Below are 72,089 nucleotides of genomic sequence, written 5' to 3'. Positions count from 1 at the left end.
TTAGATATATTTTTAGAAAGAAGCAAAAACACTCCATATACTGTTGAAGCCCCTACTTCTCTATGAGTCTACTTGCCTCCGTGTCTCCTTCCCTTCTGCAGAGGGTGCTTCTACACAGAGGTTGGTGTATATCATTCTCATGAATGACTCATCAGTATACACTTAATCTTTTTACTATACAGGTTATATATATTTTACCATTTTATTTTAACATATATAGATGACAAATATTTTACTAAGTATATATTTATTTATAAAATCACTGGTGATATACTATACACTTTTCAAATTTTCTTTTTTTCATCCAGTGTTATATTTTTCAAAATTTTTTCATGCTTCTTCACCTATTAAATAGTTAAAGATCCTGCTTCTCCAACTCTGGAAAAGAAGCTTGTTCTTTTTTTAAATATTCAGTCTGTCATGAACCATATATCTAATTCAATATAATAAAAAAGGATTATTAGAAAAATGTGATAAAACAAAGATATGTTAAAACACAATTTCCACATTTAATGGTTAAAAATTACTCAGTTGCTATGAAAGTTTCTTTAGAGAACAAATAGTGAATAGTTGCAAATAATTTGCCAACTGACACTTGTGGAATATATTTCCTCCTGCCTGCTGTGGGGATTGCATGGTGACTTTTTTCCAAAGAGTACAGTATGGATGGGAGTGGGAGGGCATGAAGGAGGAAATTTACACTAGCGAAATCTGACAAGTGCTAGCACAGCTAGGTGACCAAGGACAACATCCTCTGTGATATCATGTTGATAGCATGTGTCCTTGATATGATGTGATAAGGACACTTTACCTTTGTGATCTTTCTTCTCAAAACACATGACCACACTACATCCATGGGGGGGAGAATTGGAAATACCCAATAGAGGGTCATTCTAAAAATCTGACCAGTAATCCTCAAAACTGTCAAGGTCATAAAAACAAGGAAAGCTTGACAAACTGTCACAGTCTAGAGGAGCTTAATGAGACGTGACGACTAAATGTAATGTGGTATCCTGGATGGGATCCTGGGACAGAAAAGGGGTATTAGATACAAACTGAGGGAATTCGAATAAAGGGTAAGTGAAAGTGAAGTCGCTCAGTTGCGTCCGACTTTTTGTGACTCCATGGACTGTAGCCCGCCAGGTTCCTCCATCCATGGGATTTTCCAGGCAGGAGTACTGGAGTGGGTTGCCATTTCCTTCTCCAGTGGATCTTCCTGACCCGGGGATCGAACCTGGGTCTCCTGCATTGCGGGTGGACTCTTTACTGTCTGAACCACAGGGAATATAATCACAGTAATATAAGATAGTAACCATAGGGGAAACTGAGTCACCACAAACAGAAACTCTCTGTAAATCTAAAACTATTCTAAAATATTAATTTTTTTAAAAGGCTTTTGAAAAAATTTAATATTACCAGGGAAATAAGCATTTATGTAAATATATCTAGAAAATGAAACAAAACAATTGACCCTATACCTAAGCCTTTGTTTTGGGATTTTCTATTCTGATTCATGATTTATGTGTCTCCTAAGGAAATGGCACCCCACTCCAGTGTTCTTGCCTGGAGAATCCCAGGGACGGGGGAGCCTGGTGGGCTTCCGTCTATGGGGTCACACAGAGTCGGACACGACTGAAGTGACTTAGCAGCAGCAGCAGCAGCAGCAGTGCAATACCACACTATCTTAATTATGTATTTTTATAGAAAGTTGTGTAGTCAGGTAGTGGAAGTCCTCTGACTCTGTTCCTTTTTGAAGCTTTTTTTTGGTATTCCAGGTCTTTTGCTTTGCCACTTATTTTTGGATCACTGTCAATTATTTTCAGAAAAGACTATAATAATTTTTAATAGAGATTACATTAAGTAGATGTCAATTTGGGGAGACCTGACATCTTAAAAATATTGAGTCTTATAATCCATGAGTATAGAATGGGTTTCCATTTTGTTACAGATCTTCTTTAATTGCTTTCAGTAATCTTTTTATATTTCCATGTATAGGTCTTTCACTTCTTTTATTAAATTTATTCTTTAATATTTCTTTCGGATGTTATTGGGAATAAAATTGTTTTATTAGTCTCAGTTTTTGATTGTTTTTTGCTAGCATTATGAAACAATTGCATTTTTAGTTTTGATTTTTGCATCCTATGGCCTTTCAAACTTGTTTACTGATTCTGGGTTTTGTTTTACACTTTTGAGTTTCCTTAAGATTTTCTACACAGAGGATCATGTTATTTGCAAATGAAGACAGTTTTATTACTTTTATTCCCTGATATGTGTTTTTAATTTATTTTTCTGGCCTGATTGAACTGTCTAGAACCTCTCACACAGTATTGAATAGACGTGACAAGAGCAAGCATCTTCTTTTTGTTCCTGATCTAAGAGTGAAGTCATTCAAACATTCATTACTAAGAATGGTCAGCTTTTCCTTGTGCCCTTTATGAGACTGAGAACATTCCCTCCTATTACTAATTTGTTGAGAGTATTTTTTAAATTGTAAGTGGGTATTGGGTTTTTGTTTTCAAAAGCTTTTCTGATTCTGCTGAGATGGCCAAGTGACTGTGCTTTATTCCACTGATATTGTGTATTACACTATTTAATCTATTTAATGTTTAGGATGTTAAAGCAATTTTGTGTTCTTTGGGAAAATCTCATTTGGACATGGCATATAATCCTTTGGCTGTGTTGTCTAGATTTGCTAATATTTTATAAAGGATATTTGTATCTATATTCATTAAAGATATTTGTTTACAGTTTTCTGACCTCAAGATGAATTGGAAGTTTCTTCCTTCTTTGAAAGAATGTGATGGATTGGTAACATTTTTTCTTTAAATGTTAGGTAGAATGCATAGTGAAGTCACCTGGATCTGTTCTTTTCTTTGTGGGAAACTTTTTAATTACTAATTTCATTCCTTTACTTGTTATAGCTTTATACAGATTTTTTACTTCTTGTTATGTCTCTCTTGGTAATAAATATATTTGTGTAAATGTGTCCATTTCATCTAAGTTGTTTAATTTGCTAACATAAAGTAGATTGCAATATTTTCTTATAACTATTTAAATTTCTCTTGGACGTTTACCTTCCTCTGCAATTTTCTGGAAGAGTTTGAGTAGGATAGGTGCTAGCTCTTCTCTAAATTTTTGGTAGAATTCAGCTGTAAAGCCGTCTGGACCTGGGCTTTTGTTTGCTGGAAGATTTCTGATTACAGTTTCCATTTCCATGCTTGTGATGGATCTATTAAGATTTTCTATTTCTTCCTGGTTCAGTTTTGGAAAGTTGTACTTTTCTAAGAATTTTTCCATTTCTTCCAAGTGGTCCATTTTATTGGCATGTAATTGCTGATAGTAGTCTCTTACGATCCTTTGTATTTCTGTGTTGTTTGTTGTGATCTCTCCATTTTCATTTCTAATTTTATTGATTTGGTTTTTCTCCCTTTGTTTCTTGATGAGTCTGGCTAGTGGTTTTTCAATTTTATTTACCCTCTCAAAGAACCAGCTTTTGGCTTTGTTGATTTTTGCTATGGTCTCTTTTGTTTCTTTTGCATTTATTTCTTCCCTAATTTTTAAGATTTCTTTCCTTCTACTAACCCTGGGGTTCTCCCAAACTCATTCTATGAGGCCACCATCACCCTAATACCAAAACCTGACAAAGATGCCACAAAAAAAGAGAACTACAGGCCAATATCACTGATGAACATAGATGCAAAAATTCTTAACAAAATTCCAGCAATCAGAATCCAACAACACGTTAACAAGATCATACATCATGACCAAGTGGGCTTTATCCCAGGGATGCAAGGATTCTTCAATATCCACAAATTAATCAATGTAATACACCACATTAACAAATTGAAAAATAAAGACCATATGATTATCTCAATAGATACAGAGAAAGCCTTTGCCAAAATTCAACATCCATTTATGATCAAAACCCTCCAGAAGGCGGGAATAGAAGGAACGTTCCTCAACACAATAAAAGCTATATATTACAAACCCACAGCAAACATTATCCTCAATGGTGAAAAATGAAAGCGTTTCCCCTGAAGTCAGGAACAAGACAAAGGTGCCCACTCTCACCACTACTATTCAACATAGTTCTGGAAGCTTTGGCCACAGCAATCAGAGCAGAAAAAGACATAAAAGGAATCCAAATTGGAAAAGAAGTAAAACTCTCACTGTTTGCAGATGACATAATCCTCTACACAGAAAACCCTAAAGACTACCAGAAAGTTACAAGAGCTAATCAATGAATATAGTAAAGTTTCAGGATATAAAATCAGCACACAGAAATCCCTTGCATTCCTGTACACTAATAATGAGAACATAGAAAGAGAAACTAAGGAAACAATTCCATTCACTGTTGCAATGAAAAGAATAAAATACTTAGGAATATATCTACCTAAAGAAACAAAAGACCTATATATAGAAAACTATAAAACACTGGTGAAAGAAATCAGAGAGGACACTAATAGATGGAAAAATATACCGTGTTCATGGATTGGAAGATAAATATTGTGAAAATGAATATATTACCCAAAGTAATTTATAAGTTCAATGCAATCCCTATCAAGCTACCAACGATGTTTCTCACAGAGCTAGAACAAATAATTTCACAATTTGTATGGAAATACAAAAAACCTCAAATAGCCAAAGCAATCTTGAGAAAGAAGAATGGAACTGGGGGAATTAACCTGCCAGACTTCAGGCTCTACTACAAAGCCACAGTCAAACAGTCTGCTTCTAAATTGGAAAATTAAAAACAATAGCTGGAAATCAGAGTCAGGGCTATGGGAAATCCAAGATGGCTGCTTGGCTTTTCCCAGCTCCCTGACAAACCTCAATTTTTATTTGGTGGGTTAAAGCCTCCCTGGCTACAGGGCCTCCATAATGAAAAATCACGGAATATTAAGTTTTGTAAATTGTTAAATTAAGTTTCTAGTTTTGTTAATGTCTAGTGTTTACTAAGACTCACTGCTGAGACAGTTCCTTGTTACATGATACTGCTAAAAGATTTAATTAAGGTATTAAAAAGGACACTCTAGGTTAGTTTCTAAGGCTTATCTCAGTAACCAATCTTCAGATGAAGGTTGGATGTTCCATAATGTACAACCAGGAGATTAACACCAGACTATAATTATTTAACGAATGAAGTCAGGTGACTTGGGGTATACCAGGCTTTATCTAATAAAAGTTCTTGACTTATAATTCTTATTTTACTAATAACTGCTAGCTATGGCTATATTATTTTCTATGTCACTTGTTTCACTGAGCCTGTGATATAATGCTGAACTGACAGTTCCATATGAGATCAATAATTGTAATAATGTGACTCTGGGTATGGGAAAAAGCAACAAGAGGAAATATTTTCCTGGACCAGGAGGCTAGTAAGACAGTGGTCCAGAGACTTGCTACTTGCAAGGCCTGGTCCAATTTTAGCACACTGAGTGGCCCATCACTTCCCTAGACCGTGGCCTTCCCAGCACCACAGGACACAATGGCCATGAAATGGTGTCACATGGTCAGATATGTGGCTATGAAGGGACCCTGCTGACTGGAAGTTGGTACTTGCCAGCTGCCTCTACAAAGATTACATCATGACCATTGCAAGCTGCTGACCTTCAACACCCCCGGAAAGAAGTTCAGGGTGAAAATCCGGAATGAGGCACTCCGTGCTCTGAAAAAAAAAAACAAAACAAAACACCTGATAGAACAGGCCTTCAGTTAGTTAGATCATTTCAGAAAAAGGTTTTATGAGTTCCAATTCTTGCATTTTCTCATATCTAGAAAAACACTGACGTCATTAATGGTGAAATCTGCTTTGACTATTAAAAAAATTTTTTTTTTACAATTAAAAGTCAAAATAGAGTAGCTATGGTTCAGACATCCTGGGAAATAACTATTTCCCAGATATCCTGAAAAATGATATTATGGGTGTGATTTCAGATTAGATGCTGTGACCTAATGTAGAACTTAATGCTCCTGTAATGCATTTTTGCTTCTGTACTTTGCTTGCTGCTCGTAAAACCAAAGTTACTCCATTTTAAGATATGGTTGTTTTTAAGTAAAGATTCCTAAAATTGTTTTTGAAAAAAAAAAAAAAAACCTATTGTGTCCGTGTAAAAAAGGGCCTCAGGCCCTAACGAGTCTGAATATTGCAATAATGTAATATTTCCTTTAGAATGTTTAATAAATACTGCCTTAGACCCCCCCTAAATAAATAAATGAAAGGTAAAAAAAAAAAAGTATGGTACTGGCATAAAGACAGAAATATAGATCAATGGAACAAAATAGAAAGCCCAGAGATAAATCCATGCACCTATGGACACCTTAATCTTTGAAAGGGAGGCAAGAATATTCAATGGAGAAACGACAGTCTCTTTAACAAGTGGTGCTGAGAAAACTGGTCAGCCACTTGTAAAAGAATGAAACTAGAACACTCCCTAACACCATACACAAAAATAAACTCAAAATGGATTAAAGATCTAAATGTAAGACCAGAAACTATAAAACTCCTAGAGGAGAACATAGGCAGAACACTCTCTGACATAAATCACAGCAGGATCCTCCATGACCCACCTCCCAGAATATTGGAAATAAAAGCAAAAATAAACAAATGGGACCTAATTAAAATTAAAAGCTTCTGCACAGCAAAGGAATATATGCTGCTGCTGCTAAGTCACTTTAGTCATGTCCGACTCTGTGTGACCCCATAGACGGAAGCCCACCAGGCTCCGCCGCCCCTGGGATTCTCCAGGCAAGAACACTGGAGTGGGTTGCCATTTCCTTCTCCAATGTGTGAAAGTGAAAAGTGAAAGTGAAGTCGCTCAGTCGTGTCCGACCCATAGCGACCCCACGGACTGCAGCCTACCAGGCTCCTCCATCCATGGGATTTTCTAGGCAAGAGTACTGGAGTGGCTCGGCATTGCCTTCTCCGAAAGGAAACTATAAGCAAGGTGAAAAGACAGCCTTCAGAATGGGAGAAAATAATAGAAAATGAAGCAACTGACAAAGGATTAATCTCAAAAATATACAAGCAACTCCTTCAGCTCAATTCCAGAAAAATAAATGATCCAATCAAAAAATGGGCCAAAGAACTAAACAGACGTTTCTCCAAAGAAGACATACAGATGGCTAACAAACACATGAAAAGATGCTCAACATCACTCATAATCAGAGAAATGTAAATCAAAACCACAATGAGGTACCATTTCACGCGTCAGAGTGGCTGCTATCCAAAAGTCTACAAGCAATAAATGCTGGAGACGGCGTGGAGAGAAGGGAACCCTCTTACACTGTTGGTGGGAATGCAAACTAGTACAACCACTATGGAGAACAATGTGGAGATTCCTTAAAAAACTGGAAATATAGCTGCCATACGATCCAGCAATTGCACTTCTGGGACACACCAAGGAAACCAGAATTGAAAGAGACACATATACTCCAATGTTCATCGCAGCACTGTTTATAATAGCGAGGACATGGAAGCAACCTATATGTCCATCAGCAGATGAATGGATAAGAAAGCCGTGGTACATATACATAATGGAGTATTACTCAGCAATTAAAAAGAATACATTTGAATCAGTTCTAATGAGGTGGATGAAACTGGAGCCTATTATACAGAGTGAAGTAAGCCAGAAAGAAAAACACCAATACAGTATACTAACGCATATATATGGAATTTAGAAAGATGATAATGATTACCCTGTATATAAGACAGCAAAAGAGACAGAGACGTATAGAACAGTCTTTGGGACCCTGTGGGAGAGGGTGAAGGTGGGATGATTTGGGAGATGGCATTGAAATATGTATATTGTCATATGTGAAACGAATCGCCAGTCCAGGTTCAAAGCATGATACAGGATGCTTGGGGCTGGTGCACTGGGATGACCCAGAGGGATGGGATGGGGAGGGACGTGGGAGGGGGGTTCAAGATGGGGAACACATGTACACCTGGCATGGATTCATGTCAATGTATATAGCAAAACCAATACAATAATGTAAAAAAAAAAAAGAAAAAAAATTTCTCTTGGAGAATTACTAATGACCCCTCATTCATTCCTAATTTTATTGATTTGTATCATCTCTCTTTTTTGCCTTTGTCAGTTTTTTGCCTATGTATCTTTATCAATTTTTGTTGACTTTTCAAAGAACAAATTTTGGTTCCATTGATTTTCTCTTTTGATTTTCTGTTTTCATATTCATTGATTTCAGCACTAATCTTTTAATTTGGGTTTGATTAGTCCTTCTTCTTTCTGAGATGGACCCTTAATCATTTTGTATCTTTATTTATTTCTAATGTAAGTGTTCAGAGCACTCAGTTTCCCTCTAAGCACTACTTTTGCTGTATTTCCAAGTTTGGATATGTTATGTCGTCTTTTTCAAGTAATTAAAGATATTTTCTTATTTTCATTATGCTTTCTTATTTCATCTTTGGGTTATTTATAAATGTGTTAACTTGAAAATATTTTGGATCTCAAAATTTTTTTTGCTGTTCATTTCTAATTTAATTTTATTGTGTTCAGAGAACATACTTCATATGACTTCAATTCTTTTAAATTTATTGAGACATTATATGTCCTAGACTTACGGTGTATTTTGGGAAATGTTCTGTTTGTCCTTGAAAAGAATGTGTATTCTGCTGCTTTGGGGTAGAGTATTGTAAAAATACCAGGTCAAGTTGATTGAGTTGTTCAAATCTTCTGTAACAGTATTGATTTTCTGCCCAGTTGCTCTGTCAATTGCTGGACGTAGAGTATTGAAATCTCCACCTATGATTGTTGTGAACTGTTGATTTCTCCTTTCAGTGTTGTCTATATTTGGCTTATGTATTTTGAGGCTTTAATATTAGGTACATATACATTTATAACTTCCACATGTAGTGACCTTTGTATCAAGAAGTGTCCTTCTTTGTCACTAGTAATATTTCTTGTCTTAACCTCTGTTTTCCCTGATATTAGTGTAGCCATTCCAGCATTTTATGACTATTATATGTAGGGTAGATTTTTTTACCCTTTTTCTTTCAATGTGTCTCTTTATTTTTTTGGAGGATAATTGCTTTACAATATTGTGTTAGTTTTTGCTGTTCCACAATGTGAATCAGCTATAAGTATACATGGTTTATACAAAGTCTACTTACACAAAGTATTCTTTGCTTCTTGAGTCTCCCTCCCAGCCTTTGTCCCACCCCACCCCTCTAAGTCATCACAGAGCACTGAACTGAACTCTTTGTGTTGTATAGCAGCTTCCCACTAGTGATCAGTTTCACACATGGTAGTGTGTATATGTCAGAGCTACTTGCTCAGTTCATCCCACTCTCTCAAATTATGTCTCAATTTGTTGTTTATCATTGGTCAATTTTTTTTATGGTTCTGCAATATTTGTTTTAAACAAATTTGTTGAGTTTTATGCTTTTTTTTGGTGGGAGAAAGGATTTTCCAGTGTTTTCATGCTGCCACAACCAGAAAGCCAAACTTTCTGTTTTACCAAAAAAAAAAAAAAAAAAAAACCCACAAAAAAACCCCCACAAAACACTTCCTGTAAAGAAGTTAAATAATACATAGAAGAATAAAAATCAATTCCTCTGTATTTCAATTGTAACTACTATTAACCTGTGTGAATACTTTTTCATACTCTTAGTGCATTACCATGTTATTTTAACTTAAGAGGACCACACATTATGTTACCGAGTCCAAGCTCCCTCTGCTCACCCCACAATAGGCCAATGAATCCAAGAGAAGAGGTGTTGAGGCAAGGAAGAGACTTTAATCTGGGAGCCAGCAGACTTGAGAAGACGGCAGGCTAGTGCCTCAAAATAACCATCTTATTGGGGTCTCAATGCCAGATTCTTTTATAGATTAGGGATAAGGGAAAGTAAGGAAGCAAAGTAAAAAGGCCATTAATCTTGCAAACCGGAGAAGGCAATGGCAACCCACTCCAGTACTCTTGCCTGGAAAATCCCATGGATGGAGGAGCCTGGTAGGCTGCAGTCCCTGGGGTCGCGAAGAGTCGGACACGACTGAGCGACTTCACTTTCACTTTTCACTTTCATGCATTGGAGGAGGAAATAGCAACCCACTCCAGTGTTCTTGCCTGGAGAATCCCAGGGATGGGGGAGCCTGGTGGGCTGCCGTCTATGGGGTCCCATAGAGTCAGACACGACTGAAGCGACTTAGCAGCAGCAGCAATCTTGCAAACATCTAGAATGGCAAACCTCAGGCAGGGGATGTGTTAATTTCTTCCTTCCTGCCATCCACAGGTGGATAGGGTTCTGAGCAAAGGCACTTTAGTTTAACAGGCAGTGGGGCGGGATTCTCTGAGGCAAACCATTCTGTACGATTATAGTAACAAAAACAACGAAGAACATGTCAGAAAAACAGTGCCAACATGGAGTCAGAATTGGCTTCCTCCGTGCAACAATTGCATAACATTTTAGGAACTGTTTTTTTTTTTTTTTTTTTTTCATTCACCAAGATAGGGGGTATTTCAGTATCAGTGTGAATATATTTACATCATCCTTTTTAATGCCTGCAGAATTCCATTTTATGACACAGTTTTTCTATAATTTATTATGCAGTCCCTCACTGAGGAGTTTTAAAATGGCTTCTTTTCTTTCTCATTTTACAAACAATAGTGTGATAAATGTAAATCTTTGCACATTTGTCTAGGTATCTTATCAGAATAAACTTCTATAGGAAATACTATCAGTAATCAGAGTGTGATCATTCTGACTTTGAGGATGTTTTGTTACCCTCCAATCTATACCCTCCCATCAATGTATGTGAATAGCTATTTCATAAGATTCATAAGCTCATTATTTTTATGTTTCCCAGGCTAATGATTGGCATTGATAATTTATTCTTGCTTTTGTTTGTATTTATTTGATTACTAATGCTTCCTGGTGGCTCAGATGGTAAAGAATGTGCCTGCAATGCAGGAGACCTGGGTTTGATCCCTGAGTTGGGAAGATCCCCTGGAGAAGGAAATGGCAACCCACTCCAGTATTCTTGCCTGGAGAATTCCATGGACAAAGGAGCCTGGTGGGCTGCAGTCCATCGGGTCACAAAGAGTCAGACATGACTGAGCAACTAACAATGCTATTGAACATTTTTTGTTTCTATTGAATATTTATATATTTTTTTCTGTATGAATGTCCCATTTTCTGTTCTTTGCCCATTTGTTTTCTGTTGGTATTATTTTTTGTTAAGGACTCTTTCTCACTTGCCATGTCTTTTATCTATTTCCCTTTCCCATTTTTTTTATGTCTTCAACTTTATATTTCTTTATTTTTTGGCCTTTACAAAATATTTTTATAGCAGAGCACAGGCTATGTAGTCCAAATGCTGTGGTTCTAATTTTAACTGGCCAATTATAAGCTATGTGGTTATAGAAAATAAGCAACTCCATGCCTCAGTGTCCTCAGATGTAAATTGTGAATAATGCTAACACGTACCTCGTGGGCTTCCCTGGTGGCTCAGATGGTAAAGAATCTGCCTGCAATGCGGGAGATCTGGGTTGGATGCCTGGATTGGGAACAGCCCCTGGAGGAGGACATGGCCACTCACTCCAGTATTCTTGCCTGGAAAATCCCCGTGAACAGAGGAGACTGGCGGGCTACAGTTCATGTGGTTGCAAAGAGTCGAACACGACTGAGCGGCTAGACACATAGCATGGCACCTCATAGACATTATGTGAATGTTAAGTGTCATAATAATTGTAAAATATTTAGAATACTGCCTATAAGTTATTAATGAGTCTTAGCTATGATTATTGCTATGTAATAAAATCTATAATTTTTTCTGACAATCTGGCTTTCATAGGCAGACTTTGCCTAAAATTTTGTGATCTAAATGTGCTTATGAAGGGAGGAGGGGCAAGGTAGGGATATGGGTTAAGAGACACAAACTACTATGTATAACATAAATAAACAACAAAGACATATTGTACAGCACAAGGAAATATAGTCGTTATTTTGTAATAACTTTACAGAGAGTATATCCATAAAACATTGAAACACTACATTGTGTACTTGAAACTAATATAATATTATAAATTAGCTGTACGTCAATAAAAAAAAAACAACTCAGAAATGTGTGCTTGGACACTCTAAGGTTTTAGATGTATTTACTCATACTTTGTTCCAGTGTTAACATTTATACACTTATGTAGTCAATTTATTTGTATTTATTTTGGTCAGTGAGATGTGTATCAAAAGTTTACTTTTTTCCAAATGAATGACCATTTTGTTCATAATCTATTTTATGAAACAATTTATATTTTATCTTAGTAATTTGAAATGCCTGCTTCATTTTTTTTTTAAACTTTTATTTTATATTGAAATACAGTTAAGTAACAATGCTGTGATAGTTTCAGGTGTGCAGCAAAGTGATTCAGTTATACATACACATGTATCTGTTATTTTTCAAATTATTTTCCCATTTAGGTTATTACAGGATATTGAACAGAGTCCTCTGTGCTATACAGTAGGTCCTTGCTGGTTATCCATTTAATTAATTTATTTATTTTTAAATTTTTTATTTTGTGTTGGGGGTACAGTGATTAACAATGCTGTGATAGTTTAAGGTGAACAGTGAAGGGACTCAGTCAAACATGTACATGTATCCATTCTCCCCCAAACATCTCTTCCATCCATGCTGCTACATAACACTGAGCAGAGTTCCATGTGCTATACAGTAGGTCCTGTTGATTGTTCACTTTAAATATAACAGTGTGTACATGTTATACTTTCCAAATTCCCTAACTATTCTTTCCCCTGGCAACCATAAGTTCAGTCTCTAAGTCTGTGAGTCTATTTTTGTTTTGTAAATAAGTTCATTTGTGTCATTTCTTTTTAGATTCCACATATAAGAAATGTAATTAATTATTTCTCCTTCTTTATATGACTTACTTCACTCAGAATGACAATCTCTAGGTCCATCCATGTTGCTGTAAATGGGATTATTTCATTCTTTTTTAATGGCTGAGTAATACTCCACATATATATATATCATCTTCATCATGATATATCATCATATATATCATCTTCAAAATTATAAAAATATCAATGATTATCTCAGCACAAGAGATAGTTGCCTGAAAATATATGTGTTAATTATTTAGAAAAGCTGCTTGATGTGTAAATGTTTTGATGCATATTAGAAGCTATTTTAATCATTACTGTGAAAGAATAGTTTTATGTCTAGATTGGTGTCTAGATTGTCTAGGACAATGAGACCCTCCAGTGAACTATACTCCTGTGTCCGTGCCCCTTTGCAATGTCAACTTCTCAGCCCTCATCAAGAATTGGAGTCTGTTTTCCCACCTCTTAGATCTGAATAGGGCTGCATCTTGCTTTGACCAATAGTATAGTAGAAGGGACCTTGTATGATTTGTGTGCCTGGATCCTAGGAGGTCTTAAAATGTCTACATTCACCCTATTAGTAAATTTGGATAGAATACTTGAGGTGCCTTGGGTGACTGTCTTGGATAACCACTAGACCCATGAGTGAAGGCACTTTGGACCATCCATTCCCAGTAAAGCTCTCAATCCCAGACACGGCGTGAGTGACCCCAAGTGAGATTAGATGAAGACTCTCCAGTGGGGTTCAGCCTAAACTGCAGATCTGTGAGCCAATAAATGTTATTTTATGTCTCAGTTTTATTCCTTTGAAATGTCACAGTAGGTAACTCTGACTTTAATTTCTAATTTTATTTTAAAATTACGTACAGAAAACGAAGATCATGGCATCTGGTCCCATTACTTCATGGGAAATAGATGGGGAAACAGTGGAAACAGTGTCAGACTTTATTTTTTTGGGCTCCAAAATCACTGCAGATGCTGATTGCAGCCAGGAAATTAAAAGATGCTTACTCCTTGGAAGGAAAGTTATGACCAACCTAGATAGCATATTAAAAAGCAGAGACATTACTTTGCCAACCAAGGTCCGTCTAGTCAAGGCTATGGTTTTTCCCGTGGTCATGTATGTATGTGAGAGTTGGACTGTGAAGAAAGCTGATCGCCGAAGAATTGATGCTTTTGAACTGTGGTGCTGGAGAAGACTCTTGAGAGTCCCTTGGACTGCAAGGAGATCCAACCAGTCCATTCTAGAGGAGATCAACCCTGGGTGTTCATTGGAAGGACTGATGGTAAAGCTGAAACTCCAATACTTTGGCCATCTCATGCGACGAGTTGACTCACTGGAAAAAGAGTATGATGCTAGGAGGGATTGGGGGTGGGAGGAGACGGGGACCACAGAGAATGAGATGGCTGGATGGCATAACTGACTCGATGGACATGGGTTTGAGTGAACTCCAGGAGTTGGTGATGGACAGGGAGGCCTGGCGTGCTGTGATTCATGGGGTTGCAAAGAGTCGGACATGACTGAGCTACTGAACTAAACTGAATTACTTCCATCTCTCAAATGGGACTTTGCATTCTTCAAGAATATTTTACTCTCTTTTCTATAATTTATGTTTGAATCAATACTTCAGTTATCATTCTGGCAGTACAAATGTCTATGAAGATATAGAAAAAGACTAAAAGTCACAATAATACTTAAAAAGAAAATTGACAAATTTTTGGATGATAGGGGATAGATCTATATTTAGAGCAATTGGTGGCTCACCTATGCTTCACCCCAGCCATCCTGGTCATTTGAAACTAAATGACAACCAGCCCTACAGCAAGTCATTTCACCCTCCCTGTCCCATTAGAAAATGAGCTGGTATCAGTGCCAAATGATCATTCTTCTGCCCAGAAACTTCTCAGTTTTCATTTGCAATATAAATTTAGATTGATTATAAAAGATGAATACAAACCTCTAATGCTTTCGGAAATACACAAGAATAAAATATGATAATCAGCACTTTCATATTTCATAGGAGCTATTATTTTCATGTAGCCAAGTCTATTTAATCATGCTTTACTATCACGTATAAGAGATGCTCTGAAGTGCAAGATTTTGAGTATTTTCCCATATAGATTTTCTTCTGTGCTATGCTCCTTAGTTGGCATGTGACAACTGCCAAAATATAAAAAATACTTTATTTCAGAGTTTAGGAAAAATGATAACAAGCTTCAGGAAGTCAAGAAGAAAATTAAGACCAACACATAAATGAGTTGGCATGGCAACTTTTTCTATATCTTCATAGACATTTGTGTTTCCAGAATGATAACTGACGTATAGATTCATACAGAAATTATAGAAAAGAGAGTAAAATATTCTTGAAGAATGCAAAGTTCCAAGTGAGAGATAGAAGTAATTAATTTTAAAATAAAATGGGAAATTAAAGTCTGAGTTACCTACTGTGGCATTTCAAAGGGATAAAACCGAGGCTTAAAATAACACATAAATGAGTTGGTATGGTAAAGAAAGAGCTTCCCTGGTGGCTCAGATGGTAAAGCGTCTGCCTGCAATGTGGGAGAACCGGGTTTGATCCCTGGGTTGGGAAGATCCCGTGGAGAAGGAAATGGCAACCCACTCTAGTAATCTTGCCTGGAAAATTCCATGGACTGAAGAGCCCTTTACCATGGAACTAGTAGTAAAGAACCTGCCTGCCAATGCAGGAGAAGTAAAGAGACATGGGTTCGATCCCTGGGTCAGGGAAGATCCAGTTGAGGAGCAAATGGCAATCCACTCCAGTATTCTTGCCTGGAGAATCCCATTGTCTGGGGAGCCCAGTGGGCTACAGTCTATGTGGTCGCAGAGTCAGACATGACTGAAGTGATTTAGCACACAGCACACATAAATGAGTAGCTTGGAATTTTCCATAAAGTGGTTTCTGAAATAAAGACAATCAGGAAGACTAACCTCCATTATACCTAAAAACAAACACACAAACAAAAACCTAGGCAATAAACAAAATTAAGAATCACAAATGGTTTGGCAACAGCTACAGAAAAGATGGCCTAGTAATTCAACCATAAGCTATGGTGTTTTGAACTTCTGTGTTGGATAAAAAAAGAAAATAAATTGGCTGGAATTAAATCCCCCAAATTGAAAATTTCTCAGTTCTCCAATTTTCAGTTAATACAATTATTTTGTATTTGTTGTTGTTCAGTCACTCAGTTGTGTCTGACTCTTTGCAGCCCCATGGACTGCAGCACGCCAGGCTTCCCTGTCCTTCACCATCTCCTGGAGTTTGCTCAAATTCATGTCCATTGAGTCGGTGATGCCATCCAACCATCTCATCCTCTGTCGTTTTCTTCTTCTCCCGCATTCAATCTTTCCCAGCATCAGGGTCTTTTCTAATGAATCAGTTATTCACATCAGGTGGTCAAAGTATTGGAGCTTTAGCTTCAGCATCAGTCATTCCAATGAATATTCAGGATTGATTTCCTTTAGGATTGACCAGTTTGGTCTCCTGGCAGTGTAGTCCAAGGGACTCTCGAGAGTCTTCTCCAACTCCATAGTTCAAAAGGATCAATTCTTTGGTGCTCTTGTATAGAGAAATATTATTTTTATTTCTATTGTATAGAAATCTCTATACAATATTTAAAATAGTGAATGCTACCCACGTTACACTGGACATGTTTCTCAAAGAAATGTACTTCCAAGAAAAAGTAGTAAAGAGAGGAGTATCATTCTTCAATTCCACCCATTGGGTATCATGAAACTATTTTCTGTCTCTGGGCCAGCACTCCATTGGGTAAAGAGATTCAAGTGTCCCACCTGTGCTCTTCCTTTTCCCTGTAACCTTGGATATGTCACTTAAGCCTGTCCCGTTCACAGTCATTTCTCCAAAGAGTGAGGCAATTACTTCCTCACACTTAGAGAAATATAATGAAAATATTTAAATAGTGAAATATTTAAAATAGTGAATGTAGTCCTGCTCTTTATGACAGGATTGATGTTTCTGATTATTTTTCTAGATATCAGTCATGAGAAAGTTCTTTTAGTAATTTATCTGTGAAAGTATCATCCCATATTCTTCTAGATGGAGATGAGATGGTAATGTGTTTTTTCTAATCTCACTAAGAAAAACCTTTAGGGGACCGTAAAATAATTAGATGGTTTAATTTGATTTTCTGCCACAGATGCTTTTCCCAGCATCAAATTGCATACCATTCTCTCTGTTTGTTTAACATACTAAGAGAGTTCAGCAGTAGGATAGGGGCCAGGACAACTGCTCCAGTCTATAGAACCTATATGCCTTCCTTTTCCACCCCTCCAACAATTTTCGTGGTCCATGAATCAATCCTAACTTATAAAAGCGTGAATCATATAACATGGCATGACCCCTGGTTCCCTGGGGGTATGTGTGTGTGTATGAAAGTATTTATAATGGATGAGTATGTACATCTAAGCCAGTGCACAAGAACTCAGGAGAATTTCTCTTGCAACTTAAATTTGTGTAGCATTTTATTGTTTGCAAAGTACATTAACATCAACCATCTTGTTTTAGATTTTCCTACCTGGAATGTATTTTGAGGAAGTAATTGCCTCACACTTTGGAGAAATGACTGTGAACGGGACAGGCTTAAGTGACATATCCAAGGTTACATGGAAAAGGAAGAGCACAGGTGGGACACTTGAATCTCTTTACCCAATGGAGTGCTGGCCCAGAGACAGAAAATAGTTTCATGATACCCAATGGGTGGAATTGAAGAATGATACTCCTCTCTTTACTATTTTTTCTTGGAAGTACATTTCTTTGAGAAACATGTCCAGTGTAACCTGGGTAGCATTATATAGAAATATGTAAGGATTAAATTTACTACTATATAGCGTATATTTTATTATTATTTATTTTTAATGAGTATTTATACCCTTTAAAAATAAGGTTCTTAAATGCTATTGTCTTAGGCAATTTTGAGAGTTCCAGTATAGTACACTGCAGTCTTTCCTACTAAACACATACACATACTATACTCACACACACAACATATACACGCTATATAGTGTATCAGAAGTTAATAAATATTAATAAATCAATAATTAAGCTGTTTCAGCTTAACTATTCAAAGAAATGCCTAATTTAGTCTAAAATAAAAATATCAGAATTAGTGTTGCCCCCTCCCCATCACACACCTTTATTTTTTCTTTCATGGAAAAGCATTTGGATTTTGATACTTTAAATGTTTTTTGAAAATGTTGATAAACACAAGCTGCACTTGGAGTTGGGTGACAGACATGCTTTCAACAAATGGAGTTTTTATTCGAGAATGGACTTTTTCCAAAACCATTCACTCTCAGGCCTTTTGCTTCAGGTAGGTTTCAAGGGAATGCATGAAAAAGAAGAAGGGCCCCAGTACCCGTGGGATATTGTAGTTTCTTTAAAATCAGGCTGCTCTTACTTCCTGTGAAGTTCATAAAGTTCTGCTCCCTTTGCTTAATCATCCAGAATGAAACCTGCTGAACAGATTCTCTTCTGCTTCCTTGCTGCTCTGACACTGCCTCCGGCCAGGCTTGTCAGGAATATTAAGGATGGCTTTACTGGCCAGAACTCTCTTCCAAACTGCAAAGGAGAATTCCTTTTAATTCTGTGGAAAGGCTTCTCTCCTGCTTCAAATTCAACGTAAAAATATGTTGCTGCTCCTGGCAGTGCCATCTGCTTGATGGCAGAGGGCTCTGGGATACCCAAGAGCACTATCTGTTGTTCCTGTGCCCTGGGAAATGAAGGCATTTCTAATGTCAGCAGTGGTGCCCTGGCTGAGTGGCACTAGAATGACCCGTTGCTGGAGGTGATGTCTCTTACTATCTTGTTACCAAATTAAGTCATATGGACCCTGCTTGGGTTCTAGCCCAATGGGCAAGATGAGGACATGGTAATTAGATAAGCCTCCTTTGGCCAGGGCAAGGTAAGAATGTGTGCCAATCTTGAACACCAGATGTTTTTCTGCTTCAGGGCTGGCAGGGCAAAATCAGCAAGAGCTTGGAGTCCAGGGAGGTCTGCAAGGCTGTTTTGGGTGAGGAGAAGACTTGCTGTCACTGCCACTAGATGGATGTCTCCTTCCTGCCTCAGTGCACCTGTCCCCTTTGCCATCTTATAGACGAACAGTCACAGGTGATGAAAGAGATGATAGACAGATGTACATACAACTTTTAGGCAAATCATTGGTCACATAAGTAGGAATGATTTAATCTTCTGTGTGGGTTGGATGTAAAACACCTTTTTAATTTTAACCATTATTGTGAGCCAGCCTTGTGGAAGTGGGAGAGAGCCATCTGCTCCAGAAAGGTGATTATGAATAACACATAATGAAGCTCCCTTTGGCCAACACTGATTAGGGCAGAATTGCATGGTGATCATGACAGCTTGGAGATCGGGAAAACAGTCTGCATAGAAACTCTCCCCCTTACTACCATTGTAACCTCAGATAATTATTTAGCCTCTTTTATATCTTTGTCCCTTTATCTGCAAAATGAAGATAATCATATCTGTGTCACAGAGTTCTTGTGAGGATTAGATAAGAAAACGTATATATAGCACTGTGCCTTGCACATAAGTGTTCAATAGATGGTTGCTATCAGAAGAACTTGGGCATAAGCAAGATTTATTACTGATTTAAGGGCTCATTTTTAAAAACATTCCTGAAAACTTTGTTATTTGCTATAAAACTTAATATAGACACGAATAATGTGAATATTTGTCTTATAATGTTACTCTGAGTTACTATGGGACTTTCCAACCCTACATTTCTTTCTTCTTTGCTAGTTCCAAGCTTCTGCATGTTTTACTAAATCCCACCAAATCATGACTACTTCACTTTGAGAAAGGGTCCATTTGCAGTCCTACTCAGTGTCTCAAGGTTCTGATCTCTGAAAACTTGATTTTCTACATCCCCTTTGCCAATTGCTTTCTTTTTTTAATTAATGGAATAGTTGACTGTGCTGGGTTTTCCTTGCTGCACATAGGCTTTCTCTAGTTGCAGTGAGCAGGGGCTATTTATTCTTTAGTTCAGTGCATAGGCTTCTCATTGCGGTGGTTTCTTTTGTGGAGTACAGGCTCTAGAGTTCTTGGGCTTCAGTCGTTGTGGCCTGTGGGCCAGTTGCAGCTCATGGACTCTAGAGCACAGGCTCAGTAGTTGTGGTGCACGGGCTTAGTTACCCCACAGCCTGTGGAATCCTCCCGGCCCAGGGATCGAAACCAAGTGCCCTGCATTGGTAGGAGGATTCTTAACTACTAGACCACCAGGGAAATCCCAATTATTTTCTAAGTAGGTGTATCTAATGGATGACAAACCTGGGAAATTGGAGGACTAGGGGAGGGAAGATAGGTTACTTCTTTGCCATCTCCCTGGGCTTTGGGTTGCATTTCTAGTGTAATCGGAGTCTCCATAATTCCATCTCTTTCTGGAAGTCCTCTCTGTGGTCACAGTTTCCACTGGGCAGATTTCTGCCACAGCCCCAGTTCCCATCTGAACCCTGACTCCATGAGCAACTGCTCCTCTGTGGATTTGGCCTCTGTCTGGACGCTCTGTATTCAGACCTTTGATAGCATCACCTCCTTTGTCTCTGCAGCTCTAGAATAACTTTTGGCTCTGGGTATCGACACTAAACTCTGAGTATCCTCACCATTCCCTCGGTGTCTCTAGCTCCTACTCCCTTGTAACTAGTGTCCTGTGTTCATAACTCTGTTGGACTACTTGGTGTGGTTTCACCTCCTGACTAGACCTGATTGATTCAATCACAGTGATTCCACAGCTGTTTTCTAAGCAACTAACCTAGTGGGGAAATTTGATTTTTAGTTGAGCTTTGTATCTGAAAGGACATTTACAAAAATAGGTATTGGACTATGACTCATTTCTTTCTTTTTATTCAATAAAGCTAAAAAATTCCTGCTCTAAACTTCAGTGACTAACTGATTTTGTTAGCAAATAGCTATATAGCAGAGATTTTGTGCTTGAGACCTATAGGTTAAAAAGTACAATTAAGTTCAACACATAGCTGCATGCCCACAGGAGGGAGAAAGGACTTTTTTTTTCTTCGTTCTTACTGTTAGTGCCATAGTTCCTGATATTTAGGAGTTTGAAGTAGAAATAATTTCAAGTTTATCCTAAATAAAAGAGTTTAGAATTATGAACTAAACCTAAAATTTATGTATTAAGATTTTTGTATATTTTGTATATAAGATTTATGTATATTTTTTAAATTTTTTAAACTCTTAATTTTTTACTGGAGTATAACTCAACGGGCTTCTCAGGTGGCACTAGTGGTAAAGAATTCACCGGCCAGTGCAGGGAGTGCGGGTTTGATCCCTGGATAGGGAAGATCCCCTGGAGAAAGAAATGGAAACCCACTCCAGTATTCTTGCCTGGAAAATTCCATGGACAAAGGAACCTGGTGGGCTACAGTCCATGGGGCTGCAAAGAACTGGACACGAGTAAGTGACTGAGCACCATAGCCAATTAACAATGTTGTAATAGCCTCAGGTGGATAGCAAAGGGACTCAGCCATACATATACACAGAAAGACAGTCTACTTTTCCTCTGTTCTTTATTCATATAGTTCCTCCAAATCAAATAAAGGGAGTGCCCAGGAAGCATGCTCTGTCCACGGCTTTCTTGTACTGGGGAGGCAGGACTGTTGGCAACCCTAAGACATGGTGCGTCCACCTGCGTCTCCACGTGCGCAGCCAGGCTCAGCACACGTCCCTTCATCTCTGAGCTGGGCTGCGTGTCAAGGGTTTCTCATCCCCAGGGGCAGTGCTGAAGGAAGCAGACAGACCTGGGGTCAACTGGCACTGACGCTGGAGAAAGTTTAGTCCCTTTCTAGTTTTTTTTCTCCTTTGACACTATTACAATAGCTTACGTTATTTTGTCTTTCTTCTCACTTAGAAGGTAGAGGGATTTAATTAGCCGTGAAATGACTAAAGGCAAGAAACAAAGATCAAATATGAAGGAAAGCGAGGTGAATAAATACAAATGCATTGGGCAGCCAATTCCTGAACGTTCAAGGCAAAAAACCACAGGAATTATTTTGAAAATGAAATAGCATACTGATGAAAAGTATGTGGTTTCACCAGAATTTGGATTATTCTTAAAAAAAAAAAAAAAACAAATAAAGAAAAGAGTAAACAAAAGAAAATTCCTCCTAATCAAATATAAAAAAGATAACTAATAGTAGCAAACAAATATTCTGCTCAGTTGCAGGGAATTTCATAAAATCATTCTGACATTTCAAACTTGTTGTTTAAGTCAGTGCAAAAGAATCAAACTTATGACTTCCTTCACTTTATGGATCATTTGTAATTTGAGGGGAAAATAGCTGCCCAAAGGAAAAAAGGAGGCTTGAATTCTAAAGTTTAGGAAAATTGCATTAACTAAACATCTCAAATAAAACCAGATTCTCTTAGGCAACCAGAGGGCCACGTACATAAGCTTTCATCTTTGCGCACAGGGGCTGCATTCAAAAGGAAAGAGAACTTGAAACTGTCAGAGTGTTGTGAGACAGATGTCTTTGTTTAATTGCTTGAACTGATTCTTTTCTGTTTCCCATACTTATTGGAAAAATATCATAATTCCATCAGGGTTATGGAACTTATCTAAAGTTGTGAAATATCTTCTCTGATGGCTTTATATGATCACTATCTTAATGTAAACAAATTTATTCAATTGACCATTTCAGGCAAATGTGCATTAAGGTAAGCTACGAATTATCTTAGTTGGCACAGCTGGTGCTTCAGTTCAGTTCAGTTCAGTCACTCAGTTGTGTCCGACTCTTTGCGACCCTATGAGTCACAGCACGCCCAGGCCTCCTTGTCCATCACCAACTCCCGGAATTCACTCAAACTCACCTCAGTAACCTCAGATATGCAGATGACACCACCCTTATAGCAGAAAGTGAAGAGGAACTAAAAAGCCTCTTGATGAAAGTGAAAGAGGAGAGTGAAAAAGTTGACTTGAAGCTCAACATTCAGAAAACTGAGATCATGGCATCTGGTCCCATCACTTCATGGGAAATAGATGGGAAAACAGTGGAAACAGTGTCAGACTTTATTTTTTTGGGCTCCAAAATCACTGCGGATGCTGATTGCAGCCAGGAAATTAAAAGACGCTTACTCCTTGGAAGGAAAGTTATGACCAACCTAGATAGCATATTAAAAAGCAGAGACATTACTTTGCCAACCAAGGTCTGTCTAATCAAGGCTATGGTTTTTCCAGTGGTCATGTATGGATGTGAGAGTTGGACTGTGAAGAAAACTGATCACTGAAGAATTGATGCTTTTGAACTGTGGTGTTGGAGAAGACTCTTGAGAGTCCCTTGGACTGCAAGGAGATCCAACCAGTCCATTCTAAAGGAGATCAGTCCTGGGTGTTCGTTGGAAGGACTGATGCTAAAGCTGAAGCTCCAATACTTTGGCCACCTCATGTGACGAGTTGACTCACTAGAAAAGACTCTGATGCTGGGAGGGATTGAGGGCGGGAGGAGAAGGGGATGACAGAGAATGAGATGGCTGGATGGCATCACTGACTCAATGGAGGTGAGTTTGAGTAAACTCCAGGAGTTGGTGATGGACAGGGAGAATATCACAATTTACCAACAATAATGGAACTCTACTTTTTAAAAAAATTTATTGAGGAAGGAAACATACACTAATGAGAGCTTTTCTTAAAACTGTCTATCAAAGTAACATACCCATAAAAGTGAGTCAATTAGAAAAAAAATGTAGTGTTTTAATGACACAGAAAGAGTTTGTAAAGGAAACTGGATCCAGGACTTAGACAGTTTTGAATTCCATCATTATAAAAATGTAATGTAGTAATGGAAACATATATTTAAAGATTGATGCAATTATAAAGGAAACTAGAAAGCATCATATGAGAAAAAGAAAATTAATGCAATGCTTATTTATTTATTCAAAGGACTATATTTAAAATCTGTTTTCGATTTAAAGAAAATTGAGCAGAAAATACAGAGAATTCCCAGATAACCCCTTTTACCCTGAATGTAGTTTCCCATAATTATTAACATTTTTCATTGGTGTGGAACATTTGTTACCATTGATAAGCCTATAGTCACACATTATTATTAAGTAAAGTTTATAGTAACATCAGAGTTCACTGTTTGCATTATATATTCTTTGGGTTTTGGCAAATGTATAATGACACTTATTCGCTGTCACAGTATCATTCAGAATAGTTTCACTGCCCTGAAAATTCTCTGTGCTCCACTTAGTCATCCCATCTTCCCTTCTACAAGCCTCTGGCAACCACTGATCTTTATGTTGTCTCTGCAGTTTCACCTTTTCAAGAATGTCATAGAGTTGAAATCATATAGCATGCAGACTTTTCAAATTGAATCATTTCACTTAACAACATGTATTTAAGGTTCCTCCACATCTTCCCATGGCTTGATAGCTCATTTATTTTTATTGTTGAATAATATCTTGTCATACAGATGTGCCATGAATTATTTATCCATTCATATTGAAGGACATTTGATTGCTTCCAAGTCTTGGAAATTATGAACAATGCTGCTATAAACATTTATGTGCAGATTTTTGTCTGGACATAAGTTTATAACTTATTTGGGTATTTCTGGGAATTTTAACATTTATGACAAGTTTATGGAAAATATACCATAAAATTTATGTTAGTTGATTTAAAAATATTAACTGAACTGAAAAATTTCTATAATATATACATGCAAATTTACCTAAAGAAGAATTTGAAGATCTGGATAGTATTATAATAACTAAAAATTGTATCAGTAACCAAAGATATTCCCACTAAAAAATTCCAAGCACAGATTCTCTACCAATATGTTCAAGGAGTGTTCACAGAACAACTATTTCAATCTTAATTATACTATTCCAGGGTGCTAAATTTTTTTTATGAAGCTAGTGTAATTTCAGTACCAACATGTAACAAAGATAGTAAGGAAACAAAACATGGGAAAATTTTATTTATGAATTTATGAAGCAAGGATACAAAAATAATAAATAATATGCTTACAAAGAGAATTTAGAACATATATAAAGCATAATAGTATAATCTACCATGGCACATTTGGGTTTATTTCTGGAAGATAAGCTTGTATTAATGTTAAAATATATCTTAATATAATTTACCATACTACAAGATTAAAGAAGATCACAAAATTACTTCACTAATTGCAGAAAAAGCACTCAATAAAATGTAATCTTCACTGATGTTGATGTTCTTGGCAAATTAGGACCAGAAGGGAATTACCTGAACTGACTCAAAATCAACAGTAAATTTTATATAGAGTGAGGAGAACAAACTGAAAGCTCTACTTTTGAGTTTGCAAAAAAGACCAAGATTCTAAGTACTAAGTTTTTATTCAATATTTTACCAATGTTTCTAGACACAAGAAAAAGAAGTTTAATGACTGAAAAGAGCAAAAGTATAAAAGCTTATTTGCAAATCATATAATTGTGTACAAGGAATAGCCATAGGTACCTACAAGTAAATTACTCAAAATTAAGAGGAAAGCAAAGGTGCCAAATGAAGTCTATATAGTAAAATTATTATTTTCCCATTCTGTGCTTAGTCACTCTCTCTTGTCTGACTCTGCAACCCCTGGACTATAGCCCACCAGGCTTCTCTGTCCATGGGGATTCTCCAGGCCAGAATACTAGAGTGGGTTGCCATACCTTCCTCCAGGGATTACGTTCCTATACAATAGTAATAAATAGTAAGATTACAAACAAAATCTGGCTTAAAACTCAGCATTCAATAAACAAAGATTATGGCATCTGGTCCCATCACTTCATGGCAAATAGATGGGGAAACAATGGAAACAGTGGCAGACTTTAGTTTTTTGGGCTCCAAAATCACTGCAGATGGTGATTGTAGCCATGAAATTAAAAGACGCTGGCTCCTTGGAAGAATAGCTATGACCAAACTAGACAGTATATTAAAAAACAGAGACATCACTATGCCAACAAAGGTCTGTCTAGTCAAAGCTATGGTTTTTCCAGTAGTCATGTATGGATGTGAGAGTTATACCATAAAGAAAGCTGAGCGCTGAAGAATTGATGCTTTTGAACTGTGGTATTAGAGAAGACTCTTGAGAGTCCCTTGAACTGCAAGGAGATCCAACCAGTCCATCCTAAAGGAAATCAGTCCTGAATATTCATTGGAAGGCTTGATACTGAAGCTGAAGCTCTAATCCTTTGGCCACCTGATGTGAAGAACTGACTTGTTGGAAAATACCCTGATGCTGGGAAAGATTGAAGGCAGGAGGAGATGGGGTGACAGAGGAGGAGATGGCTGGATGGCATCACCGCCTCAACGGCCATGAGTTTGAGCATGGGAGTTGGTGATGGACAGGGAAGCCTGGCATGCTGCAGTCCATGGGGTCTCAAAGATTCAGATATGACTGAGCAACCAAACTGAACTTTTTTTTTTTTAAATTTTAATTGGAGGCTAATCACTTTACAATATTATATTAGTTTTGCCATATATTAACATGAATCCGCCCCGGGTGTACATGCGTTCCTCATCTTGAACCCCCCTCCCACCTCCCTCCCCATATCACCAAACTGAACTGACAAACAAAAAATTTAAAGATATTATTTGTACTAGCACCAAGCATACAAATTATATAAAACATATTTAACACAATATGTTCAAGAACTCTACGAGGATATTTAAAATATAAGTGAAAGATATTCAACAGTACCTAAATAAGTGAAGAAATAAGTTACATTAATTATCTTTAAGTGATTATAGACTCAGTGAAATCCTAGTCAAAATCATAGCGTGGTTTTTCCATAAAAATTAACAAGCTAATTAAAAAATGTATATGTAAATTCAAGAGACCATATAGACACAGCCTTAAAAAGACTTGCTCTTCTGTATATTAATGCTTATTGCCTGGATATACATGTATAAAAACATGGAAACACTGTGTTGTGCACCAGGGACTAATTTAGTGTCATAGGTCAATTACACTTCCACAAACAATCAAGCAAAGAAACTCATGGAAAAAGAAATAAAATTTGTGATTACTAAATGTGAGGGGGTAGGAAGAGGGGAAATTAGATTAAAAAAAAGATTTATTACAAAGCTATATTAATTAAGACAATGTGGTATGGGTGTAGATAGACAGACTAATGAAAATGGAGAGCCCCAAAGCAGATGCACACACATATAGACATGTATGACAGGGATGGCATGGGAGTTTAGCGGAGGATGAACAGTATTTTCTTTAAATTCTGTTCAGGCCACATGTATTTATATGAACAATACATCAAAATCCTAATTTATATCATACACAAAATAAAGCCTGGGTGAAAGCAAAATTATTAACACATGAAAATATCTTCATGATGTCAGGGTACAGAATAGTCTATATTTTTAACTTCATGCTGGTGTAGTAAAAAAGAGAAAAATATAATAGTAGACAGCCAACAATATTTATTGAATTGAACAGGCCATTTCTTTATGTGTTAAGATGTAGCCACTATTTTGTACACTTTCGTCTTCTTTCCTTGCGTGAATGTGTGCTAAGTCGCTTCAGCCGTGTCTGACATTTGTGACCCTATGGGCTGTAGCCCTCCAGCCTCCTCTGCCCATGGGATTCTTCAGGCAAGAATACTGGAGTGGGTTGCCTTTTCCTCCTCCAGGGGAATCTTCCTGACCCAGGGATCGAAACTGTCTTTCTTAGGTCTCCTGCATTAGCAGGCGGGTTCTTTATCGTGTGCGCCACCTAAAATACAAAACACGGAACTTCGCTTGTGGCACAGGGGTTAAGAATCCACTTGCCAAGGCAGGGGACATGGGTTCGATCCTTGGTCTGGGAAGATTCCACATGCTGTGGAGCAACTAAGCCCCTGCACTGCAACTACGGAGCCTGAATGCTGCAACTTCTGAAGCCCATGAGGTTAGAGCCACATTCTGCAACAAGAGAAGCCACTGAAATGTAATCTCTCACCCCATAACAGGGTAGTCCTCACTCATGGCAACTAGAGAAAACTCGAGCAAAGCAATGAAGACCCAGTGTGACCAAAATAAAATAAATACATAAATACTATTTTTAAAAATTATTAAAACCAAACAACACAAAATCAAATGTGAAACAGTATACCAGTGATATATAGCATTTTACTATAAGAAATATAAAATTTGCAAAAATGCCTTTTTATATGCATTGTGGTAAACTTATAGGATTCAAATATCTAATAGATTTTTGTCTTTTTCCTGAGATATAATTGATTTGCAATTATAATTATATAATTATTTTGATTACAATTATTACAGTTATATAAACTTCAAGTGTTAAACAGTGATTCAAAATTTTTAAAGGTTATACTCTACTTATAATTATTGTATAATACTGGCTACATTCCCTGTGTTATACAATATGTCCTTGTAACTTATTTATTTTATACCTGGAATGATCTGTGTTATTCCTACTTATGGGGGTGGTGAGTTGTGGGGGTGGACAGCCGGGGTGGGGTAGGTTTCTGGCACTTGGGGGTGAGGGAAGTGTGGAAGAACATGTGGCTCACATTCGCGGCTCGTCTTGTGGGCAGGTACTTGCGTCCAGGTGCTTTGAACCCTGGATCAGTAGAGGAATATGCCTGTGTGTGAAAGATGGGCTGTGAATTGGGGTAGCTGTGATTGCACGGTGTGTTTCTGAGTGTGGGTTCCTATGTTTTGTGTGTGTCAGTGTTTGCTTATATGTTAATTGGGATGAGGAAAGATGTGTCCTATATAGGGGGCATGTGTGTATGTGGGGTGTGTGTGTTCACATGGGGTTTCATAGTTGTGTGCTCTTGAGGATGTGTTTACTTGTTTAGGAGTGTGTGCCAGTGTGCTGGGCTGTATCCATCTGTGGGTTGGTGTGTGTGCTTGTGTCCAGCTGTGGGATGAGTAGTGTGTGCTTGTGTGTGCTTGTGTCCAGCTGTGGGATGTGTGTGCTTGTGTCCAGCTGTGGGATGTGCCTGTCACCTGGGCAGGGGGTTTCAGGTGTGTGCACCGCGGTACGGTGGGGCATTTCCTCGGTGACAGGAGGCTGAGGCCGCCTCATGAACTTGAACTGCAGCATCTTCTCACCGGTCACTTGTAGCCAGAGCCGTAGGTGGGGGAACTGGGAAGGAGGGGCAAGCCTGGAAGTGGCGCTAGTGGTAAAGAACCCGCCTCCCAATGCAGGAGACTTAAGAGACGCTGGTTCAATCCCTAAGTTAGGAAGATCCCCTGGAGGAGGCCATGGCAACCCATTCCAGTATTCATGCCTGGAGAATCCCATGGACGGAGAAGGCTGGAGAGCTAACGGTCCATAGGGTCTCAAAGAGTTGGACATGACCAAAGTAACTTAGCACACAGGTACATCCCCTCCTCCCCAAGAAACTTGCCCTGAACCTCAGAGATGCAGTGACTGGTTGAGCCTGGGCTGAGATTCTGGCACCAGTGTCATGACCTCTCTGCCTCAATTTCCTCATTCCTTAAAAAAACAGGATAATGATGCTCTCTGTCTCACATGTAGAAGAGTCAAGAAGTTAATGCAGAAAAGTCCCTAGGAGACAATAACTGCTGGAGAAGCATGATTTATTGTTGTCATCATCACTTTCTGAAGCCCTGGGACTCCTGATGAGTCCCTTCTCTACTCTCAGCCTCAGTTTCCTCCTCCATAGAGTTATGGGCTGGATCAGATAACCTGCCCTCAATCTCTAAGCCTCAGATTCGGTGCTGCTTCCTAAGCATGGCAGGGCCCCACCCAGGGAAAGCTTCCCCGGTTTCTCTGCCTTCCACTCTGAGGCCAGGAAAAGGATGGATGGAGAAATTTAATTTATGCTGCTGTACTTATGATAATGGCCACTTACGGTCATGGTTAAAAGAGTCAGCTCTGGAGCCAGACGGCAGGAGTTTAGAGTCTGGCTGTTCAGACCTTGGGCGTTCCTCCTACCCTCTCTGTGCCTGTCTTCTCTTCTGTAAACTAGCGATACTATTCTAACCACCTTGTAGAGTTAATTTTCTGTGTCAACTTGACTGTGCTGCAGTGCCCAGATATTTTGTCAAGCATTATTCTGGATGTTTCTGTGAAGATGTTTTTTGAATGAGATTAACTTTTAAATCAATGGACCTTGAGTAAAGCAGACTACCCTCCCTAATGTGGGTTGGCCTCATCCGATCAGTTGAAGGCCTTAAGGGAAAGACTGACCACCCCCAAGCAAGAAGGAATTCTGAGAGCATCTTTGGACTTGAACTGCAGCTCTTCCTTGAGTCCCCAGCCTATGTGCCTACCCCCAGCAGACTGTGGCGGAGAAGGCAATGGCAAGCCACTCCAGTACTCTTGCCTAGAAAATCTCATGGATGGAGGAGCCTGGTAGGCTGCAGTCCGTGGGGTCGCTAAGAGTTGGACACGACTGAGCGACTTCACTTTCACTGTTCACTTTCACACATTGGAGAAGGAAATGGCAACCCACTCCAGTGTTCTTGCCTGGAGAATCCCAGGGACAGGGGAGCCTGGTGGGCTTCCATCTATGGGGTCACACAGAGTTGGACACGACTGTAGTGATTTAGCAGCAGCAGCCTGTACCTCTTAATCCCCTACCCCTGTTTTGCCCTTCCTCACTTGCCTCTCCCTACTGGTAACCACAAGCTTGTTCTCTATCTGTGAGTTGTTTCTTCTTTGTTATATTCACTAGTTTTATTTTTTAGATTTCATGTATAAGTGACATTATATATATTTGTCTTTCTCTCTTTGCCTTGTTTCACTGAGCATAAACAAATACCTAATAGACTTTAAACATTCTTTGCCATTTACATAACTGTTTCTAGTTTGTTATTCAAATAATATCATAAGGTTGACATCTTATTTCTAAAATGTGAAAAGAAAAATATATGAGAAGAAAGGGAAATAATAAAGATGAGAAATATTTGTAGACCCCTGAGAATTGTTTTTCTAAGGAGTAAAACAACAAATGTGACTTACTTGTTTTAAAGACTATCTTTACTTCTAAAAAGCTACCAAAGCTAAAGTTATTTCTTCCAATATAATGTTTTTTCTTCATAAAATATTGGGTTCTATAGCAAACATTTTAGCAAGAACAATTCTTACAATGTGTTCAGCTTAATATTGCAAACGTTGTATTACTAAGAAATTGTGTTATCAAAAACAATTGTTTAACAGGGAAAAGAGAGTTAAGGGTTAGAAAGTTTCCATCTTGCAATAACAAAGTAAATTTTACTATAGGCGTTTCAACAATAACAGTGCTTTTTAAGTATGGACTGAATGTTTGTGTTCCCTCAAAGTGACTGTATTTGGATATAAGACCTTTAAGGAGGTGATAAATATTCAGTGAGGTGATAAAGGTGGACCCCTAATCCAATAGGGCTGGTTCCCTTACAAAGAAGAGTAAAAGACACCAGAGTTCACTTGACCATGTGAAAGAACTGTGAGAAAATTAATTTCTGCTGTTTAAGGACACTGTCTATGGCATTTTGTTATGATAGCCTGAGGTGATTAATAATAGAGCTAAAAATGCATTGCTGTAAAACCTAAACATCTCTCACTAAATGTGGCATTTATGACTGCCAGTTTGCTCCATGGTAATGGCCATTTCTATCAGCAGCATAGTTTCTTACAAACAATATTTATTTCATCCTTATTTATTATTATTTCATTAGTTTTTGCCATTTAACTAAAAAACTTGGTGAATTCAAAATATATCCATTTATTTTGCTTATAATCTTTAGTTATGGTTTTAGCTGGGATCCTTAAGAGTTTGCAGTTACCTGAGGGTCAGCAAGGCATATCTGTCTCTGGAGGTGGGTCTGTGGCTAACATTAGACTATAAGTTTCTCATATTGTTTTGCTTACTTTTATCCCAAACATTAAGCTCAGTGTTGGGAAAACTGTGGAAATATAATAAATACTTCTCGGACAGATGGTATTAAGACAGTGACCCTGGACTGTGAATTGCCAAAAAACATGGAGATCCTTCAGAGAGCTGACCAGGGTCACTCTTTGGGAAAGGTGTTGAGACCACTGGGGAACAAATGGGAATTATGTAGAAGGTCTTTGCTGAGAGTTAATCCTTCAAGAAAAACCACCCTGGAGCTGCTGGTAGCAGAGCCAGAGATGCCCTGATGGAAGGTTTCATTGACAGGAATTGCCTTAATAAAGGCAGGAACTCATTGTTGAAAATCTCCAGTTCACCCCTTGTAGTAGAACATGTATTATGTGTTCAGTCACTAGGTTGTGTAAGACTCTTTGTGACCCCATAGACTGCATCCCACCAGGCTCCTCTGTTCATGGGATTTTCCAGGCAAGAACACTGGAGTGGGTTGTCATTCCTTTCTCCAGGGGATCTTCCTGACCCAGGGATCAAACCTGCGTCTCCTGTGTCTCCTGCTTTGGCAGGTGGATTCTTTACCACTGAGCCACCTAGGAAGCCCTAAACATGTGTTACCTCCTCACTAAGGAGAGTCTATTTTGCCCCTTATAGCAGCACATGTGAATTTTTCACACAATCTAGTCTGTTCTTAATACGGTTATCCTGAAGCTAGGTAAAATGAAATGAAAACACTTCGAGTCAAAACTGTTGTAAACACTATCAGGACAGTATTTGGGTGATATGTATGAACTATGATCCAAAAGGATCATAACCAAACTTTGCAAATTATTTTCTTATACATTATTACAGTGGATGCTTTAAACATCCTTTGTGAGGTGGGTAAGTCAAGTGTTATTGTGTTATGATTTCACAGGTATATAAACAGGCTCAGAGGCTCACAGGACTTGTTCTATCTTAAGACCAATAATTAGTGAAACTAAGATTCCAAAAATATATTAGGATTCCAGTCCAATTACTTTCCTCAAGGCAATGCTGCAATTCCAAAAGAAAAACTCAGTTGAAAAATAAAGGCTATTTCTCTCAGCTTTTGTTTCCAAGTCTAAGAAGTGTAGTTGTGGCCTATGGGGAGAAAGTATTTATGTAAAGATATTTGTGTAACTCAGCAGTCTGTTTGCTAACTTTCTTTAAAAGAGACTTTGAAGGCAGACACTTGAGCCATGCTTGCAGAACAGTCCTTCAGAATTTCTTTTTCACATTCAGCTTAACATCTATTTATAAAAAGGTTTAACTTGATGGTAGTGATGTGAAATTTTGGCCTGTATTTTCCAAAATTTTTCTCAACTGAAAAACATAATAATCTCTGAAAACCTTGCTTTAAACTTGCATTATTTTCTTAAGATCAAAGAAAAATTGGCATTATTTGTTGGCAAAAAGAAAAATGAAGTGATGTTCCAAGCATCAAAGATGTTTTAAGTGTTTTAAAAATGCAGTTACACTATTCATCTGTTTTCCCTTTAGAACCAGTGTACCATGCATACCAGCTATGGTAGGTACTGTGCTTTGGATGGGATGCTAAAATGTAGTCTCAGTTGAAATAAATTGAAGTTCCTTCATTAGAGACTAAACACCGCCAAGAGAGGAATCAGTTTCCTTTAATCTTTCACATAAAGAGGCAATCTCTTTAATTTCAGGTAAAGAATTTTGCATATTTATTATATTTTTGGATGATGGAACTTACATATGTACAGGCTAAATGTCATCCTTTACAAAGAAAGTGTGTAGTAAATATATACTTCTGCTATTTCTTCTAATAAATGACTACTCTAGCAAGCCAAACTCTCTAATAGTACAATTCCTATCTTCTTTTCTCATCCTAATAGTATTCTCTTACATTGATTTGATGCATCTGTAAGTGCATACATCTCGGCATTCAAATGAAGCAGCAAGGAAACTCCTTTCGCCCATGTCCAATGTAAATTCTCACCCTGCAGTTTGGGGGTAGGGTCACAAATTTCCCCTGGTTTGCTGGGACTTTCCTGGTTACAGTGATGAAAATTCTCACCCAAGAAATCCCTTAGGTCTGGGAAAAATAAACGGTTAGTAATTGAAGGGCTGTCAAACCTGGACTGTTGGTATTTTAGAGGGCTGATCTTAGCAGACTTTTTAATTTACTTTTTAGCTTGTATGTAATTCCAAATTTTCCTAGGAGTTGCTGAAGCTCCAATACTTTGGCCACTTAATAGAAAGAGCCTCCTCACTGGAAAAGACTCTGATGCTCAGAAAAATTGAGGGCAGGAGGAGAAGGGGGCAACAGAGGATGAGATGGTTGGATAGTATCACTAACTCAATGGACATGAATTTGAGCAAACTCTGAGAGATTGTGAAGGACAGGGAAGCCTGGAGTGCTGCAGTCAGTGGGGTCTTAAAGAGTCAGACACAACTTAGCAACTGAACAACACTATCAATATGTACACAATTTCTGTTTTAATGGCAAGTTAATAGTAAATTTGTAAAATAGTAAATCTGTCAATAGTAAAAGCCCTAATAAAATAGTCTCTCTCAAATATGCCAAGATAGTTTGAGCACCATACATTGTCCCATATTTTGCCTAATCTGTTTTACCTTCTCCATTGGGGACCATCCTATTTCCAGTTCTTTCCTTTATTCTTCCCTCCCTCTCACCTCCCTCCTTCCTCCCCTCCCTCCTTTCTCTTTTCCACCTGTCTCATCATTCTTTCTCTCTTTTTCTTTCCAGATAATCCTAGTCATCTCTCTTTTTGGTTGAGTCATCACTCTTTACATCATCACTGACATGCTGTAGAAGGAGAACATCAGGAAAAGATTAACACATGAAGTATGATCCCCTGATGTACTGTAGTCACACAATGCCTATTTTGAGGAATTGTGCAGAAGTTTTGGTCAATGTAACAATGCTCAGAATATTTTCCTATTCTGAGATAATGTTATCTCCAAGGTTATGATTCAGAAGTCTAACCTGTGAGAGCAAGTTCCTCATTACGTTTTGATAACTGTGGTTACAGTGCTGTGCTTTATTTCCAGTCTGGGTATCCTTCCTTAGGCTATCAGAGATCATAAGAATTGCAGGTAATATACATGCAGGCTTTCCATTGTTTTTAGCAAGCAGTTTGGTTTAGAATGGGAATTTAAAATCACAGATAACGCCACAGCTTTACAAAATCCAGTTGTTAATTCTTCCTCAGGGCTGTTGCAATGGGGCTTATCAAGGAGACACTAATTGGTTTCGTTGTGGGGTCAGTTTTGAGTGTGGAGGTAGTTTTTGTTTAACATTCTCCTGGGAAAAGTCCCAATCACCCATGGGAAAGGAAATCACAAGTTTGGAAGGTCAGCTATCTCCTGACCTGGGGAAGGGAAGAAGGTGGGCTGGGGAGTGGCTGAGGCCAAAGGAAGAGGATAACAGTGAGCTAAGGCTCTCTTTCCTGTTCCCAACCTTGGCCTCTTCATAGAAAATTTACCTTCATACTTTGATGCGTGGGCTTTAAAAATTCTGCAACTCATTTTTAAATTCCTCAGAGAATGGTAAGCAATATATCTTTAGCACCTTAAAACTGACTTTATATGTTTTCATATGTATTATTTCATTTGATTCTCAGAAGAACCTTATGAATTATCTTTTATCCTCATTTTTGGGAAAGGAACAAAGACTATGAGAAACTGACCCTCTCAAGTCCACTCAGTAAGTCAGCAAATTTTCATTGGCATCTGCTATGTGTCAGGCATGATGCTAAGTCAGTAAGAGTAGAGCCAGGGTGGAGACAAATATTTTAGAATTCCCAGTCTCTGATCCTATCCTGTTCCATGGTGTCTCGCTTCCTGATGAGTATAGTTGACAGAACTCTTCCTGGACTTCTAGCTGCATTTCTTTCTTCCTGGATAAAATTCTCCCTTCTTGCCTATTAAAATATATTAATAGCCAATGCTACTTGTTTCTGACTGTGTCATTCCACTTATTTGGAGAAGGCAATGGCAACCCACTCCAGTGCTCTTGCCTGGAAAATCCCATGGACGGAGGAGCCTGGTAGGCTGCAGTCCATGGGGTCGCACAGAGTTGGACATGATTGAAGTGACTTAGCAGCAGCAGTATTCCACTTATTAGAATGTAAACTCCCTGAGATAAAGAATCATTTTTGCTTTTTTGATTGTTGATTTTGTTTTATAGCATCTATGGCACAGTATTACCCATATTAAATGTACAATATAGAATCACTATATATATGCATAAATTTCCATAAATATAATCAGTAGCCTGTTGTAATTATAAAGTAAATCATGATATTTTTCAGGTGAGGAGATGAAAATTAGCTTGAACTGCTCTTTTCCCAGGCACTTAATTATTTTAATTGATTGACATTTTGTTTTGAAGCATAAATGAAGTGGAAGTAAGATTTGTCACAATATGTGGGACAAATATAATCTTATAAAAATATACCTAAATTATTTTGAATATTCAGGTTTATAACTTGACCTTGGAAATGTCTGTGTGTGTGTATGAAGGAAAAGAATGTAATGCTAATGAAATCCAGAAATGGAACAAATGGGAATTGGGGACAGGGAGGTTGCAGCATTTTTTCATCCAAAGCAATCTCAACTCCAAGAGAAAAACTTTACGAGAGTTTAGTTTTTTGAGTGAATTGATGAGCTCACCCTTCCTTTTCACGTTCCTTTCCAATTTGCACAGCTGAAAAGCATTGTCAATGGAAACACCCTATTAAGTCAACAGTCTGTACACCCTGTTAGTTCTTGTTCCTGAAGTGCCATTTTAACTATTGACCATTTGGAAAAATTAATGTGACATTCCAAACATAGTTGATAAATTTTCTCAGGTTCACACTCAGTTGCAAACACGTTCTGAGTTATATACAATTACTGCACCCAAGGGGGTCCTGACAAAAATCCAGGTATTTCCTGTCCACACTCTGTGTCTCAGCCTGTTGTATACTTAGACCCAGGGAGCCTGATTCCAGAACATGCTCCAAAGAATCTGGGATTTGAGAGCCCTAAAATAAAAATTCTGAGTGTATATGTGTATGTTTGGTCAGAAAGACCAGAAAAGGAGGGGAAAAGGGAGACAGAAGAAAAAGCCATTATACAAAAACATTTAAAGTAGTGAAATTCTTTAAAAAGTACATTGAAAATAAAATTTGAATATTCTGCTGTAGCTGAAATGAATAAACTAGGTATGTGTACCAATATGGATAGATTAGATGAAAAACAATGTTTAATAAAAATACAACTTGCACAAAAATATTTAGCAATGGCATTCTTTAAGTAAAAAATACCAAAATTACACATAGATATATATATGTGGTGTAACATGGTTATTTTTTAAATGATTTGAGTTATATATAAAAATATATGTAAATATATTTATGAATATATAAAAATATGTATAATAAATTCTGGTTAATGGTTTTCTGGGGACAGGAAGGGTAGAGAACAAATTTGGGGAAAGGTAATTTGAGTTTTAATGTTTTATTTCCTTGAGTGAAGAAAAAGGATTAGTATCAAATGTGTAGACTAATATTTTAAAATTATGAGTGGTGGTTGACACAGTGGCTGTTTTACTATTTTAAATATATATACAAATATGCATATTAATTAACAATGAAAGTGAACTTTTATCCTTTAACATCATTCATATGTTGAGAAAATTTATGATTAATAAAAGTTTGGAGGTTTCAGATGTATGTTAGAAAAAGGAGTAATTGATCTCACTTTTAAGTGTTCTGGTAAGACTTGTAATTTAAAGAGTGATGACTTTTTAATTGAAGAATCATTGATTTACAGTGTTGTGTTAATTTCTGCTGTACAATAGAGTTATTCAATTATACATACATACGCATTCTTTTTAATATTTTTCTCCATTGTAGTTTACACAGGATTTTGAATATAGTTCCCCATGCTATACATTAGGACTTTGTTGTTTATCCATTCAGTATATAATATTTTGCATCTGCTAAAAAGGTTGGCTTGAAGCTCAACGTTCAGAAAACAAAGATCATGGCATCTGGTCCCATCACTTCATGGGAAATAGATGGGAAAACAGTGGAAACAGTGTCAGACTTTATTTTTTGGGGCTCCAAAATCACTGCGGATGCTGATTGCAGCCAGGAAATTAAAAGACGCTTGCTCCTTGGAAGGAAAGTTATGACTAACCTAGATAGCATATTAAAAAGCAGAGACATTACTTTGCCAACCAAGGTCTGTCTAGTCAAGGCTATGGTTTTTCCCGTGGTCATGTATGGATGTGAGAGTTGGACTGTGAAGAAAGCTGATCACCGAAGAATTGATGCTTTTGAACTGTGGTGCTGGAGAAGACTCTTGTGAGTCCCTTGGACTGCAAGGAGATCCAACCAGTCCATTCTAGAGGAGATCAGTCCTGGGTGTTCATTGGAAGGACTGATGCTAAAGCTGAAACTCCAATACTTTGGCCACCTCATGCGACGAGTTGACTCACTGGAAAAGACTCTGATGCTGGGAAAGGTTGGGGGCAGATGGAGAAGGGGACGACAGAGAATGAGATGGCTGGATGGCATCACCGACTCGATAGACATGAGTTTGAGTGAACTCCAGGAGTTGGTGATGGACAGGGAGGCCTGGCATGCTGTGATTCATGGGGTTGCAGAGAGTCGGACACGATTGAGCGACTGAACTGAACTGAACTGAACTGAATCCCAAACTCCCAGTCCTTTCCTCCCCGACCCTCACTCCCTGCTTGGCAACCAAAAGTCTATTCTCTATGTCTCTGGGTCTGTTTTTTATTTTGTAGATAAGTTCATTTTACCATATATTAGGTTCCAAATATAAGTGGAGTATATCACATGGTATCATATGGTATAATATGGAATATCAGATATTTGTCTTTCTCTACCTGACTGACTTCACTTAGCATGATAATCTCTAGGTCTATCCATGTTGCTTCAAATGGCATTATTTCATTCTGTTTTACAGTATTCCACCCCGTTCTCTTCATTCCTTCATCTGTTGATGGACATTTGGGTTGTTTCCATATCTTGGCTACTAAGAATAGTGCTGCTATGAACTTTGGGATGCACGCATCTTTTTGAATTATAATTTTGGGAGTGGTAAGACTTTATTTAAAAATGTTCACCAAATTACTTGCTACTTGAGGCCCACTGATTATATTAATACTTCACTATTGTGTTAAGAAAGATTTTTGGTATTTCACTTGAGTGTTCACTGCCAATGCATTATGGGTGTTTTGTTTGAGTTTTCCTTTCCTGACTAAAAATGATAATGCACTATCATATTTGCTTGCACTCACTATCTGTGAAGTTGTGGAATTTGCAATAAATTTAGGTAGAAAAAGAAGTCCTTCTTCAAATCTTGTTGTAGGAAGAGTGAGGGTTGGGTCTCATCCTGCCTCCACTGGCCTAGTCCTGTTTTTGGAATTAGCCTGGCATCTTACCCCTGGATGGGCTGCATGAGATGGGATGCTTCGTGGTCTTATTTCCCCTTTACTTTTTGTTCCTTGCTTGAGAATTTAATCCCTCAAACTCAGAAGTTAATTTTTTTTAAGTGCTTTCCTTGTTAAAAAAATGAAAACTAATGGTGAACATAGTAAAAAACAGTACTCTTTCCCCTTGTATCCCATTATCTGCCCCTCTAGTGTTTCTTCTGCAGTCTTATTTGCCTTTAATTGTTCTGCGGTGAGAAAATTACTGTATCCACAGAGAAGACATTTTCTAAGGAGGTGAAACTTTTCTTCCGTGCTTTTCACTTTCTCATTATTTCTCCGTTTTACTCTGTACCTTCTCACCTTTTCTAAGCAAAAAGTCTTGTTCATTGTTGACTTCTATCATTTGACATCACTGCTATTTGTATTTCTAATAGCACGTGCTCTGATGCAGAATCTTCCTCAGTATCCAAGGGAATGATGCTGCTTATAATGGTAAAGAAGTGGGCAATGAGATCAAATTCCAGGTCACTGCTACTGCTCAGAACTGCTGCAGTCTCACCATACATCTGGATATCTCTCTCTCCCTTTGGTCAAAAATTATCTTTAAAGAAGGGACATCAAAGTTTACCCTTTAGTAATTGAAGGTATTTGTTGAAGCCAAGATCTTATTGGACAAGAAAAGACATTTTAGCTCTGCAGCACTTGCAGTATTACACAAGAAAAGGTGCTAGTAGTGCTAGAAAAAATTTAAAATCCTGACTTATTTTAAGGTTTTAAAGTTCCTTCATATTATGACCAGAGGATGAACATTTGTTTATATTTTTAATTGCTTGGCACATGTTGGGCTTCCCTGTAGCTCAGATGGTAAAGAATCTGCATGCAATGCAGGAGACCTGGGTTTGATCCCTGGGTCAAGAAGACCTCTTGGAGAAGGGAATAGCAAGCCACACAAATATTCTTGCCTTGAGAATCCCCTGGACGGAGGAGCCTGGTGGGCTATAGTCCATGGAGTCACAAAGAGTCGGACATGACTGAGCAACTAACACCATGCTGTGGCACATGTTATAAACAAATTTTATACAAGTTTAACAATCTCATATAGTGAGAGTGACGTATTAAAATCAAACAACTGGCAGTTTTAAAGAAAACTTAGGAAACTTAATGACTTCTGGTAGAAAAATACCCAGTGAGTCAGTTGAAGACTTATTCTATCTAAAGAAAGCCAGTTTTTTGTTGGTCTGTTGCAGGCACTATTAACACTATGGTTTAATGACTTAAATACTTTGAATGGAACGGAAAACTTTATTACATACTATTTTTGTCTGTGTTAATATATATGATAGTAAAATGGAAGTAGTTGAATTTTAGTGAAAAAAGTATCACGATGATTTCAAATGCTCACAGTGGAATGAAAACAAGAGAAAAGTTGATTAAATTAATTAGCTAAGTTTTCAGCTTATATTGATAAAAAAATTGCATGTGTTACCTGTCACCCTGCTTCATCTCTGCTCAGTAATGTCCTTTTCTACACTGACCATCTCCAGAGTCCTTCTAATTATATATAAGGAATAGATCCTTATATAAAATGGTACCTATATTATCCTCTGCTAGACATTATATTAGTTGAAATCATTCTAGCTTCAGAATGTAGGTTGTGGAACATAATGGTTACCCCTGCATTTCCCAGAGTGTGTGCTTAGAACAGCAGAACTGAGAGCGAGTTTGTGAATAAAAGGGCTCTGGGGCCAACGGAATGCGGGGAATAGTTCAAATCACCTTTTCTCTTGGAAATTCATAATGAACAAGTATTATCAAAGAACTGAGATCTGGCGTATAAAAACTTGTCTAACTTGTTTAATTACTGATATCCAAAAGAGTAGATGCATTAGGTTTAATGGTATGGAGCTAGTGTTCTGAGACCTATCATTTAGGAAGCAGTGGATTAACTAGACTTTGATAAATGAACAGTTTGGAAGCTAATTTTTCAGGCTATTTCCTTAATTTGCTTTTTTCTCTTCAGATTGAGATAGCTGAAAGCAGATATCTCAGTCTCAGCGTTTACTAAGCTACCATGTGAAGAAAGGAATCTGAAAGGTCAATAATATCATCAAAACTCAGCATTTTTGTTAAAACTTTTCATTAGTGAATTTTTAAAAATTCAGGATAACGGTATTTGAAATTTTAAAACTTAATGTTGGTCAATATGAGGTACTTAGAAAAGAATGCAAGCAATAATTGGAAAGGAATGTATTACAAATTAAAACTTAGGAAAAGTTTCTAGGAAGAATTGCTTGTTTCTTGAACTAACCCAGTGTTGTATGTCATTAAGTTGTGTCCGACTCTTTTGCGAACCCATGGACTATATAGCCTGCTAGGTTTCTCTGTCCATGGGGTTATCCCAGGCAAGAATACTGGAGTGGGTTGCCAGTTCCTTCTCCAGGGCATCTTCCTGACCCAGGGATTGAACTGGTGTCTCCTGCATTGGCAGGTGGATTCTTTGCTGCTGAGACACCAGGGAAGCAACAACAACAACATACTTAGGTTTAAAAAGCATTACCAGGAAAGCAGCAAAACTGAAAACATTTAGTTTGGCTTTACTCAAAGAAGTTTTGTAATTCTAATTTGCCATATCTTAAAGGATAAAGGAGCAGTAATATTACAGAGAATAAACTGAAGATTAATAATAGTTTGATAAAGTAAGTGGATTCTATATCAGTACAGGAAGAAGATAGGGCTTATTAAAAAGAATTAAAAGGAAACAGAACATCTAATAAAGACATACCTAAAATGTTTTAAATCATGGAAAATGTGAGCAGAATCCTTAATTCATCAAATTCAGAACATGTACAACAGAGCAGCTCTCTTTGAATCATGAAGGTTGATATAGTAGTAGGATCAAAGGGAACACTTCACATAACAATTACAAGAGGCTGAAAATATAAATGAGTTCAAGGGAGATTTTAAGATATTCATGAATAGCCTGTGATTTTAAAACAATATTGTGGCCACCTCCAATGATTATTGAAAAATGAATAATGTTTAAATAAGTAAGATTCATACTGTTGACTTTCTAGGGCAGTGAAGTCTTTAAGAGTGTGGCCTCTGGAATATAACTGCCTAGTTTGTCATCACAGCCTCTCCACTTGTATGTGATATTTGGACCTTACTAACTTCTCTAATATTATTATCTTCATCTGTAAAATGGAGAAAAGAACAGAACCTGTCTGACTGGATTGCTATAAAGTTCTTAGCACAATGCCAGGTACATAGGAAGGAGATTAAAAGCATTAGCTATTGTGATACTGTTATAAAATGCATGATTGGTGACACTTCACTGAACTTTTAAGGACAAGAAATCCCCAAACACTCCTCAGAGCTATTCTAAAAGACCAAATATTGAGCGTGGAGGAAACTGGCAAGATCTACCATATTTTTAACCTCTTACATAATATTCCCGATGGTAAAATTTTGAAATTATGTAACTATTTCGAAGTTTATTATATGTCCAAATCTGCCATCCATGTGCTTGATAATATTTTGTGGCCCATAATTTTTGTCATCTCAAGTATTTATTATAAGAAACATCCCTGGGCATTTTAATTTAACTTTTATTACTTCTTTGCAAATATTTACTTACCTCTGGACTGGAAGAGAATCCTTTGCCTTGCCCCCAGTGATCAAATTCTTTCATTTTTAATTTTGCCTGATGTGATGGAAAAAGAAGAAAGTTGCTTTTTCTTAACTGTTGAAGTTTTCTGAGTGTATTTACTGTAAGTAATGAACTTTAATTACTTCTGCAATTATAGCTTATTTGATTGAATTTTCCACTGACTGCACAAAACATCTGTACTCTGGGACCATGCATAGACTCTGATCTGGGTACAATATGCTGTTAAAATATAGTAACATCTGCAGTCCATTAATTTCTAAAGCAATAGGCAAGTTGGGCTTCCAAATGGGTTCAGCCAAGTTTATGCTTAGGAATTCTGTTTCTTTGCTTTCCATATAAGTAGACTGAGACAGCTTATGCTTTCTGCCTTGTTTAATAAAGAAATATAAAAATAAACAGTATTCGATTTGATGCTCTATTTTATTCTGACTACACTAACTATCCTCAGAGATGATAGAAGTAACAACGGTCAGAAGACACTCAATTATAATTTTACTGACATCAAAATACTGTTACTGGACTGCTAAGCAATACAAAGGTATTTTGCAATAATAGCACTTTTGTGTGGACGTCTTTAAAAACTAAGTCTAAGAATATTTGAAAAGTGGGAGAGGATCCTGAGAAAATAAGAGTTTTAAATTTTTCCTGAAAGTACAATGAAAGACAGCTATTATCATTACTTTGTTTCTTATTCTTTACAGAAATATTCTGGTCAATACAGAAATATTTCTCTAATAAAATCTAGAGATCATTTTCTACATCCTTATGTTTTAGAAAAATAAGTGAGGCATAAAAAATTCATAGAGAAGGAATAATGTTGACATGAAGAGGCTTAGTACAGCTGCCAATGAAATTCATTAGTTTCTTAGGTAGGGTTTTAAGCTACCATATTATTTTACCTTTGTTTGACTTGTATTACTCAGTCAATAACCAAGGTCACTCCAATTTTCAAAACAGAAAATGTTATCCATCAAAAGTCTGTGTTAGGAAATTAGGGCTGTAGAAATGGTTCATGGTTTTCTGTTTTCCACACGTCCCTGCAGTCCTGGTTGCCTGTAAGTGGTTTCTGACTATGAGATGTAGTTGGAAGTAAAGGATGCTACTTCCAAAGCTGTTCCATCAAACTTCTCTGTTCCCCTCCCTGGTCAGCCTTGGAGGTCAAGTGCTTTAGATGGCAGAGCTACAAGGAAAAGAGGCTTCTTTACTCACATCAGGAAGGCCCATCAACAAAACAAATGTTTTTAGTTTTAAATTTCTGAGACTTAGGTCTGTTGTAGCACCCATATTAAACATCCCAAGATCATTACTAAGTGTAATGTATAACCCTAGTTAAGTAGTCAGGATTGTATCTGTGAAAGTGAATCTTATTTAAGAGGGATTATTCATGAAACTTTGAATAGTTGGCACTTCCTACATTATATGTATGGATATGAGAATTGGACTATGAAGAAAACTGATCACCGAAGAATTGATGCTTTTGAACTGTGGTGCTGGAGAAGATTCTTGAGAGTCCCTTGGACTGCAAGGAGATCCAACCAGTCCATTCTAAAGGAGATCAATCCTGGGTGTTCACTGGAAGGACTGATGCTAAAGCTGAAACTCCAATACTTTGGCCACCTCGTGCGACAAGTTGACTCACTGGAAAAGAGTCTGATGCTGGGAGGGATTGGGGGTGGGAGGAGACGGGGACGACAGAGGATGAGATGGCTGGATGGCATCACCGACTTGATGGACATGAGCTTAAGTGAACTCCAGGAGTTGGTGATGGACAGGGAGGCCTGGCGTGCTGTGATTCATGGGATTGCAAAGAGTCGGACATGACTGAGCGACTGAACTGAACATTATATATTATGTATTCCTCAGTTCAATAAAATAACAGCCTTTGTCCTTACACACATGCATGTGTGTGCATGCTGTCACTTCAGTCGTGTCTGACTCTTTGTGACCCCATGAACTGTAGCCCGCCAGGCTCCTCTGTCCATGGGATTCTCCAGGCGAGAGTACTAGAGTGAATTACCATTTCCTCCTCCAGGGGATCTTCCCAATCCAGGGATTGAACCCGTGTCTCTTATGTCTCCTGCGTTGGCAGGCAGGTTCTTTACCACTAGTGCCACCTGGGAAGCACTTCCTAAATTGTATATTATGTCTGTTCCTTAGTTCAATGATACAGCATTTGTACTTGCCTATGCGCACACACACATACATATGTATTTTGAAAATAGCCGATTCAGTTGCCAGCTTAGCAGCTCAGAGACAAAAATATCACAGCTATTTTTGTGAGGGAGAGAAGAGAGCCTAGGACTGGGCCCAGGAAGCCCCATTAAAGGATGACCCTGTAAATAAATGGATTGGAGTAAGAACAAGAGAATCATCAAGCATCAGGAAGGAGTGAAGTGTCCTTCTGAGGAGCATTCCCTGAGAGAGGGCTTGCAGGAGTCCAGAGCAGCCATGAACCCCGGAGGAAAAATCGAGGCCTTGTCATGGTGACTCTGGGACCTGCTGTGTACAAACTACCTGATTAATATTGAAGGTTCTTTCCTCTACCCTATGGCAGATATGGATGGAAACACGCTGAAGGGGAAGGATTGGGCCTCTTGAGGTAATCTGATGCACTCTCTCTACCACTTTTGTTCATCTTAAATGGGCTTTAAACATCCCAAAATGTCTACAATGTGTTCATTTCCTGTGGTGGATTTACAGTGTGTGACAGGAAATCCATTTCTTTTCCTGTAGATGCTAAATTCATTACCTTGGCACAGAATTCAGGCTCACTCTTTGCACTTGCTGCCATAGCAACCAGTATCGGGCATTTTTTCTTTCTATTTTTTCTCCCCCTGGAAGCAAGGTAGTCATATGTTTCAGCAAGAACTATACTCCATCAAAAAATATTTTAAAGGCACCTCACACTGTCATACCAAGGTCTCTCTACACTGTCACCTATGTAAACTACATAAATCTATAATCACATTATAGATTACAGCATTCTAAACCAGCAGAGTATGGCATTCTGTAAGATCTCTTCATGAGATCGCTTCTTTTTTCTCTTTCTTTCAAATGTATTCGCATAGGTGAGAGGTATTTGAAATAATGGGTGTAATGGATTTTTCTTCCCCATCTAACAAAATGCTCTACAGAGCAGTGATGATCATTGGAGCCAGGTCTTGGACAAGGTACTTGTCTTAAATGATATAAATGCTGCTATGGCTCTTAATAATATAATATTACAATTCCACATATGTTAGAGTGTCATCTGCTTTCTGCCTCAAAAAAGAATGCCATAAATGTTGTCCTGATTTCTAAATGGCAGAGGGAGTAATTACAAGAAGTGAAACAAAGTGAATGATTTTCCCTGCCCTGAGTACTAGTAGGGTTGTTTTGGGGGTGGTGTCTGAAAGAGGAAGAAAAAAAAAAATCACAACTGGTGTGCTTGCCTGAATCTTAGAAGGCCTTGTTTTTGAGGGTCCAATGTACAATATACTTATCATATGTCCTGTTGGCAGGGGTTTGGGAATACCTACATCAATCACAGAGGAAATAACAAACATGGAGAAATTGTAAGACTTTGTCATTATGGGGCTCAGTTCAGTTCAGTTCAGTTCAGTTGCTCAGTCATGTCCAACTCTTTGTGACCCCATGAATCACAGCACGCCAGGCCTCCCTGTCCATCACCAACTCCCGGAGTTCACTCAAACTCATGTCCATCAAGTCGGTGATGCCATCCAGCCATCTCACCCTCTGTCGTCCCCTTCTCCTCCTGCCCCCAATCCCTCCCAGCATCAGAGTCTTTTCCAGTGAGTCAACTCATGGCATGAGGTGGCCAAAGTATTGGACTTTCAGCTTCAGCATCAGTCCCTCCAATCATAAAAACACTCATCGAATTGTATGTGCTAAGGGTCCCAATCATAAAGCCCATGTGATTTAATTTACTCCCACTATTTCATTTAATTGTAGTATCCAGAAACTACTCTGAGGTGGGAGATGCTCAAAGAAGAAAGAGCCGTTAAGTTATATGTGCAAAACAGATACATCCTAAAGGCTGAAGAATGGGTGATGGCATATGATCCTTTTTACTTTTTTTTTTTGTAGCTTTTTCATGTTTTGTTTTACCTTCCTTCTCAACTGAAATATTTTGCCTTATCTCATTTACCTCTATGTTCTTAGGTATGAAATAAATCCAGGTCTATACAATAAGATATTACTGTTGTATATTTCCATTTCTCTCTTTCTCAATTATTTCATTTATTAAACAATATTGTGCTCACTCACTAAGTTAGGGTTGAAGTCTTAGTAATGTATTTTAGTAAGCAAAGACACCTATGATCCAGATAAGGCAAATAATGTTTAAACAGTGGAGCATTTTAAACTTTGCATTGAAACTGTATTCAGCTATCTAAGGTTTGCTAAGGGATTGCATGGATTAGGAGGTATTTCTATGAAATGAGTATGAGAAAGACTTTGAACAATAAAAATTGAATATATGATGATGTAAAATCTATGAAAAGTATGATGAAAGGAAGCTCAGAATCAATAAAATGTCAAAGTGCTATAGATTAGGTAGATACAGTAGCAGATGCAAATTGTAAAAATTGACACCTCTTCTCAGGCAGCAGGTCTAATGTCTTAGAGCTTCAACAGTAAATATTTATATAATGTACCATCAATTATATGTGCTAGTAGGAAAAGAGTTAAACTAGTGAGAGCTGCCTCAATGGGAAATACTTTGCAGGGGCCTGGGATTTGATAGATGTAACTAAAGGAATGCTTCAGGGTTGAAAACAGAAGTGGGCAAGGGAGAGGTATTCTAAGACCTGAGAAATGCAAGAACTATGACACTTGTCCCACTTCCTGGGATCAGCTTTGTCTAAGGCAGGATACTGTGAAAATAACCATGACTGAAAATAAGCTGAAAGGAGATGAATCAGTTTTTTTGCCATCTAGGGAATTCTGAATGGATCAAATATCAAATGACTATACTAGGATAGCAGTTGTGAAATGCTGAGTAAGGGAAAGATACCAGTTATTTTAAGAAAAACGAAAGTTAGTGGAACTGAATGATTAAATCTAAGACATGTGTGTATTAATCACTCAATCATCTCCGACTCTGCGACCCCATGGATTGTGGCCCCCCAGGCTCCTCTGTCCATGGGGTTCTGCAGACAAGAATACTGGAGTGGTTTGCCATTTCCTCCTCCAGGGGATCTTCTCAACCCAGGGATCGAACCTGGGTCTCCTGCATTATAGGCAGATTCTTTACCATCTGAGCCACTAGGGAAGTCCATGTAATAATTAATTTCAAAATCAGTATTTGTAATGGAAGAAAGCTATCTATAGTTGCTATCTTTTGTTTTTGTTGAAAAGTACCTCTTTCCCCCTTTCTTTTGGCAATGGCTTTCATCTTCCCCCAAGGACCTTATTCTCCTTGATTCCAATCCAGAAGTGGCTGCTGTGGCTTCCTCCCTTCCTTTTTCTGACCTAGGGATGGCCACATGACCTACACTTGTCCATTCAGGGCTCTGCACCTCCTAGCTGCTGCTGCTGCTGATGCTAAGTCACTTCAGTCGTGTCCGACTCTGTGCGACCCCATAGATGGCAGCCCACCAGGCTCCCCTGTCCCTGGGATTCTCCAGGCAAGAACACTGGAGTGGCTTGCCACTGCCTTCTCCAATGCATGAAAGTGAAAGTGAAGTCGCTCAGTTATGTCCGACTCTTAGCGACCCCATGGACTGCAGCCTACCCGGCTCCTCCATCCATGGGATTTTCCAGGCAAGAGTACTGGAGTGGGGTGCCATTGCCTTCTCCACACCTCCTAGCTACAGTTGGTTAAAGGCATAGAAACATAGCCCAGGATAGATGTTTGCTCTATGTTGGAGTTGCAGGTGGCCGTGTTCCCTGGTAAAGATAAAGCCTGGCAGAAAAAGCTAGCAAGCAGTGAGCAACTAAGGTGAGACGTGCATGCATACTTCACACATGGGGAAAGAGATCCAGAGAAGAGAGAACTTGAGAGACAGATAACAGCTTTAGCATTTGGCTTCTCCATTCCAGTCTCCAAGGTCTGTAAAACTCAACTTCTGCATGTCTTCACTGAGTCAGTGAATTGGCCCAATATCTTCTCATTGGACTCCTCTTTAGTTTCATAAGGTAGTTTGATTTGGGTTAATGTCATTTGTAACTAGAATCCAAATTAGTGTATTTCTCAATGAGATTAAGAAAGCTTATCAGACCCGAGCATCCTGTAACATGCATCGACCCTGAACTGGTGATTCGTTTCACATATGACAACATACATGTTTCAATGCCATTCTCCCAAATCATCCCACCCTCCCTCTCCCACAGAGTCTGGCGTGCGGGGATGACCCAGAGGGAGGATAAAGGGAGGAGGGAGGTGGGAGGGGGGTTCAGGAGGGGGGACTCACGTACACCCGGGGCAGATTCATGTCAATGTATGGCAAAACCAACCAATATAATATTGTAAAATACTTAGCCTCCAATAAAAAAAAAATTCTTATTTTAACATTTAAAAAAAAGAAAGCTTATCAGAAAAATGAAAACATTTTGTTTTGGTTGTTAATTGGAAGTGACACATTTGCAGATATGTCAATCCCACTTGAAACCTGTAAACAGCTTATGTTTGGGGCAGTGATTATAAGGTAATACATAGAAGTAAAGGCCTAGATTTTACCACTTTGGTCTATTTTTAAAAAATGTAAATGGTGGTGGTGATATAAAAGGTGATATCTAGAAGAAATATATCAGAAATAACTACTAAACATTTCATAAAATTTGACAGCTCTACAATTAAAAAGACTGTGTTGTTTAACCAAAAAATCGTTATGCTCCAGGAACATATTTAATTATTGCAAATACTTCATAGACCCTCTAATGAGAAATGATTGGGCCTGGAGCCAGGTTAAAGCAGGGATAAGAACTGTCTGTAAATCTGGTGCTTTCGACAAAAGGAATGGTGGCAAAGTACTGTTTCATCCCTCTTCTGTGGCTTGAAGATTTAAATTAGCCTTTGTTTTAGTTTTTAAAGGACTTTAATAAAGATAAAGGTTTTGTTTATGACAATTAAGTATTCATGCATTGTAGGTCACTGTAAGAATACTGAAGCTAAATAATGTTAATTTAAAACTTTGTAATATATATCTTGAGAATCCCATGAACAGAGAAGCCTGACGGACTACAACCTGTAGGGTCGCAAAGAGTCAGACATGACTGAGTAACAAACACTTTAACTTTTTCCATATATGAGACGTTTCAGTATGAAACAGTTCTTGAACTGAGTGACAGCAAAGTCTTTAGTATTTGATAAGTGAAAATACGATAGGGAAATGATTTCAGAAATCTTGATAACACATTTCAGAGTGATATAATACATTCCAAAATGTTGTTAACGTCTTGGCTCTTGAGGGAGTAATCTAGTTTCTAGACAGTTTTTGTACCATTTTTATTTAGAAAAAATTTATGGGTCCTAACCTGTCATGTTCCAATCGTTTGATATTTTCTAAGTTCGTGGGCTAAAAGTAGTGAAAAAAATATGTTATTTATAGGGAATAAAGTATTATATAGATTGTTCAAGAATTTTATTAATTATGTTACTGCCCATCTTTGGATGATCAAAGAATAATAATGCTGTATATAGAATTGGGAGTCAAAACAGAAGATAAAAATAATCACCGATCTATTTGTAGCTTTCATGCTGCCTAAAATGCCACCCCACCAACATAAAGAGTGACTGTCAGTCTCCTCTAGGGGAATATTTTACTGAGTCTTATCTTCTCAGTCTGAGGAACTTGGTTTAGCTATTTAAAAAAAAATCTATCTGCTAAGTTCAGTTCAGTCACTCAGTCATGTCTGATCCTTTATGACCCCATGGACTGTAGCACGGTAGGCTTCCCTGTCCATCACTAACTCCTAGAGCCTACTCAAACTCATGACCATAATGTTGGTGATGCCATCCAACCATCTCATCCTCATCCCCTTCTCCTCCCACCTTCAATCTTTCCCAGACTCAGGGTCTTTTGAAATTAGTCTTTTCAAGTCAATTCTTCACATCAGGTGGCCAAAGGATTGGAGTTTCAGCTTCAGCATCAATCTTTCCAATGAATATTCAATACTGATCTCCTTTAGGATTGACTGGTTGGATCTCCTTGCAGTCCAAGGGACTCTCAAGAGTCTTCTTCAACACTACAGTTCAAAAGCATCAATTCTTCAGCGCTCAGGTTTCTTTATAGTCCAACTCTCACATCCACACATGGCTACTGGAAAAACCATAGCTTTGACTAGATGGATCTTTGTCAGCAAAGTAATGTCTCTGCTTTTTAATATGCTGTCTAGGTTGGTTATATCTTTTCTTCCAAGGAGCAAGTGCCTTTTAATTTCATGCTGTAGTCACCATCTTCAGTGATATTGGAGCCCAAGAAAATAAAGTCTGTCACTGTTTCCATTGTTTCCCCATCTATTTGCCATGAAGTAATGGGACCAGATGCCATGATCTTTGTTTTCTGAATGTTGAGTTTTAAGCCAACCTCTGCTAAAAATATCATAATTTAGATACTTAGCTGTAACTAAAATTTTTCTTGGTGTTGCATCAAGAATCTAAGAGGAAATGTCTATTATACAGCAGTTCTCAAATGTCATTTTGGAACCCCTGAGAGTCCCTGAGATCATTTTAGATCTTTGGGGGTTGAAGCCATTTTCAAAATAATACAAAGATGTTATTTGTATGGATTTACTATTGCTTTCAGTAACTGATAAATACATACTTTAAAATATTCTCAGTTTCAATGTTCTTTGCAGCTGAAGATGGAGAAGCTCTATACAGTCAGCAAAAACAAGACCAGGAGCTGACTGTGGCTCAGATCATGAACTCCTTATTGCCAAATTCAGACTTAAACTGAAGAAAGTAGGGAAAAACTCTAGGCCATTCAGGTATGACCTAAATCAAATCCCTTATGATTATACAGTGGAAGTGACAAATAGAGTCAAGGGATTAGATCTGATATACAGAGTGCCTGAAGAACTATGGATGGAGGTTCGGAACATACAGGAATTAGGGATCAAAACTATCCCCAAGAAAAAGAAATGCAGTAAGGCAAAATGATTGTCTGGGGAGCTTTACAATTACCTGAGAAAAGAAGAGAAGTGAAAGGCAAAGGAGAAAAGGAAATATATTCCCATCTGAAGGTAGAATTCCAAAGAATAGCAAGGAGAGATCAGAAAGCCTTCCTCAGTGATCAACGCAAAGAAATAGAGGAAAACAATAGAATGGGAAAGACCAGAGATCTCTTCAAGAAAATTAGAGATACCAAGGGAACATTTCATGCAAAGATGAGCACAATAAAGGTCAGAAACGGTATAGATCTGACAGAAGCAGAAGATATTAAGAAGACATGGCAACAATACACAGAAGAACTATACAAAAAAGATTTTCATGACCCAGATAACCATGATTGTGTGATCACTCACCTAGAGCCAAGCATCCTGGAGTGTGAAGTCAATGGGCTTTAGGAAGCATCACTATGAACAAATCTAGTGGAGGTGATGGAATTCCAGTTGAGCTCTTTCAAATCCTAAAAGATGATGCTGTTAAAGTGCTGCACTCAATATGCCAGCAAATTTGGAAAACTCAGCAGTGGCTAAAAGACTGGAAAAGGTCAGTTTTCATTCAAATTCCAAAGAAAGTCAATGCCAAAGAATGTTCAAACTACTACATAATTAAACTCATTTCACATGCTAGCAAAGTATTTCTCAAAATTCTCCAAGCCATGTTTCAACAGTCTGTGAACTGAGAAATTCCAGATGTTCAAGCTGGATTTAGAAAAGGCAGAGGAACCAGAGATCAAGTTGCCAACATCCTTTGGATCACTGAAAAAGCAAGAGAGTCCCAGAAAAACATCTACTTCTGCTTCATTGACTACACTAAAGCCTTTGTACGGATCACAACAAACTGGAAAATCCTTAAAGAGACGGGAATACCAGACCACCTTACTTGCCTCCTGAGAAACCTGTATGCAAGTCAAGAAGCAACAGTTAGAACCAGACATGGAACAACAAACTGTTTCCAAATTGGGAAAGGAGTGCATCAAGGTTGTATACTCTCAGCCTGCTTATTTAACTTCTATGCAGAGTATATCATGCTAAATGCTGGGCTAGATGAAGCACAAGCTGGAATCAAGATTGTCAGGAGAAATATCAATAACCTCAGACATTCAGATGACACTACCCTTATGGCAGAAAGCGAAGAGGAGCTAAAGAGCCTCTTGATGAAGGTGAAAGTGGAGAGTGAAAAAGCTGGCTTAAAATTCAGTGTTCAAAAGATGAAGATCATGGCATCTGACCCCATCATTTCATGGCAAATAGATGGGGAAACAATAAGAATAATGGCAGACCTTATTTTCTTGGGCTCCAAAATCACTGCAAATGGTGACTGCAGCCATGAAATTAAAGGACGCTTCCTCCTCAGGAGGAAAAGGTGATGACAGAGAACAAGATGTTTGGATGGCATCAGTGACTCTATGGACATGAGTTGAACAAGCTCTGGGAAATGGTGAAGGACAGGGAAGTCTGACATGCTGCAGTCCTTGGTTCTCAAAAGTGTCGGACACAACTGAGCAACTGAACAGCAACAAAATAGTGATATCCACTTACACAAAAGGTCTTTGGAGCGCTCAATAATTTTTAAAAGTATAAAAGTGGTTCTGGGGTTTCCCAAGTGGTGCTAGAGGTAAAGAACTTGCCTACCAATGCTGGAGATATAAGAGATGTGTGTTTGATCTCTGGGTTGGGAAGATACCCTGGAGAAGGGCATGGCAACCCACTCCTTCTTCTTTCCTGGAGAATCCCATGGACAGAGGAGCCTGGCGAGCTACAGTGCATGGGGTTGCAAAGAGTCAAACACAACTGAGGTGACTTAGCACGCATGAATAAAGGAATCCTAAGACCCATAAACATGAGAACTGCTGTTACTTTACAAAGTAGTAGAGTTCTCTTACCTGTCAACGTGTAAAAGTGGAGAGTTAAGCACATTGATCAATGGATGATATCTTCTATGATCAAGAGAAAGGACAGTGTAAACTGAGAATGGTCTCATAGTGGTGAAAATGAGTCATTTCTTTAATTGGACTTTTGGAGGAAGCCCTCATCCCTGGCCCCCACAAATTTTAGGCATGCCTGTTTGCATTACATGACATTAAATGGGTGCTTTTTCACCCTTTCCCCATGTTGTTAGATACAGTATATAGAATGTCCACTGAGAAGAATGCTAGGGTGATATTTATACAACATGGGGATTAGCCTAAGCAGCATCAACTTTGTACATTTTGCCTCGGTCATCTAGGGAAAAAAAGTAGGTAATAACCTGAAGATGGCAAATAGTTGTATTCAGTTTAGATTATAAAACATGGAGACATTGCCTGTAATACCTATGTAACAACAGAAACGTGGTATTTATGGTTTTTATCCATGCAGGAAATTCATCTGGAACCAATTAGGTGGAAATACTCAGGAGGAACATATGTAGGAAAACAAACTAAATTCCTTCATATGCTTCTCCCCATAATTGTTTCAGGGCAGAAAATGCTTGAGTGATCACATTCCTACAGATTACTTAGTAGAATGAAATAGTTCTCTAATTAATTACAAACCAATAGTGCTCTGAAGATGGAGCACTGGTGAGGGAAGAGCATGCAGAGGAGGGGAGCAATTGATCCCAGACCCAACCTATGGATTCTTCTTGAGAAGGCAGGCCTTACATTGCATCATATATAGGGTTAGATGTACATCTAGGCTGGACCTTTTGTGATGTTAGGAGGACTTCCTGGAGATTAATGCCCAGCTTTCCCAAACCTGAAGATTATTTTGTATACTCAAATGGACAATCAACAAAATGATGAGGTCAAAGTATGAAGGTCATGAAAAACAAAGAAAAGTTTGATTCCCTGGGTCAGAAAAATGAAATTAATATGATAATTGGCAAAACAAATAATATTTATAGATTAGCACCATATTAATTAATTATTGTGGTGGCAGTGGTTTAATTGCTAAGTTGTGTCCGACTCTTTGTGACCTTGTGGACTGTAGCCTGCCAGGCTCCTCTGTCCATGGGTTTTCTCAGGCAAGAATACTGGAGTGGGTTGCCTTGCCATTTACTTCTCCAATTAATTATTGGTACTGCATTAATGTTAATTTGCTGATTTTGGTAATTGTGCTGCAAGAGTCTGGGTGAAGGTAATATGAAAGTTATTTATATTATTTTAATAATTTTTTACAAGTTTGGAATTATTTAAAATTTAAACAAAAAAGTATAGGTTAAAAAATTACAACTATGAGGCAAATACTGATAAGCTGATATTGCAGTAGGGATTATAATTGAGAACACAGACTGTGACATCAGAAATCCTGGGGTTGAATTCTAGCTCCATTACCTGCTAACTGCATAACTTTTAAATTAATCTCTAAGTGCTTCAGTTTCCTCACCTGTAAAATGGAGAAAGCAAAGTTTCCTACTTTGTAGTGTGGTTGTGAACACTGAATGAACATTGAGTTCATTGAGTACATTGAGTGCTTAGAAAAATGCTTGATTCGATAAAATGTTTGTTAGAATTATGAAAACTATTTGTGCAGCAACAGTTGTTATGTACGGGATATTAGAATGGAATACAATATCATTATTTCCACTTCTATGTAAGGAACTATATATAAATCCATCTAATTATCAGCTGTACAGGAGCTTAGACAAATTAATGTTCGAGGAAGAAACAGATAGATATAATGATGTGATGTCTGAAGTTGCAACAGAGGAGCACAGGTGTGGAGAGGTTAGGAGGTCAGGGGGAACCAGGAATGTGACATTTCTAAGAGAATGGAACTTCTGGCAAGGCAGTTTGCTATTAACTCAAGACAGAGTTATTTCTGAGAAATAGCGATGCTCAAGAAATGAATTCTCACTCAGCATATAGGCTCAAGAGAAGTTTGGGTTTTTTCCTCCCAGAAATCTTATATTTTACATATGCATCTGCTTTGTACCATCCTGGAGCAGTACCCAGAGGGGAGAATGTGGTTAAGATTAGCATTAGAAACCTCAACATTCCAACACAGCAAGGCCTGCAGGAATGGGGAAAGAGCTTTGAACCACGTAAGACATTAGCTGTGGGAGGATGTGCTGTGGGAAAACTGGACCTGGGATCATAAAGTACAGTTGGTCTGGCTTATGTGTACAATTTCCAGCCTGTGGCTTTGCTATTAGGACCAGCTGTAGTACAATGGGCTTACCAAAATTTATATCTGTTAATTTTGCTCATTCTACGAACTCAGTACTTTTCTGAGAAACTTTGACACTAAGCCTCAGGCCATGGAATTAGTGTAATGAACATTTGACAGAGTATAAAAAATCAGAATATTGAAATCAAATAGCGGTTTCAACGGCTTACCTGGCTCTTTACCTCAGTGTTAAAATCCCCACCTCTTCTTCAGTGATAGCTGACACTAACCACAGCTGTGCTGGCTGGGGACCAACCAGGAGGGGTGTGTGTGTGTGTGTGTGTGTGTGTGTGCAGTCGCTCTGTCGTGTCTGACTCTTTGCAGCCCCATGGACTGTAGCCTGCCAGGCTCCTCTGTCCATGGAATTTTCCAGGCAAGAATACTGGAGTGAGTTGCCATTTCCTACTCCAGAGTATCTTCCTGACCAAGGAATCAAACCTGTGTCTCTTTGCATTTCCTGTGTTGGCAGGCAGATTCTTTACCACTGCGCCACCTGGGAAGAAGCTAGGAATCACTAAATATTTTACACAAAGGGAGGAACCTCATGGGAGGTGGAGGGATGAAAGTGGTGGTGTTAACAGAACCCAAACTAAAGGCCCTCTTTTTGATAAAGAAAAATCCAGGACCATAAAGGTAGGGAGTGTCTGACAGGGAGCTGGAACTGTGTAAAATGCTGCCTGAGACATAGAAATAAAGGGAGAAATTCTGTATTGCTCTCCTCCTTTTACCATTAGTTTTCTACCAGTGCCTCTGACTGGGTAAGCATACCAGAAAGCCAGTTGGCAAAGGAATCTGGAAGAGGTAGTCTGCAGGAACAGGGCAGGGGTGCATCTGTGTGCAGACAGGCACCAACCTCCACAAGGTCTCTGCCAGTGCTTGAGCAGGGAACAGCATGGACCCTGTCCTGGGGGAGGCTTGCCTACCTGGAGCCGCACCTTTAATTTTTCTGAGCAGTTCTGTGAAGTGGTTGGTTACTATTATCTCAACTTTACAGATGAGGAAATGGAATCTTGGAGAGGTTCAGGCCTATGTCTGAGGTTGCAGACTCAGAAAGGAACAGAGGCCACCTGGTTTTACAGATACTCATTGTCCTGTCCTCTGTCTGTGTAACCACTTCAGTGCTCACTTTATATTGTGCTGAAACTGTGGACTTTAAAACACTGGAGCTAAAAGAGACAACAAATACAATAGACCAAATTTCATCCAGCCTTCCTTTAAAGAGAGGAAAACAGGTCTAGAAACACTTGCTTAAAGTCACATATTTGGTACCAAAATGGGAACAATGAAGTGAAGTTTCCTACAAAGAAATTGAGTAATTACATCTATATTTAATGTGAATGTCCTCTGTCCTCTTGTTTTCTACACAAAGTCATTGAGGAAACTCAGGATGAGTTGAAAGCTTGGGTGGAAGGCATGTACCTGGAACAGGTAAGGGCTATGCATGCTCAGGTACATGTATTTTCTCTAAAGTACGGAGCTAGACTATCCGCCAAGGTCAAGGGGAAGAAAGGGTATGGGACATTAGAAGAATGATCTCAGTTTGAACTGTTTATTGAAGGACTGGAAAGCAGATCCCACTAAGAATGAATACAGGGCTTGTAATTTGTAACGGAGCATTGAAGACCAATCCCACCACAACCCCTGCCTTCCTCTATACCCCCCACCATCTGAGGATGGAAGAGACAATGTGAGATAGCACTAATCAACATGGCTCTGCATTTCCTTCAGCAGTGCTCACGATCCTGGAGAAGAAATAGAAAAGTGAGTGCTTAAACTTATACAGCATTTCCCTTGGTCTGGCAGGTGAGGTGCGCTGATTAGAGAGCAAGTGAACTGAGAGCTTCCCTAGCACAGGCCAGAGGGAATGGCTGGACTCTTGAGAAGGGGAATGTCCAAGGACAGAGTCTCTTGGGGTTTAAATTTTGATTCAATGGTAGAAAAATATTGGAAGAAGTGCATGAATAGAATGTTAAGATCAGAGAATGGGATGTTAAGGCTTAGGTTTCAGGATCTGGTTCAGTACGGTCGACACTACTCCCATGCGGCTACTCCAAATAGAGATGTGCTATAAATGTGCAATATGAGGCAGACTTTGAACACTGAGTATGGAAAAAGGGATGCAAAATATCTCAGTATTTTAAAATATTTAATTAATGCTGAAATAATAATGTTTGGGGCATATTTAGTTAAATATGTTATTAAAATTAATTTTACATGTTACTTTCTATTTTTTAATGTGGCTACCAGAAGAGCTAAAATTACTTTATGTGGTTTGCATATTTATGTATTACATATTATATTTCTACTGGATGGTGATGTTGTGGATGTATATTTATATATTCAAGACAGAGATTTTCAAAATGTGATTTTAGATATTTTAATGGCTATATGGAACATATTGAATAGTATTTTAAAATAAGTATAAAAATTATGACAGCATAAAATAAATAATTATACTTAGAATAAATAATATTTTTAATATGTGTTAATAATAATGGTCATTGCTTAATTTAATTGATAGAGTTTTCCTAACTTTACACCAAAGTTTTGGTATCAAGTTCATTTGTAGATGGCTTATGTAGTACTGCAAGGAGATCCAACCAGTCCATTCTAAAGGAGATCGATCCTGGGTGTTCATTGGAAGGACTGATGCTGAAGCTGAAACTGCAATACTTTGGCCACCTCATGTGATGAGTTGACTCACTGGAAAAGACTCTGATGCTGGGAAAGGTTGGGGGCGGGAGGAGAAGGGGACGACCGAGAATGAGATGGCTGGGTGGCTGGACTCTGTGGACATGAGTTTGAGTGTACTCCGGGATTTGGTGATGGACAGGGAGGCCTGGTGTGCTGTGATTCATGGGGTTGCGGAGAGTTGGACATGACTGAGCGACTGAACTGAACTGAAATAGTGCTGAATATTCAGAATGAATGTATGTCCAAAAATTCAGAGAGATTTCTCATGTAAGCTAATGCCAGTGCTGCTAACAAACTTTTCTTAAATCAAAGTAGAAGTTAAAAAATACATGCAAACAGATTTCTAACCCATTTTTAAGTTGCATTTATCACTGTAAATTGTATTTTAATTTTTATAGAATTTGAATGTGGTTTAAAAATAAAACCCTCGCATAAATGATCAGAAGATCTTTGGTAATCCTGCCAAGACCACACCAGGGGGAAAGGTGAATCTCTTCAACAAATGATGTTGAGAAAACTGGATATCCACATGCAAAAGAGTAAAGTTAGATCCTTACCTACACAAAAATTAAGTCTAAGTAGATTAAAGACCTAAATGTAAGAACTGAAACTATAAAACTCCAAGAGGAAAACATAGGAGAAATGTTTCATTACATTGGATATGATAGTGTTTGTTTTGGTTTATGACAACAAAAGTATGGACAGCAAAAGTAAACAAATAGGGCTACATTAGTCTTAAAAACTTCTGCACATCAAAGGAAATAATCAACATAATGAAAAGACAGCCTAAAAAATGGGGAAATATTTGCAAATTTCATATGTGATAAGGGTTTAGTATCCAGAATATATAAAGAATTCCTATAGCTCAACAACAAAAAATCAAAGGACCCAGTTAAAGTACAAGCAAAGGACTTGAATAGATGTTTCTCCAGAGAAAATATACAAATGGTCAAGCCAGGAAAAGATACTCAATATCACTAATCATTAGGGAGTACAAATTAAAATCACGATGAGTTATTATCTCATAACCATCAGGATCAGCTCAGTTCAGTTGCTCAGTTGTGTCTGACTCTTTGCGAGCCCATGGATTGCAGCACCTTAGGCTTCCCTGTCCATCACCAACTCCCGGAGCTTGCTCAGTCTCATGACCATAGAGTCAGTGATGCCATCCAACCATCTTGTACTTTGTTGTCCGCTTCTCCTCCTGCCTTCAACCTTTCCCAGCATCAGGGTCTTTTCCAATGAGTCAGTTCTTTGCATCAGGTGGCCAAAGTATTGGAGTTTCAGCTTCAACATCAGTCCTTCCAATGAATCTTCAGAACTGATTTCCTTTAGGATGGACTGGTTGGATCTCCTTGCAGTCCAAGGGACTCTCAAGAGTATTCTCCAGCACCATAGTTCAGGAGCATCAATTCTTTGGTGCTCAGCTTTCTTTACAGTCCAACTCTCACATCCATACATGACTACTGGGAAAACCATAGCTTTGACTAGATGGACCTTTGTTGGCAAAGTAATGTTTCTGCTTTTTAATATGCTGTCTAGGTTGGTCATATCTTTTCTTCCAAGGAGCAAGCATCTTTTAATTTCATGGCTGCAATCACCATTTGCAGTGATTTTGGAGCCCCCCAAAATAAAGTCTGTCACTGTTTCCATTGTTTCCCCATCTATTTGCCATGAAGTGATGGGACCAGATGCCACGATCTTCATTTTTGAATGTTGAGTTTTAAGCCAGCTTTTTTTACTGTCCTTTTTCACCTTCATCAAGAGGCTCTTTAGTTCTTCTTCACTTTCTGCCATAAGGGTGGTGTCATCTGCATATCTGAGGTTACTGATACTTCTCCTTGCAATTTTGATTCCAGCTTGTGTTTCATCCAGTCGGATATTTTGCATGATGTACTCCACATATAAGTTAAATACACAAGGTGACAACATACAGCCTTGACACACTTCTTTTCTAATTTGGAACCATTAGGATTGTTATCATCAAAAAATGCCATTAAAAAACAAGTTTTTTTTTTTTCCAGAAGAACGTAATCCTTAATTTTTTCTCACAGAAATGATTGTTTGCTAATTCAGTGTTTGTGGCAACTTTAAAAAAATTTTTTTATTGGAGGCTAATTATTTTACAATATTATATTGGTTGGTTTTGCCATACATTGACATGAATCCGCCCCAGGTGTATATGAGTTCCCCTTTCTGAACCCCTCTCCCACCTCCCTCCTCTCCTTATCCTCCCTCTGGGTCATCCCCACACACCAGCACCGAGCATCCTGTATCATGCATTGACCCTGAACTGGTGATTCGTTTCACATATGATAATATACATGTTTCAATGCCATTCTTCCAAACCATCCCACCCTCACCCTCTCCCACAGAGTCCCAAAGACTCTTCTATACATCTGTGTCTCTTTTGCTGTCTCGTATGCAGGGTTATCATTTCCATCTTTCTAAATTCCATATATATGCGTTAGTATACTGTATTGGTGTTTTTCTTTCTGGCTTACTTCACTCTGTATAATAGGCTCCAGTTTCATCCACCTCATTAGAACTGATTCAAATGCATTATTTTTAATGGCTGAGTAACACTCCATTTTGTATATGTACCAAAGCTTTCTTATCCATTTGTCTGCAGATGGACATCTAGGTTGCTTCCATGTCCTCGCTATTATAAACAGTGTTGCGATGAACATTGGAGTACATGCGTCTCTTTCAATTCTGGTTTCCTCGGTGTGTATGCCCAGGAGTGCGATTGCTGGATCATATGGCAGTTCTATTTCCAGTTTTTTGAGGAATCTCCACACTGTTCTCCATAGTGGCTGTACTAGTTTGCATTCCCACCAACAGTGTAAGAGGGTTCCTTTCTCCACACCCTCTCCAGCATTTATTGCATGTAGACTTTTGGATAGCAGCCATTCTGACTGGTGTGAAATGGTATCTCATTGTGGTTTTGATTTGCATTTCTCTGATGATGAGGGATGCTGAGCATTTTTTCATGTGCTTGTTAGCCATCTGTATGTCTTCTTTGGAGAAATGTCTGTTTAGTTCTTTGGCCCATTTTTTGATTGGGTCATTTATTTTTCTGGTATTGAGCTGCAGGGGCTGCTTGTATATTTTGGAGATTAATTCTTTGTCTGTTGTTTCATTTGCTATTATTTTCTCCCATTCTGAAGGCTGTATTTTCACCTTGCTTATAGTTTCCTTTGCTGTGCAGAAGCTTTTAATTTTAATTAGGTCCCATTTGTTTATTTTTGCTTTTATTTCCAATATTCTAGGAGGTGGGTCATGGAGGATCCTGCTGTGATTTATGTCGGAGAGTGTTTTGCCTATGATCTCCTCTAGGAGTTTTATAGTTTCTGGTCTTACATTTAGATTTTTAATCCATTTTGATTTTATTTTTGTGTATGGTGTTAGGGAGTGTTCTAGTTTCATTCTTTTACAAATGGCTGACCAGTTTTCCCAGCACCACTTGTTAAAGATACTGTCTTTTCCCCATTTTATATTCTTGCCTCCTTTGTCAAAGATAAGGTGTCCATAGATGCGTGGATTTATCTCTGGGCTTTCTATTTTGTTCCATTGATCTATATTTCTGTCTTTATGCCAGTATCATACTGTCTTGATGACTGTGGCTTTGTAGTAGAGCCTGAAGTCCAGCAGGTTGATTCCCCCAGTTCCATTCTTCTTCCTCAAGATTGCTGTTGCAACGAAAAGAATAAAATACTTAGGAATATATCTACCTAAAGAGACAAAAGACCTGTACATAGAGAACTATAAAACGCTGGTGAAAGTAATTAAAGAGGACACTAATAGATGGAGAAATATACCGTGTTCATGGATTGGAAGAATAAATATTGTAAAAATGAGTATACTACCCAAAGTAATTTATACATTCAATGAAATCCCTATCAGGCTACCAACGATATTTTTCACAGAGCTAGGACAAATAATCTCACAATTTGTATGGAAATACTAAAAACCTCGAATAACCAAAAAAACAAGTCTTGATGGGAATGTGGAGAGATTGAAATCCTTGTGCACCCTTGGTGGAAATGTAAAATGATGAAGGCTCTATGGAAAATAGCTTGAAAGTTCTTCAAAAGGTTAAAAAATTAAAAATACATTTACCATATGATTCAGTGATTCTGCCTTGAGATAGATAGCCAAGTAATTGGCTATCTAATGGCATAGCCAATGGCTATCTACTGGTATAGGTAGCCAAGAATTGTCTACCCCATTAATTTATCTAATGGGATAGATAAATCAAAGAAAGAAGGATCTCAAAGATATTTGCACAGCCATGTTTAATGCAGTATTAATCAAATAGTCAAGAGATAGAAGTAACCCAAATGTTCATTGATGAATTAATGAATGAACAAAACGTGGTATATACCTATGAAACTGATAGTGAAGTAGCTCAGTCGCATCCGACTCTTTGCGACTCCATGGACTGTAGCCCACCAGGCTACTCAGTCCATGAATTCTCCAGGCAAGAGTACTGGAGTGGGTTGCCATTTCCTTCTCCAGGTATATACGTTTAATGGGATATTATTCATTCTTGAATAAGAAGGAGCTCCTGTTATATGTAACATGGATGAACTTTGAGCACATTATGCTAAAGGAAATAAGCCAGTCACACAATGTGAACGCTGTGTGATTCCACATATATGAGGTACCTAAAGCAGTCAAGCTGATTAGAAAGTGGCAGAAAGAAGGAGGAAATGGGGAAGGTGTTCAATGGATATAGAATTTCAGTTTTACAAGATGAAAAATTTCTGGAAACCTGTTGTACAAAAATGTGAATATAGTTTACACTATTGAACTGGTCATTTAAAATTGGTTAAGGTGGTAAATTTTGAGTTTTTAAAACCACAGGTTTAAAAAAGCTTTATGATATGGTATCAATTTCTCCAGTGAGTGAGAAAATCATGATGGGTTGGGGAAATGTGTAACTTGCAGCAAATGACCTAAAAGGACAACAGTTCCATCTTTGTAAGAAATCCTTGTAATTTTTTCAAATAATTCTCAACATTAGAATGTGTAATTTTTTTTATGTTTAAGTGATAGGTGCAGGTTATTCAAGGTAGAACATTTGAAAAAGCCACTTGAAATAGTTGTGAGCAATATCAGTGTCATTATGAAGTGTTCATATCTTATACCATAGTTCAAAAATAGACGTATCTTTCCTTTTAACAATCAGTAAACTGCTTATATTCACTGCCTGACTGTCTTCTTGGCGGCTTCCTTTGTAGCTCAGTGGTGAAGAGTCTGCCTGCAATGCAGGAAACCCAGATTCTATTCCTGGGTTGGGAAGATCCCCTGGAGAAGGAAATGTCAATCCACTCCAGTATTCTTGCCTGGAGAATCCCATGGACAGAGGAAACTGGAGGGCTGTAGTTCATGGGGTTGCAAGAGTAGGATATGACTTAGCAACTAAACCACCACCACCACCTTCTCCTTAAAGTATTCAACCATCATACACACAGCGATCCTAGTAATTATGTTCATAAAACTTCGTGTTTCTTTCAGTACTGAATCTACATAGGAAGTATGGTGTTTAGTAGCAAGAGTTCTCTGTGAATGAGTATGTGTACTGATTGATATGCAGGTGCAATTAGTTTTATTTGTGCAGCAACCTGCTGTGTTGCCACACACATAGTTGAAATTTGTTGGCATTGATCTAAATGAACTTCCCCAATCTATATCTGGCTTGTACAATCATTATTATGTACCAAAAATCACATCTCTGTGCAGAACAAATAATCACATAACCCTTTGCCCTTGTATAGCCCACACATACTTGGACCTAATACATGTTCTGCATGTTAGTGACATTTATAGAACAGTAAAACGGAATATCAGCACAGTTAATGCAGTGTTAAAAACCACTCTTCTAAATGATGCATCATTGATACTATGCAAAGTACACTGGGTATTTTGTATTCTTATTTTGCTTTCTTCCCAACACACACACACACACCTGTGATGATTGCCTCATAAACCTCTCCGTAATAATATGTCTTATACCTGTTTGTGCTAGGAAGCATATGACTCGGAAAGTTTCCTTTGTTGTTTTTGTTTCTTCTCTTCCTCTGACAAGCAAATTCATCAACTATATACTGGAAACCATTATTTGTTTCTCATTCTAGAAAAACAGTTTACCAGAGAAGTCACTGTGATTTTTTTTTAACAATATACAGTACTAAAAGTTTTTATGACTTTATAATGCTATTTGATCTAGTTTCAACAGAAAATGCACTGAGACTAATTGATCTCTGGTTCAATACAATTGAATTTTCAGATACTCATTATTATGTAGCCTGTTCTCATTTTGTTCTTTTCTATTTATGTGAAATGATTAGACTTGCAGAGTCACTTGCCTTGCATATAGAGGTTCCCATCAGATGTTATCCTGAAGTTTGGTTCACTATTGATGACTTTCCTGGATGTAGTCTTTTGTTGCTTATTTTTATCACTTTTATGCCTTAATTAACAACTTTTAAGTCATTGATCCATTTTTTTCCTAAATTTGAAATATGTAATAGGGTATTAATGACTGAAAAAAAAAAATAGATAAATTCTCAACCAGTATACTAGACTGAGATGTCTCTGAACTTGAATACTAGGTAAAAACTATTGACTGTTTCAGTTGCACCTGTGCACTCCTTAAGCATGCGATGATCTTTAGGATCATTAAATAGAATTTCTGGCATTTTTTACTTCAAGCTCCCAAGCCTCCTCTTTCTGAAGGGTCTTCCCCCAGCACTATATTTATTCTCTTATTCCAAGACCTCAAATCCTCACCTCTCTCTTCCACACTATCATGTTTTATTTTTCCATTCAGTATACCCTAAAATAGATTTACTTATTATCATTTACTTATAGATGACTCCCCCTGATTAAAAATGAATCTCCAGGATAGCAAGGACATTGTTTGTCCTGGGTAAAATGAACAAAATCACTCTGTTCGGTAGATTATAAGCAAAAACAAAAAACTAGGCTTATTCAATTTCATGGCCAAGGAAACACATGCTTCCCAGTTCTAAGTTGAACACATGAGCAAAGACTTATCCACAGAGGAAAGAATAGGTGATTACACAAACACCTGCATGTTTAATTTCAGATGACAGTAATTGATGAAGAACAAGTTTTTGTAACATATTGGACCAAAAGTGGATATGGTAAGTTTCATACCATTATCTCTCCTTGGTGGGGGATGTTTCTCTGACTTTAGCATTTTATGGTTACCGCTGCATCTTCACTATGTACAACAGTGACTTACACAATATAGGAACTCAAGAAGTATCTGCTGAATGGGTAAATATTACATTTGGCTACTTGATAATGTATTGCTTCCCTTTTTTGATTTTCATAATTGTTTTATTTCTCCCTCCCTCTACTTCTAAGATCATACGCCCCATGAGAACAGGATATTGTCTGTCTTATTTACTCCTAAATCATCAGTGCCTCCAATAGTGCCTGGCAATTAGCTGATGCATAATGAATATTTATGAACTAAATGAGTGAGATTTGTGAAATTAAAGACAAAACGGTTTCTTTATCTTTTTCTTTAAACTATCACTTATGTGCTGACATCATTGGTAATCATTAAAGACCTCTAGTTCACTTTTTGAGAAATTGGTTAGGATATAACCATGAGAGTGAATTTCTGAAATTTAAAGAAAAGATTGCAGAGCAGAGGTGAGTGATATACTAAGATGCATATCAGTGGAGAGGTACAACGTGAGTTAATGTAAGAGTCTTCATTGATTGTAGGGACTTGTATGGAGATTGATAGATGGCAGGAATGAGGATGGAAAGAAGTTGGTTTACCCAGCTGGAGAGAAACAATGATGTTATGGAGAGAACCTGCCTGGGGGTTCCATTCCCACTCCATTTCAAAAGCTAGATCAGTTATGTAACCTGTTTGAAGCTTATTTTCAAGGGAAGTTACATGGAAATAAATATCAATGCTTCATAGATTGAAGTGAAATCTATGGAAAATAAGCCACTGTCCTCAGACAACAACTGTCATGTTATTATTTGCTCATAATATATGAGCACTTAAATAAAGGTGTATCCCATCTTTTAAACAAGGGTGAAAGGATAATAGTCTGAAACTGTTGGTGGGAATTTGGGAATGTTATGAACCTTGAAAAAAAGGGAGAAGAAAAACGAACAACTTTTTCAGATGAAAGAGAGAACCATTAAGATGTAGTAGAGGGATTATTCTGTGAAGAGACTAAGTTCATGGTAAAATATATTGATAACTGATGGAGGTTCCTTTGTAATCACTGGAACTGATATTTTTAAATGGCATCAGGAGAGGAAGGATGAAGAAGGAAAGGGGTTGAGATGCATCTGGGGAAAGCTCTGCTAGTCCAGAGGGTCTCAGCCTTGGCAGAGACGGAATCATAGAGTGTGAGAAGCAGGGTATTACAGTGAACAGTGGCAGTGTGGGTTACGCTAAGATCCCATTAGCACTTAGGAACAGAAATATTTTTACTTCTACAGGGTTTTAACCCCAGTGATACCCCAAAGGACTAAGAGATACTTGCTGAATTCAACTTCACATTTCAGATCCTGGCCTCCCCTGGCTTCCAAGGGGGCAGGGCTGATGGGAGACCCAAAGCCTTGTTCGGTGAGTTTTCAGATGGGTCCCCAGGGGAGGATGAGAATGATGAGGAAATCCTTGGCACTTTAGTTCTTCAGATTAGGTCAAAGTGGGAGTTAGTCACTGCTTTCTGATATAAGATAAGTAGCATGAAAAAGTTGAAAGGTACAAAATCGTTATTTGGATACGACTGGGACTTGAGTCTCAACTCTTTCAGGGGTGTAAATTTGGAAAAGTAACAGCCTCCTAGGGGTTCTTTTTTCTCATTTGTAAAATGTGTATAATAATATCTTTCTAGGTATTTGTGAGTATTAAAATAACATGAGCGTACTGCCTTAATAATTATGCTGGAGATAGTGAATACAAAGTTCATTTATTTCCTGTGCATTTATAAGTTATATCTCACAATTTTGAAAAATGGTTGACAAATATGTATTGGGTATCTGCTAATTGCAGGCTCTGTGGACTGCTGGGAACGTTATGTGAAAAAGGTAAATGCATAGCCATGGCCCTCAATAGGGCTTATAGACATATGAATATTCTGACCCAGATTTCTGTTATTAAAACCATCAGGTCATGGTATAGATTTAACACCTGCGCAACCAAGCCTATATTTTATCATGGCACTTCTACTCAATGCTAATTTGTAATATAATCTGACTTCTCATGAAAAGGCTTTTTTCTGTGGTATTTCTAGAGAACTGAGGAGAGTTATCCTCCATCTGTCACTTCTTTTTGGTGCTGCTGCTAAGTTGCTTCAGTCATGTCTGACGCTGTGCGACCTCATAGATGGCAGCCCACCAGGCTCCCCCATCCCTGGGATTCAATAGGCAAGAACACTGGAGTGGGTTGCCATTTCCTTCTCCAATGCATGAAAGTGAAAAGTGAAAGTGAAGTTGCTTAGTCATGTCTGACTCTTAGCGACCCTATGGACTGTAGCCTGTAGACCAGGCTCCTCCATCCATGGGATTTTCCAGCCAAGAGTACTGGAGCGGGTTGCCATTGCCTTCTCCTCTGTTTGGTGCTATGACTGTTTTAATCTTTACATTGAGCCATTTATCAGTTCACTTCAGTTCAGTCACTCAGATGTGTAGAACTCTTTGCAACCCCATGGACTGCAGCACGCCAGGCTTCCCTGTCTATCACCAACTGCTGGAGCTTACTCAAACTCATGTCCATTGATTCGGTGATGCCATCTAACCATCTCATCCTCTGTTATCCCCTTCTCCTCCTACCTTCAATCTTTCCGAGCATCAGGGTCTTTTCCAATAAGTTGGTTCTTTTCATCAGGTGGCCAAAGGACTGGAGTTTCAGCTTCAGCATCAGTGCTTCCAATGAATATTCAGGACTGATTTCCTTTAGGATAGACTGGTTGGATCTCCTTGCAGTCCAAGGGACTCTCAAAGGTCTTCTCCAGCGCCACAGTTCAAAAGCATCAATTCTTCGCCACTCAGTTTTCTTTATAGTCCAACTCTCACATGCATACATGACTACTGGAAAAACCATAGCTTTGACTAGATGGACCTTTGTTGGCAAAGTAATGTCTCTGCTTTTTAATATGCTATCAAGGTTGGTCATAACTTTCCTTCCAAGGAGTAAGCGTCTTTTAATTTCATGGCTGCAGTCACCATCTGCAGTGATTTTGGAACCCAAAAATAAAGTCTGTCACTCTTTCCATTGTTTCCCCATCTGTTTGCCATGATGTGATGGGAGCAGATGCTATGATCTTAGTTTTCTGAATGTTGAGCTTTAAGCCAACTTTTTCACTTTCCTCTTTCACTTTCATCAAGAGGCTCTTTAGTTCTTCTTTGCTTTCTGCCATAAAGGTGGTATCATCTGCATATCTGAGGTTATTCATATTTCTCCCAGCAATCTTGATTCCAGCTTGTGCTTCCTCCAGCCCAGCGTTTCTCATGATGTAGACTGCATATAAGTTAAATAAGCAGGGTGACAATATACAGCCTTGACATACTCCTCTTCCAATTTGGAACCAGTATGTTGTTTCATGTCTAGTTCTAACTGTTGCTTTCTGACCTGCATACAGATTTCTCAGGAGGCAGGTCAGGTGGTCTGTTATTTCCATCTCTTGAAGAATTCTCCACAATTTGTTGTGATCCACCCAGTCAAGGCTTTGGCGTAGTCAATGAAGCAGAAATAGATGTTTTTCTGGAACTCTCTTGCTTTTTCAATGATCCAACGTATATTGGCAATTTGATCTCTGGTTCCTCTCTCTTTTCTAAATCCAACTTGAACATCTGGAAGTCCACGGTTCACTTACTGTTGAAGCCTGGATTGAAGAACTTTGATCATTACTTTGCTAGTGTGTGAGATGAGTGCAATTTTGTGGTAGCTTGAACATTCTTTGGCATTACCTTTCTTTGTGATTGGAATGAAAACTGACTTTTCCAGTCTTGTGGCTACTGCTGAGTTTTCCAAATTTGCTGGCATGTTGAGTGCAACACTTCCACCGCGTCATCTTTTAGGATTTGAAAGAGCTCAACTGGAATTCCATCACCTCCCTTAGTTGTGCTCATAATGATGCTTCCTAAGGTGCACTTGACTTCACATTCCAGGATGTCTGCCTCTAGGTGAGTGATCACACCATTGTGGTTATCTGAGTCATAGAGATCTTTGTTTTGTATAGTTCTTCTGTGTATTCTTGCCACCTCTTCTTAATATCTTCTGCTTCTGTCCTTTATTTCTGTCCTTTATTGTGCCCGTGTTTGCATGAAATGTTCTCTTGGTGTCTCTAATTTTCTTGAAGAGATCTCTAGTCTTTCCCATTCTATTTTTCCTCTATTTCTTTGCATTGATTATTGAGAAAGGCTTTCTTATCTCTCCTTGATATTCTTTTGAATTCTGGCTTCAGATGGGAATATGTTTCCCTTTTTGCTTTGCCTTTAGCTTCTCTTCTTTCCTCGGCTATTTTTAAGGCCTCCTTAGACAACCATTTTGCCTTTTTGCATTTCTTTTTCTTGCGGATGTCCTTGATCACTGAGCCATTTATAATGAAATGAAAATATTAATCATGATCATTTAAATCATAAATAAAGTTGGCTTTAACATAGTCTTATTCCTTAGGAATAATATGCTGCCTTGTGACATGTGAAATACTGTTGTCAGGAGTGAATCAGAGTTTTGTAATCACAAGTATGAGAAACCACTTCTCTCTGCCTTTGAATGCTAAGAGGAGGAAATAAAAGGTTTCTTTTTCCCTCCATGTAAACTTGACTCCTAGGTACAACGACAAAGAAAAAGACACACAAAGGTCCTGCTCTAGTCATCTCATTATTTTATTGTGAAGGCAGGAGACAGTGTAAGCCTCAGGATGACTTCAGTGTCTTTATATATCCAAACTGGAAGTTGTTAGACAAATATATGTTTCCAGGCAAATGATCTTTAATCACTGGAGCACTACTTTATAAGAGAATGTCAGATCTCAGAATACACACTATGATATGGATCACGTCACAGCTTTACACAAAACACTTAGACAGCATAAACTAGTTTTTCAGAAGCTGCCACCTCCCTTCACCCTCCATTTTCACTTCCCATGCTTTTCCTCCTTTGGGAAGATGCACACTAGTTCCATTAGCTTTCAGCACCAGCGTCACCATGGAAACTCACCTTCTTGTCTTCCCCCTCCCCAGTTACCAAGTACAGCTTTCTGGACTCAGTGCCAAGACCTCCTCTGTACACCCTCAGCATTCTTTCAGTGTTTAGACAAATCTGGTGGAAAATGTTGTTTACATTTTTTCCCCACAGTACTATAGCTGTATGTTTGGTCCAGCACATTTCCGTTGGATCTATCCATGTTCTGAAAGAGATTATTACCCCCTTACCCAGTCCATTATAGCTTAAAAAATTGTACTCTTTGATCTGATTTTTAAAACAGTATAAAAGATAACTCAGGATTACAGACATTCCATCTTTGTAGTGTTTCATTTACTTTTCATCTAAATGCTACATGTGCATAGTTTCTGTACCTTTGGAGATCATTTCTGTTTTGTGAAAATTGTACCATTAATGCTTTTTTCAAAAAAACCTAGGCAGTAATATGAAATATCTCTGATGTCTTAGAAGTTCATTCAAGTATATCTGTGAACCTTAGGTTATTTCAGCCATTATAATTCAGATGTTTAAATAATGTATTGGTGTTCCACATTACTTGAATGTATGGTTAGAGGCCTTACTTAGTACATTTTATGCAGACTTGAATATAATTTAATTAGTCATTCTAACACTCATTTATGCTGACACAAAAAGTTTTGTAGATGTGAAATGACTTTTTGTCCCTTCCCCTGCCTTTAAAATGTCAATTTTGGTTACGTATTTCTCAAACATTAAAATGTAAACTCAGCAAAGTATTTATTTATTTAACATTTTTTATTATAAATAAATCACATCAGCTGTCTCACCATGCTGACGTTGCCATTTTTCATTATAAACATTTATATTAAAAAAATTTAAAAAGATAGGTCTTCTATTTGGAAGAATTCCCTCTGATAAACAGAAGAGGGAGCAATATTTCCTTCTTTTTGACACAGAATGCAGAGTTGTTTTTTAAATTCCTACTTCACCTTTTTTTTTTTTTCCCTAAATGTAAACCTCCTTTGTCATAATCTCTGCTGTTGATTTTCTATTCCTTTCTTTCATTTTTAGTGGGGGAGGGATGTCTAGTAGTGGCAGGA

General features: G+C 38.1%; 1 pseudogene; it reads right to left on the bottom strand.

Moving 5' to 3' along the window:
* Positions 1–18,328: 18,328 nt before the first annotated feature.
* Positions 18,329–71,193, bottom strand: LOC129560780 (pre-mRNA splicing factor CWF19L1-like; annotated as a pseudogene).
* Positions 71,194–72,089: the final 896 nt, after the last annotated feature.

The sequence above is a fragment of the Moschus berezovskii genome, chromosome 10, assembly GCF_049115385.1.
Source record: "Moschus berezovskii isolate FMDL1 chromosome 10, NW_MosBer_1.0, whole genome shotgun sequence".
NCBI lineage: Eukaryota > Metazoa > Chordata > Mammalia > Artiodactyla > Moschidae > Moschus > Moschus berezovskii.
Note: the sequence above shows the minus strand (reverse complement) of the source record. Positions and strands in the feature narration are given on the sequence as shown.